Source organism: Oryzias latipes, chromosome 11 (assembly GCF_002234675.1).
Source record: "Oryzias latipes chromosome 11, ASM223467v1".
Taxonomy (NCBI): Eukaryota; Metazoa; Chordata; class Actinopteri; order Beloniformes; family Adrianichthyidae; genus Oryzias; species Oryzias latipes.
This window is the reverse complement of record NC_019869.2, coordinates 292,239-360,278: the sequence shown is the minus strand read 5'-3', so window position 1 is coordinate 360,278 and position 68,040 is coordinate 292,239. Positions and strand designations below refer to the sequence as shown.

The 68,040-nt window shown below is 46.0% G+C and overlaps 6 protein-coding genes across 11 annotated transcripts in view; 5 read left to right on the top strand and 1 right to left on the bottom strand.

Moving 5' to 3' along the window:
* The first annotated feature begins 17,566 nt into the window (after window positions 1–17,566).
* Window positions 17,567–19,773, top strand: mterf1 (mitochondrial transcription termination factor 1). Its single transcript, XM_020700066.2, has 2 exons — window positions 17,567–17,669; window positions 18,320–19,773. The coding sequence occupies exon 2, from the start codon at window positions 18,320–18,322 to the stop codon at window positions 19,472–19,474; it is 1,155 nt and encodes a 384-aa protein (XP_020555725.2). The 5' UTR covers window positions 17,567–17,669; the 3' UTR covers window positions 19,475–19,773.
* A 90-nt stretch (window positions 19,774–19,863) lies between these two features.
* Window positions 19,864–24,659, top strand: dus3l (dihydrouridine synthase 3 like). 2 transcript variants are annotated; one of them, XM_020700064.2, is made up of 16 exons: window positions 19,864–19,966; window positions 20,244–20,338; window positions 20,427–20,664; window positions 21,148–21,496; window positions 22,262–22,308; window positions 22,391–22,492; window positions 22,678–22,719; window positions 22,787–22,939; window positions 23,004–23,120; window positions 23,193–23,258; window positions 23,341–23,451; window positions 23,706–23,802; window positions 23,880–23,955; window positions 24,039–24,227; window positions 24,292–24,420; window positions 24,495–24,659. In XM_020700064.2, exons 2-16 carry the CDS (start codon window positions 20,262–20,264, stop codon window positions 24,565–24,567), a joined length of 1,866 nt encoding a protein of 621 aa, XP_020555723.1. In that variant the 5' UTR covers window positions 19,864–19,966; window positions 20,244–20,261; the 3' UTR covers window positions 24,568–24,659. The 2 variants fall into 2 exon arrangements, with proteins under 2 accessions (XP_020555723.1, XP_011491245.1); XM_011492943.2 differs by having other exon boundaries at window positions 19,865–19,966; window positions 22,244–22,308.
* A 6,195-nt stretch (window positions 24,660–30,854) lies between these two features.
* Window positions 30,855–37,157, top strand: LOC101157662 (zona pellucida sperm-binding protein 4). The gene is made up of 13 exons (XM_023959842.1): window positions 30,855–31,295; window positions 32,777–32,863; window positions 32,924–33,028; window positions 33,109–33,387; window positions 33,465–33,583; window positions 33,662–33,980; window positions 34,049–34,162; window positions 34,242–34,414; window positions 35,228–35,325; window positions 36,351–36,487; window positions 36,561–36,741; window positions 36,809–36,944; window positions 37,022–37,157. Exons 1-13 carry the CDS (start codon window positions 31,106–31,108, stop codon window positions 37,127–37,129), a joined length of 2,046 nt encoding a protein of 681 aa, XP_023815610.1. The 5' UTR covers window positions 30,855–31,105; the 3' UTR covers window positions 37,130–37,157.
* A 1,277-nt stretch (window positions 37,158–38,434) lies between these two features.
* On the top strand, window positions 38,435–43,808 carry cndp2 (carnosine dipeptidase 2). Of its 2 annotated transcripts, XM_004084643.4 has the most exons (12): window positions 38,435–38,540; window positions 38,958–39,028; window positions 39,104–39,247; window positions 39,313–39,475; window positions 40,457–40,545; window positions 41,758–41,958; window positions 42,029–42,113; window positions 42,181–42,341; window positions 42,410–42,574; window positions 42,844–42,985; window positions 43,232–43,379; window positions 43,466–43,808. In XM_004084643.4, the coding sequence occupies exons 2-12, from the start codon at window positions 38,969–38,971 to the stop codon at window positions 43,530–43,532; spliced, it is 1,425 nt and encodes a 474-aa protein (XP_004084691.1). In that variant the 5' UTR covers window positions 38,435–38,540; window positions 38,958–38,968; the 3' UTR covers window positions 43,533–43,808. The 2 variants fall into 2 exon arrangements, with proteins under 2 accessions (XP_004084691.1, XP_020555724.1); XM_020700065.2 differs by lacking the exon at window positions 38,435–38,540 and having other exon boundaries at window positions 38,898–39,028.
* A 2,853-nt stretch (window positions 43,809–46,661) lies between these two features.
* On the top strand, window positions 46,662–61,971 carry recql4 (RecQ like helicase 4). Of its 3 annotated transcripts, XM_023960057.1 has the most exons (29): window positions 46,663–47,098; window positions 47,809–47,842; window positions 47,913–48,133; window positions 48,252–48,397; window positions 48,492–48,585; window positions 48,658–48,895; window positions 48,968–49,608; window positions 49,684–49,763; window positions 49,829–49,928; window positions 50,049–50,214; window positions 50,295–50,420; window positions 51,445–51,588; window positions 51,678–51,770; window positions 51,842–51,978; window positions 52,047–52,130; window positions 52,203–52,391; window positions 52,723–52,905; window positions 53,021–53,207; window positions 53,338–53,531; window positions 53,713–53,796; window positions 54,042–54,179; window positions 54,259–54,363; window positions 54,703–54,871; window positions 54,945–55,074; window positions 55,154–55,320; window positions 55,430–55,607; window positions 60,340–60,493; window positions 60,566–60,674; window positions 61,759–61,971. In XM_023960057.1, the coding sequence occupies exons 1-29, from the start codon at window positions 47,015–47,017 to the stop codon at window positions 61,878–61,880; spliced, it is 4,497 nt and encodes a 1,498-aa protein (XP_023815825.1). In that variant the 5' UTR covers window positions 46,663–47,014; the 3' UTR covers window positions 61,881–61,971. The 3 variants fall into 3 exon arrangements, with proteins under 3 accessions (XP_023815823.1, XP_023815824.1, XP_023815825.1); XM_023960055.1 differs by having other exon boundaries at window positions 46,662–47,098; window positions 48,492–48,895; XM_023960056.1 differs by having other exon boundaries at window positions 46,662–47,098; window positions 48,492–48,919; window positions 48,992–49,608.
* A 4,804-nt stretch (window positions 61,972–66,775) lies between these two features.
* The window catches only part of slc39a4 (solute carrier family 39 member 4), a 5,586-nt gene continuing 4,321 nt past the window's right edge, over window positions 66,776–68,040 (bottom strand). For both annotated transcript variants that reach the window (XM_020700808.2, XM_020700810.2), the window contains 3 exons: window positions 67,915–68,040; window positions 67,656–67,843; window positions 66,776–67,576 (listed from right to left, as the gene is read on the bottom strand). The exon at window positions 67,915–68,040 is cut by the window's right edge and continues 27 nt beyond it. In XM_020700808.2, coding sequence (XP_020556467.1) covers window positions 67,448–67,576; window positions 67,656–67,843; window positions 67,915–68,040 — 443 coding nt within the window. In that variant the 3' untranslated portion in view covers window positions 66,776–67,447. The remainder of the gene's footprint in view (window positions 67,577–67,655; window positions 67,844–67,914) is intronic.

Genomic DNA, 68,040 nt, shown 5'->3' with positions numbered 1-68,040 from the left:
TGGTTTTTCTGTCGGTCTTTCTTTACTTTTATGACTTATTTACAAACTGTTTATTATAGTTGTTGTTATATTGGAAATTTTAAACCTAAGCATTTTACAGAAAACGTGAATTTAGTGTATTTTTTTCTCAATGCGAAATTTGTATTTTAAAAAGTCAAACATCAGGAAGACGCTCAGTTCATGTTTGCCAGGATTAAATTTTATTCTTAATTCTGTACCTGAGATTTTTCTCCTCCAACTTCTTAGTTTTTGTTTAAAGTGCAATAAAAAAATGAGCTATTAAGCTGCATTCTGGTGCAAGCATCCATGCTTTTTAAGCGTAATGTATTTGTACGCTGTCCCAATCAATAAACAATCAATAAATAAACAAACTAACAAAAGAGTTGGCTTAAATATAACACCAAGAAACATTTGCTTTATTATCTATGAAGCTGTTCACTTTTGAGTTCATTTATTTCTTTTGATCAGATTACAGTTGTCCTTTTTATGTGTTTTATCAAATATCTATTTGTATTAAAATCTTATAAGACTCTGCAAATTACATCAGGAATAAATGTGTTTATTTTTTAACAAACAGATCTGTGAAATTTTATGTTAAAGTCAACATTTTCGCTAACTCAGCTGGACAGAAGCAGAGGTCAAATTCAAAGCTAGCATGAATCTGGTGGACAGGTAAAAGGCCATGAAAGTCATGGGAAATGTGAAAAGAATAAATAGTTTGATAGAAATGTTCCTCTTTTGTGATCAGGCAAACAAAAAACTATTTTACGTTTATTCATAGACCATTCTGGATGATCAGATGACAAATCATAAACTATTAAAACTTCCTCCAGAATAACTTCTTTGTCACCATAAATGCTGTCAAAGTGCCCTTCACTGAAAACCTCAGCTCCAAACATTTGTTCCTCCTGAATTGGGAACGTACCTGCAGCACCCGTCGGTGACGGCGCTCTGGGTCTCCGGCTGACCGGAACTGAGCAGCTTATAGTCTGGCAGATCCTAAACTCTACTCTCCTTTTGGACATTTTTACCGACTGGCTCTGACCCGAGAGCAGCAGCTGTCCGCGAGTAACTAAAACTCTCTGAAGTTTGGTCAGTTTCTGAATTATTCATTTCTTCAGGGAGCAGGCTGGGTCTCCAGTTACCTGAGCAGCTTTGTGAGCAGGTGTGGATCAAGACGGGCCGCCTCTTTAATGTTGAAAACACAACAGTTTAAGGATTCAGTCAAGATCTACAACCTCAATTCACACAACTGTTTGACAGTTTTCAAAGAAAACAATCGTAGAACATTACTACGAGAAGAATCAGACACATTAGTCCAAAACACGGTAACAGCAGACATCCAAACCTTCAACTATGGTGAAGAAAAGCTTGTGTTAGTCTTCTCCTTTTCCTTTCTCCACAGCCAATCAGCTTCCTCCGTCTGTCCCCTGCATCCTCTACCAGCAGCTACCTTCATGTCTTCCTTCTCTGCATCCAGAAACCTCCTCTCTAGGGGGCGCCCTGGGGGGGGGGGGGGGGGTGCTAGTCCTTAGGGAGGTCAGGGCATGAATGGTGGGGCTGGACCTCCTGCCCCTCCGTTTTGGCACCGGGCCCCTTCCCTGCTGGCTGTCTCTCACACAGGCACATAGGGCTCCGGGAACTGGATGGGTGGGGTATGCTGGCGGGGCTCACTGGGGGCATCTCTCTCTGGGGTCGCGTCGGCGCCCACCCTCCATCCCGCTTTTACTTGCATATTAGACACCCTGATTCATCTAGGACCTTATGGGGAGGGTCTGGAGGAGGGGGGCACGGGGAAACATCCGTGCTCATCTTTCACTGCCCCCCCCCCACAAGTTTAACTTCCACCTGAGACACACACACTGCATGCTAGCAGCACACACACAGCAAATACACACCACACACAGAGGGACCCCGGAGTGGGGGGCTGTGCGGCTTGGCAGCGGTGGGGCCCCCCCACACTGGAGACCTCCTATTTTACCTGCAGCACACACACAGTTCACCCACACCACCATACATGGGTGGGTACAGGGGGGGCGGCCAGGCTTGTGGGTGTCCTGTCAGCTGCGGTGGGGGTCGGGCGTGCGGTGCTGGGGGGTCAATGGTTGTAATATTTGTCTTTCCAGCAGATCTGGTATAATTGTTACAGCTTAAAATAATAACTTCTTCAAATCAGTGCTTGTATCCCCCACTTTCTCACCTCTTTTCCTTTTACTCTCTTCCACCCCTCCCCCTCACATTCTTCCCCTCTCCCTCCCCATACACACTAAATGTGACAAGTAAATGAAAAATAATACAACAAAAAGGGGTTTATACAAATCTACACTCTGGTTTTCTGAAGTTCTATAACCTCTTATTGTGAAAGTAAAACCTGTCCAACTCAAAAGACCTTCAGCTCTAATCTGTTTGCTCAGCTGTTGGACAGAACAAGTTAAAAAAGAAAGAATCCTCCTCTCTGGTCTTCCTCTAGACTCAGTATCCTTCAGTCTCTCCTCTGGACATGTCCCAACCATCTCAGTCTGACTGGATCTCCAGAACCTCTACCATGTTCTGTCCCCCTGATGTCCTCATTCCTGATCCATCCTGAACCTCGGCATCTTCATCTCTGCTTCCTGTCTTCCTCAGTGTCTCTAGGAAACAACATGGCTGCTCTCTCCACACTTATCTCCACCTTTATTTTCATTCCAGCTGAAACTCTTCTGAAAATAATCAGTTTGTTGAGATCAGGTTACAACAGAAAGTGGATCTTGCTTGTTTTAGCGTTAAAAAAACAAAGACGTTCCTCTGCCTCTACCACGGTGGAGGAAGGCGGGAAATTCTTGGACGAAAAGTGCGTTTCTGACCACCAAGATGTCCATTCAGCAGCCTGGAAGGACCGGTTCAGTTGGGCGGGAAGCTCTCAGTCGGCTTCCTCTGAAGTTCTTTTCAGCATCATGAGAAGATGATCATGAAGATGAAGATTAAAAAAACACCAATTGGGTCATTCTCAAGTGACCACAAGGACTGACGTCACCACACGTGTTGTCAGTCACGTGAGGTGATGGACAGACAAACAGTGATGTCACCAGAGGGCGTGGCAGTCAAATGATGTCATCTCCAGACACCTACAGAAAAATGATGTCATAATGATGTCATAATGATGTCATTTCAGAGGAATTAAAATGATTAAAATGACATCATCTGACATCATCTGACATCATTTAACATCCAGTTACTTCCTCTCCAAAGTTTCTAAATACTCCATCTTTCTGAGTCTTGCAGCATTTTAAAGATCTGAAGAGAGATTTCCAAGCATTTACAGAAACTCGTGTTTCCAAAAACGTTCAAGCCTTCAGCTCTTTCACAAATTCACTTCAATCCAGAACCAGCCATGTTGCACAACAATGTGCTTAAAGGTCTTGGAGCTACCAGCTCTTCAACTGAATCCCTCTGGGATTCGGACAGCCAGACGCTCGACCACTCCAGAGAGCAGGAGCAGGGATTCAAAGGATTCACTCAGAGAGCAAAGCAAAGTGTTTGGAAATGGTTCAAACGCGGAAATAAAACCCCCAGGGATCAGATAACCTGGGAGGACCTGTACAAGGACAAACAGCAGGAACTGGATTATTTTGTGGAGCAGAACAATTCTCTCCGGACAGCTCTCCAAAACCTGCAGATGCTCCTTAAGGAAGCTGAGAAGCTGAGAAACGATTCCATCTCAGCCGACCTCACTGACAGAGCTCTGAACTTCACGTATCTGACACGTGAGGCTGAAGGAGTTCAGGAAGATCAGCCTGGATTTCAAGCAGAAAGTCAACACCAACACGATCAAACCAGCATCTTGGACTTAGAGCTGCAAAATGAGGAAATGGTCCAGGAACTTGAAAAGCTTCAGGACAAACTTCTTGTTTTGTCAGACAGAAAAGCCAAGTATGACCCTGCAGGAGACCACCTCAAAGCTGCCCAGGACCAGAACTCAGTCCTCAAAGAAAAACTTCTGCAACTTCAATCAAAGATCCAACAAGAGGAAGCTCTGCTGATGATGACTCCGGACATTTCTCCTGAGGATCTGCAGGAAGAATACCGAGATCAGATCCAGGCCTTAGAGCAGGAAAATGCAGTTCTCCAGAAGGACTTGGAAGATCTCAAGAAGAAACGCAGTAAAGAAGCAGCAATGAGGATCGATTTGATATGCATTGAAGCCCAAAAAAGCCACTTGGAGGACCAATGCCAGCACATCCGGGAGGTCATTCAGATCCACAGTGAACAGCAGGATGGAGAACTTGTCTATCCTGAACAGATCCAGGAGTTGAAATGTCAAATAAATTCCCTTGAAAAAGAAAAGGAAGACCTTCTGGAAGAACAAAGGAAGGTGGAAAATGCAGATTCAGACATTAAAATGCTGCTAAAAGAATTCCATCAGGTGGTAAAAAATGTAGATGAATTGAAAAAGGAAAACTGCCACCTGAAATGGGAATTCATGGAGCTGAACGTGGATTTCTTTGAGAGACAACGAATACCGGCCAAGCTTGAAGCTTCTAGAAAAGAACAGGAGTCTTTGAGGAAGGAGAATGCAGTTCTGGCTGAGCAGGTTTCAGAATGCAGATCCAAGATCCACCAGCAGACATCTGTCCAGAACCAGCCTCAGAGTCCTGCTAGAAACCGGCCAAGTCTGATCCCCAGACCCGTGTCTGTGAGAAACCCAGAACCAAAGCAGGTTTCCATGGATACTGGAAGGACCCAACAGCCTCCGAGTCCTGCTAGAAACCAGCCAAGTCTGAGACCCAAACCCGTGTCTGTGAGAAAACCAGAACCAAAGCAGGTTTCCATGGATACTGGAAGGACCCAACAGCCTCCGAGTCCTGCTAGAAACCAGCCAAGTCTGAGACCCAAACCCGTGTCTGTGAGAAAACCAGAACCAAAGCAGGTTTCCATGGATACTGGAAGGACCCAACAGCCTCAGAGTCCTGCTAGAAACCAGCCAAGTCTGAGACCCAAACCCGTGTTTGTGAGAAAACCAGAACCAAAGCAGGTTTCCATGGATACTGGAAGGACCCAACAGCCTCAGAGTCCTGCTAGAAACCAGCCAAGTCTGAGACCCAAACCCGTGTCTGTGAAAAGGTCTGAACTACCAAAGAAGGTTCCCAAGGTTCCTAAAAAGACCCAACCTAAGAAACAACAGAGCCTCAGAGAGCTAGAAAGAGGCTGGAGAACGTAGTGGATCTAGAAATCTTTATTTAGCTTGTAGGATGTTTGCTGGGATTAGATCCAGAAAATCTAGAGATGCTTTATCTTTTTAGTATTTAGTTATTTATTTGTTAGTTGATTATTAATGTATTGATATATTTATTTATTTAGATTGTTGTTTTATTAGTATTTGTGGTAGGCATGTATTTAAAAAAAATTTTTTCTTCAATTTCACTCTGACAGCAAAGAAAAAGTCAAATAAAAGTCTGGAAATCTGTTCAAATGTGTTCATGTGAGTCTTCTAAATCATAACTGGGGTTTTAATGATGTTATATTTTTCATCATAGACTGTAAATGTTTTTAAAAACTGACTTAAGGTTGTTTATGAAGTTCAGAAAAGATGGGTTTGGAGTTTGGGGTTAGTATAGTTATAGTTCAAATGTCTAGTTTTTGTGTCACATGGGTTCCCAAAATAAGCTAGAAAAAATGGGGCGGCACGTTGGTTTGTTGGGTCAGTTCTGGTTCCTGACGGACCCGTGTCTGCGTGGGTTTCCTCCGAGTGCTTCGGTTCCCCCCACCTGTTTAGAAGAACCATTCTGTGGTTCCTGATAGTTTAGGATCTACTAGAAGAGTCACAGACGACAACTTCCAGCTTTTTGTTGTGCAGGACGACTCCCCAAAAATGACAACTGATGACCTTTGGCCCCAAAAAAAATCAGTCCCACTAAATTCTTAGTTCCACATGAAAAGAGCGGCCTGTGGGTTTCCTCCCAGGACTCCGGTTTCCCCCCCTAATTGTTAGTGATTGGCTTGTGACTGAAAAATTCCCCCTCCCTGAATCGCCACCTTATCGTGGTGGGGGGGTTTGAGTGCCTGAATTTACCCCCAGGAGCAACTTTGTCAAAGGCATCTGCCCTGCTCCTAACAGGGGCGGGGCAGATGCCCCATCAGATGAAGGTCTGGACTTCCAGTGGGTCCAAACCTTCATCTGATGGTGCAGCTCCTGGGGGGGTCAGGCAGGACTAAGGGCGATTCAAAGAAACCTCATGAATACAGAAACAGCAAAGATCCAGTTTCTGGGTCTTAAACCAAAGTCACAGATGACATAAATTCATGTTTTGAAGTCGTTTATTGTTCCAAAAGGACAACTTCAAACAAACTCAACTCTGAGAGTAGAAATATGCATCAAAACAGAGAAATTAACTTTTACTTTGAAAATCTAACAAATGGATAAATCCACAGGTTCTTAACCGTTTAGCTGAAGTAGAGCGGTCCACCTCTGATCAAATTACGTTGTCACAAGTTTCTTGTGTAACAATGCCAAGAAAGGCTTTCTGATTCTGATCCTGATTCTGATTCTGATTCTGATTCAGTCTCCATCCACACGCCCCCCCCCCCCCTCACAGCTTTCCAGTTGAACCTGGTAGTCATATCAGAGAAGTTGTGTAGAATGGAAAGCTGGAAACTGGTTGAATGAGGTTCAGAAAGGTCTCAGTCTCTGTTCTCACTAACTTTGCTGATGTTTTCTCTGGTCCTGACAGAGTTAACACCTCTGACAGATGCAACACTTTTTCTGTTTCTAGTCTTTAGGTGAGAACAGGAAACTCATGGAGAGTCAGAAAAGAAGAAATAAATAAATTGTCTTAAACTAAACATATTAACAAACCCAAGTTCACCCTCACACAATTCACATTTATCTTCAGAAATCTTTAGCCTCAGAAAGGAGGAAGACAGAGTGAAGACACACAGGACATTCACTGTCCAGACTGTCTGAACCTCTGGTCCAGTGGACCCAAACAGCCTGGATGGAATATGAATGTGTAGGGGGGGGGGGTACAGCAGGGGGGTCAAACTCCAGGCCTGGAGGGTCGGCCTCCTGCTGGTTTTTCAGAAATGCTGTCTCATCTGCTACTGGTTACCTGGAATCAGGTGTGTTTGACCAATGATGAGCTTTATTGACAGGTTGGTTGGACAACATGTTGGACGCCTGCTCTGGATTCTGACAGCCCTGGTGGACAGTCTCCAGAAATTAAAAATGGGTTTCAAAACATGTTCTTGAAAAAATGAGTCAAGACATATGACTTTAGGTTGAAAACTTTTTTTTTCCATTTTCTATTGATAAAAACTGAAACTGGGTCCCACAGACCCAAACACCACTCAAGGGTGAAGTCATGTTCTGTTTCATGTCATGTTTCTGTTTTCTCTAGTGTTCCTTCAGTTTCTGTCACATCAGGTTTCTGTTCTAATCTTTGGTTTCTTTGAACTACAACTCATTGTGGTCCATGTTTCTATGCAGCGTGTCATTCAGCTAATATTTATAAATTCCTCCAGTGAAAGAGCCCAGTGGTAAAATCCTAAAAAGCTCTCTATCGCCACCTGGTGGTGACTTATAGGGAATGTTTTCCCACGTTTCCATAAATGTCATCTTGGTCCAACTCCTCAAAGATCAACCCACCTTCACCAGATCTGAACCAGTAGTGGGTTGTGTGTGTTGCTAAACTCCAACAGACTAAACTCCAAGCAGCTTTTATTTGTTCCAGTTCTTTTTTTAACGTGTCCAACAGCTGAGCAGACGGATGAGAGCTGAAGCCTCTAGAGTTGGACAGATTCTACTGTTACAGCAGGGGGGGGGGGGTCTTCTGACACATAAGATGTATATTTCTTTAAACCCGTTTTGTACTTTAAGCTAAACTTTTTTAATATTTATTTTATATTTGTGATCGTTTTTTGTTATTGTTGGACGGAAAAGAAGAGGAAAGAAGGGAGGGATGTTAGAGGCAGGGGGTAAGGGCAAAAATGAAAGGGGGGGTAACGGAAATCTGGAAGATGCTTACAGAAGTGGTGGTGGGGGGGTGGGGGGTCCAATCGTTAAGTGGCAGGATACTGGAGGATTATCATCACTACAAAAGGGGCGGGGCCTGTCCACACACACTCAGGTGTTACAAACACACCTGGTGGCTCCAAAGATCTTCACATACAATCATGTCAACATGAACTCAACACAACTACACACACACACACATGCACACAAACCAACACATCTTTGTCTGCATTTCATTCTGTCACAAACTATAGTGCAAATGTTCTGCTGAGGTGGATGATGGGATGTAAACAGAGGGAGGGAGCCCGGCCGCCCCCACACCAAGACCCCTGCAGAGGCAGCAGTTACCAGAACCCCCCTGACACCGGCACGGTATAGCAGATGTGGGGACTCCCCCCCAGCGGGCAATTCAGCCAGACACCCAGAACAGGGCGAGGGGGATTGCTGCAGGGGCCCCCCAACACCAGAGCAGGGAGGCACAGGAGCCCACAGAGTGCTGCCGTAGCCCAGCCAGGAGGATAGCCCCCACTGTGCCAGGAGGCCCCCCCTCCAAACAAACTAACAGCCTTCCAACACCTGGGAGTTTAGGGCATCCCCCCTCCCCGACCCCAGGCATGAGCCAGGGCCCCCCCAAGGGAGATCCGCCCCACGCTCCAGGCAACCACCCACCACGGTCGGGGAGAGAGCCAGGCAGAGAGGGGGAGGGGTCCTTGAAGAACGTAGTAAACATTGTCCTACTAGGCTCACCCACAGTTGCAATTTTGGAGGGGGTCAGCGCTCAAGTCAAAGATCCCCCCCCGTGGAGAGAGGGCTGCCTGGCCCCGGAAGCTGGCATCCGAGGGACACGGTCCCCGGGCTAAGAGCCTGGCTCCCCCCAGCAGGGATGTGGTAGAGGACAGATGATCAGAGGTCCCACCTTCCTGGTGTAAAGTATGTGTTATTTGTGTGTGTTTGTGTGTTGGTTGTGTGCATATTGTTGAGGTTTTCATCTCTGGCTCATAGGAACTTCCTGAATCATTTCAAATACAAGATGGCTGCCAATGCTTTTCTCAGCCTAAAGGCCTGATTCAATCCATCAAAAATCGCTAAAATATGATGACATCCATCAAAAGTCAAGATATTGGTATTTCTGCTTTATGTATCCACTTTATTCTACTTGATAATTTTGACAATTAGTAGTTATTGTATCGAGAAAGAAGAGAACTACCGTGCAGCGCATGTCATCCTCTATTGGGACTCGGAGCAAGATGTCCAGTAATACTAAGTTAGCTGCTGAAATTGCAGAAATGAAGGAATCTCTGAACTTCTTGTCAAGGGACATCAGTGAAGTGGTAAAAAATCAGAAAACACTGACAGGTCTCATGGAAAAAGAGATCCAGGAGCTAAAGGCTATCATCAAACAAAAGGATCTAAGGATTGAAATCCTGGAGCAAAAGGTGGATGACTTGGAGCAGAATTCCAGAGCAGATGACCTTCAGCTCACAGAGCTAGAGACCAGACATCAAAGTTATGCCCGGGCTGCTGGCCCAAAAACTGATCAAGAAGGTGAAGATGCACCATCTGAGGAGCAGCACACCCTGGAGCAACAAGTGATCCACTATATGAGAAGTAAAGACATTCATCTGGATAGTCGACACATCTCAGCATGCCACACTCTGCCAAGTAAGGATAAAAAAGAGAAGCCTGCGATCATTATAAGATTTGTGAGCAGAAAGCACAAAGTGGAAATCCTAAAGGAGGCAAAGAAACTGAAGGGCACTGGAGTTTATTTAAATGAGCACCTGACCAAGAAAAACTCAGAAATTGCTTGGACATGTGATGTCGTATCCTGAAAAAGCAACACAAAATACAAGCCACCTGGACCAGGAATGGAAAAGTGTTCATAAAACTGAATGGATCACCAGAGCAAGCTAAAGTGGTGGCAGTGAGACAAGTGAAAGACCTGGATCAGTACAAATGAAAAACTCTTAAGTTCTATTTTGTTTAGACTCTACTGACAGAATCAGACTGTGGACTATTCTGTAGAGAGAAGGACTTCATTTTCAGCACAAATGACTGACTCAGTGGTGAGTGAAAACACTTCTAAGTTTGACTATACAGAACATGGACTTTATGATTTTGATAATGATGTGGATCCAGAGACTCATGTGTTTAATAAGTTCAAGGATACCTGCAGATATTACTGTGAGGAACAACTCAGTGAAGTTAAAACTGAGGAAACATTTTCTGTTATTCATTTCAATTGTAGAAGTCTACCAAGAAATTTTGAAAAAATTAAAAATTTTTTGGACACATTTAAAGGAAAATTTAAAGTAATTGCTCTGTCAGAGACATGGATAATTAAAGGGAAGGAAAATAATTTGAAAGTTGAAGGTTATGATTTGTATTTCAATAGCAGAACAAATAGGATTGGAGGGGGAGCTGCCCTTTATATTGATAACGGTTTAAAATGGAAACCGGTAAAATGCATGACATCTACTATTGATGATTTAATGGAAAGTGTTGCTGTGGAAATAGAGTTACAAAAAAACAAAAATATGACTGTTGGATGTGTAGATAGGAAACCAGGATCAAAAATTGAAACTTTTAAGGACAATTTAGAAGATATGTTAAGTAATCTAAACCATCATAAACAATTAATAATTTGTGGAGACTTCAATATAGATCTCATAAAGCTAGATTCACATTTACAAACATCTGATTTTTTTGATTCATTATATAATAAAGGACTGTATCCTTTGATTACAAAGCCTAGCAGAATAACAACAACTAGTGCAACTTTAATAGACAACATTTTTACTAATATTTTGGAAACTCAAAGAAATTGTGGGTTAGTAATTAATGACATAAGCGATCACTTGCCTGTATTTGCTATATTTGACTTCAGGTTGCAAAAAAGTCAGCAGAAATTCACCAAATATACAAAAGAATAAGGAATGATGAAACTGTGAACGCGTTCAGAAATGATCTCATAAATCAAGACTGGAATGAAATTTATACAGATGATGTAAATGGTGCATATGAGGCTTTTCTGAAATGTTATTTAGATCTTTACAATAGACATTGTCCAGAAGTTCTAAGTAGACCTAAATCTAAAAATAACAGAAAACCCTGGATAACAAAGGGCCTACAGAATGCTTGTAAAAAGAAAAACAAACTCTATAAGGACTTTTTAAACTTAAGAACAGCAGCAGCTGAAAAACGTTATAAGGTTTACAAAAACAAGTTAACAAATGTATTGAGACAAGCTGAAAAGAAATATTATCACAGGATTCTGCATGAAAATAAACATAACTTAAAGGCTACGTGGAATATTCTGAATAAAGTAATAGGAAATAAGTCAGGATCAATGGAACTACCTCACTTCTTCCTTAAAGACAATGTGGTCATCAAAAAGCAAGAGGACATGGCAAATGAATTCAATTCATTTTTTGTAAATATAGGACCCAATTTAGCAGAAAATATTACATGTAATTTACAATCAAAAGATATTATTAAAAATAAAAATTGGATTTCTCAATCTATGTATTTATCTGATGTGACTGATAATGATATTTTGACTACAGTATACAAACTAAAAAACAAGACCTCAAAGGACAGTGACGGGATTGACATGAAATTAATAAAAATGACCATAGATTGTGTTGTAAAACCACTACATCATATCTTTAATCTTTCACTTAGATTAGGAATTTTTCCTGAGAAGATGAAAATAGCTAAAGTTATTCCTTTTTTTAAAAATGGAGACAGACATACTTTTAATAATTACAGACCAGTATCATTACTTTCTCAATTTTCTAAAGTTTTAGAAAAGTTGTTTGTTAACAAACTAGACGCTTTATTGAAAAAAATAAATTGTTAAGTGAGAATCAGTTTGGGTTTCGTTCTAATAGGTCTACAGACTTGGCTATAATGAAAATAGTTGAAGAAATTTCAACAGCAATTGACAAAAAGAAATACACAATAGGAGTTTTCATGGATTTAAAGAAGGCTTTTGACACCATAGATCATTCTATCTTGATTTCTAAATTATATGCATCTGGGGTTAGAGGAATCGCCCTGAACTGGCTTACCAGTTATTTAAAAAACAGACAACAATATGTGCAGTTTGGAGGTAAGAAGTCTGATCTCATGAATATTATTTGTGGACTCCCACAAGGCTCAATTGTAGGACCTAAACTTTTTATTTTATATATAAATGATATTTGTGATATTTCTAAGTTGTTACAGTTTGTTTTATTTGCTGATGATACTAACTTTTTTTGTTCTGGGGATAATCTGAAAACCTGAGCTAAAAGTATTGAAATGGAAATGATAAAACTCAAAATGTGGTTTGACTACAATAAACTATCTTTGAATCTAACTAAAACAAAGTTTATGGTATTTGGTAATAAAAACAGAACAGAAGTGACTTTGTCCATTGATGACATAAACATAGAACAGGTGTCTGAATTTAAATTTTTAGGGGTTATGTTGGACGACAAATTAACATGGAAATCTCATATATTTTATGTAAAAAATAAAGTAGCCAAGAGCCTTTTTGTTCTGAACAAATCTAAATATATTTTACCATGTCATATTATGCACATGTTATATTGCTCTTTGGTTTTACCTTATTTTACGTATTGTATTGAAGTGTGGGGAAATACATATGAAACTAATATAAGGCCCTTAATTCTGCTACAGAAGAGAGCTATTCGAATTATTCACAAAGCTAATTTTAGAGATCACACAAATGAACTTTTTATTAAGTCAGGTTTATTAAAACTCAAAAATTTAATTGAATTGCAGACCTTATTAGTTATGTTTAAAGCCAGAAACAGAGATTTACCAGAAGACCTTCAAAAGCTTTTTATTTTTACCACAGGAGATGAAAATCATAGGAGAAAATATGATTTCAAACAACAGATTGCTCGAACAACATTAAAGCAAAAGTGTTTGTCTATAGCAGGGGTAAAAATGTGGAATTCCCAGGAGAATCAGTTAAAAAGTTGTCAAAGTATTATTCAATTTAAATGGATGTATAAAGCTAAACAAATTAGTTTGTACAAACTTGACTGTTGAATGGAATTTTTGGAATTTATGTAATAAATGAATGGGATGTATTTACTGTGTAGTGGAACTGTACATTGTGAAATCTGAGCACAGGTGATGGTGTGAGAAATGTAAATGTAATGTTTAAAAGGGAGCAGATAATTATAAGAATTGTGTTCTTCAATTCTGCTCCTTTCCAATCATGAAAATGTTTAATATGTAAGAGAAATATGTAAACATTTGAACATCAATTTTCATGAAAGGAACAAATAAATAAATGAAATGAAAATGAAAAAATACCAACTTCTCTATGACATCATCAGCCAGCTTGTATTGTGTGTGAAATCCTCTTTAGGTCTTCATGCTTCACTCTAGCAGCAGCAAGTTCTGACTGATTCATTAAAGCATCGATTGAAACAATTGGACCCAATTTCTCTCAAGAATCTGAATTTCTAGTTTAGTCTGTGTTGCTTCTACCTTTAAACACAGTTCAGTAAATAAATAAATACAAATTCTGTAAGATTGTCACAGAAAATCAAACTTCCATGTCAGTCAGTGGTGATCCATCCACTCACATTTTTCTGTTTGTGGAGACCATCCAGCAGACGGACCCATCCAGGATTCTCCATTCTGGTTCAGGTTTGGGGAAAAATCCTATTTGGAAGAAAGAAAAAAAGGTTTACTTTAGTTTATTTAGCATAAGTGAGTTTATTCACTGATGACAAACTAGTTTTACATTGAAAACATTTCTACAAGCCCTAAAGTCCTGAATTAAAAATGATCTTTATGATGTTTTTGTTTCATTCTAGATACTTTTCAGCCTGTTTGGTTCTTTGAGTCCTTTACATTTTCTGAATCTGCCTCTCTACTAACAGATAACTGGTTTATTTTTATTTTTATTTTAGGCTTTTTTAATTGAAAGAGTGAAAAAGAAACAAGCATTTAATGTGTCTTTGCATGTGATTGAGGTCTTTCTGCAGAGCTCCTCCTTTGACTCTTCATCCTCCTGATGGCTTCAAATGTTGGATTCTAATCCTTGCGTCGGCGCTTTATTTCTCAAAAGGCATTTGACACAGTGAATCATGAGATTCTTTTGTCTAAATTAACATACTTCAACTTTTCTATGGATGCAATTCAGTGGATAAAATCATATCTAGAATTCAGAAAACAGTGTGTTTGTATTAACAGTGTCAAATCGACTCTCTTAGATGTCCGTGTTGGTCTACCACAGGGATCAATACTTGGGCCTTTATTGTTTTCTATGTATATTAATGATCTGCCAAACACATGTGGTAATGTTGAATTTCAAATGTATGCAGATGATGCTGTCATCTTCACTAGCGCAAAAAATATTCAAGAAGCAGCCTCTATTCTTACCTCAGCTCTGGTTCCTGTAAATGAATGGCTTTCTAAATCTTGCTTATTGTTAAATACAACTAAAACTGTTTGTATGATGTTCACTAAGCAACCATTGGACATCAAGCATTCAGGTATATTTTCGGAAGGACAGGAACTGGAAATTGTCTCTAAATTTAAGTATCTTGGGGTGACTCTTGATTCAACTCTAAGCTTCAAGAGCCATATTAAAAAAATATCGAATACAGTAAAATTCAATTTGAATAACTTTAAACAAATACGACCATTCATAACACTTGGAGCTGCTAGAATGTTTTTGCATTCAATGATACTATCACATATTGAATACTGTATTACATGTTGGTCCTTGGCGGGTGTAAATACGAGCAAAACCATAGAATCACTTTATAAAAAATCCCTTAAGGTCTTATATAGAAAACCAATGTCATTCCATGTCTGTAATATCTTGAAAAAGTACAAGTTGTTAAGCTTTGAGAATTTAAAAAATTTTAAATTCGCTTGTTTGATGTAGAAGGTGTTACATGGACTTGCTCCGCCTCCCCTGTCTGACTTTTTAAAAAAAAAAGGCTCACAGCGCACTCAGGACTAGGGCCTCGTCTCGGGGGGACTGTGAGGTTCCATACAGAAAAACAGCCTTTGGACAAAACGCTCTCTCTGTAAAGGCCAGTAAACTCTGGAACAGTCTTCCACTGTACATCAGGGAGTGTCAAACATTACAGACCTTCAAAACACAGCTCAAGCAGTGGCTGAAAGCAAACCAGTCCTGTAGCCACTGACTTTTAACTCTCATAATGTACCACCTTCTTGTGTTCTTATTGTATCTGTGATTCTGTCTTTTGTTTTGTCCTGTTTTATGTTTCCTGCCTAGGGACTATGGATGCAAATTAGCATCATTGCTATAATCCAGCATGTTTACGCCTATCATTGTTTGGTAGATGTTCATTAATGTGCACTGTCCCTATTAAATAAAGCTTAAATAAAAAAATAAAAAATAAATCTCCTCTGGGGAGTTTCTGCTTCACTTCTGCTAAACAGTTGAAGTCAAAAATCAGAGCTTTGTTCCAAGATCATCTGCTTTCTGTTCCATCAGCTGCTCTTTATTGGCCTCATTTAACATCTAACATTGAATGGAGAAAAGTCTGGTCTTTACCACAAACTTTCTTCTAAACAAACAAAGTCAAAGAAATCTGATTCCAACTAAGACTCAGATTTGATCCAGCAAAGCATCACTGATCTACATTTAATGTTGACTTCAACAGCAGCTGGACTTTTTCAAACATGCTCTCATTTATTCTGGTCTGTGAATTCACTAACAAATTATGGAAAAACATCCAGAAATTCATCACTGACTCTATTTTTGATGATTTTTTAAACTATTATGAAAACATAATATTAGTTTTTCATAGTTTTGAACAGAAAGATCGTGATGCTTTCTTTATTATAAATATGTTGTTATTCATGGATAAATTCTATATTCACAAAAGTAAATTTGCTAATAAAAACATGAATTCTTTCTACTGAAATTTAAACTGCAGCAATAATTAAAAATAATTTCTGCTTCTAGAAATACAAAGGCTTAAAAAATGATGAACATCTGTAAATCTTTTGCATTAGTGACATAAGTTTATTCTTACATTTACATTTATTTCTCTTTTCTATTTTTAATTTTGTTATTTATTTCCTTCTGTAATTGCGTCATTTGGTTATTATTGAACACCAGCTGGTTTAAAAATTATATTACTTATAATTTTGTTCTTTTCAAAAGGTCAAAAGAACATTTTGGATTCAGAGCTGTTTTATTCTTATGTTGCATTTTTGTAAATATTGTGTTTTTGTGTTGTGTTCTACGGTGGCCGACAGGGCTCACACTACACACAAAAGAAACAACGCAACTGCATTACACAACGACACAAACCTCAGCATCAGAGTCTCCAGCATTGTGTTGGCGTCCTCAGCTGTTTGCTCTTCTGTGAGGACTGAGGAAGAACCGCCTCATCTTCTTCCACCTGAATCCTCTCCATGCTCAGGCTGAGTTCCAGTCATCCTCTGACAAGTTGACCTGCAGTTCTGACTCCCACTTTGTTTCAGATACGAGTCAAAACCATTACTTTCAACAGACGTTTATGCAGTTTGGAAACCGTCCTTCAGGGCAGTTTCTCATCAGCTCCTGTCACCATTTCCACCACTGCCTTCATGTGAGACTGAGCTTTTTATCTCTTCACTTGAAAATACCTAAATAAGTCAGTGTGTTCTAGTTCTAACTCTTCTTTGAGCTTTTCAAACATTTTAAAAATGTTCCCATCTGTTAATGTCCAGATGATAATAATTGATACTTTATTGATCCCTCAATGGGGAAATTCTTCTCCGCATTTGGCCCCTCCCCTTGGGGAGCAGTGAGCTGCAGGCTAACCGCGCTCGGGAGGTGGTAATGTTATGAGGGCTTGCCTAAGGACCCTCACTGGGTAATGTTAATTGGCCGCCATTGATATGGTAATTGACCCAGTACCATGTTTATCCCCTTCCGGGAATTGAACCCGGATTCCTGCATTGTAGCCTCTTACCTTACCAACCGAGCTACCCAGCCGCTCATAACATTATAATATCGCAGTCGTTCCTCTAATTCTCCATTTCTTGAATGTATTGTCTAGCTGTCTGACTTTGAATCCAGCAGAGTATGAAGGCCATATAAGTAATTTGTGGTTGCTACCTATTTTGTATTTGTTGACCACCTCCCACCAGGCTTCTGTTCTGTGTTCACTACACGTATTTTCTCCTCCAGTCTTGCTTGTGGAGGACAGGATCCACAGTCAAGCTCATTTGTTTCCATTTACAATAATCCTCTGTTGAAGACCATAAATTATGCTTCTTAGCTGGGCTGCCAGATAATATTCTTGGAGACTTGGTAGATATAATCTTTGATATAAGACCCAGCAAGACATCCTTCCAGAATAAAACAAAACAAGAATCAGACAAATCTTCTGCCAAAACACTTTAACTTGAGGACAACAGCAGGAAAGATGGATGACTGTTTCAGGGGAACAGCAACAAAACTACAGAGTTTCAGTTTGATCTAAATCTACAGACGCTCATCAAAGTCCGCCACCCGCCACCTGCTGGTCAGAACACGTCAGAACATGTTCTCCTCCCGGACGCTGGGGGGCGCTAACACGTTTCCCTTCAGTTAGTCTCACAGAGAAAACGTCACTTCCGCTCTAGAAGGCTTTTCAAATTACAACCAGAATGTGAAAGTTGAAACTTCTTCAGTTGAAAGGTAAATATTTGATCAAATTGTTTCATTTTTAATGAAATTAAGGCGTAACGTGTTTATATCTGTTAAAAAGTCACAATTCAGACCGAGGTGCACGTTTCCGGAGAGTTTGTGTTTATTCCGTTAGCAGAAGTTGGTCATCATGAAGCAGAGCCTCTATGATCATCATCATCATCATCATCATCAGCTGCTATTGATTAGCCTCATTCATGTCTAACTTTAACAAAGTCAAACTAAAACACAGATTTTATGCAGCAAAGCATCACTGATCTAAATGTAAAGCTAACATCTTCTCATGTATTTATTCTGTTCTCTGACTACAAATTATAGAGAAACATCCACAATTTCATCAGAGTCTATTTTTGCTGATTATTAAAAAACTATAATAAAAATGTTATACTTAGTTATCATAGTTTTGAACAGGAAGATCGTGATGCTTTCGTTTTTATAAATATGTTTTCATTCATGACTAGATTTCATTTTCACAAAAATAAATTTGGTGATAAAAAACATGAATTCTTTTCACTGAAACTGGAACTGCAGCAATAATTAACGGCTGCCAACAGCCACTGAAGAGATTCAGGACTGAACTTCCGCTGCTGCTTTCAGCCTCTTCCTCTTCATTTATTCTGCTTGTTTTTTTCTGCTGAAAGATGGCGTCGCTTCCTGGAATCCGGGCTTTCCTCAGAACCCGTCCATCACTGAGCGGCCAGAGAGCCTTGGGTTCCGTTCGGGTTCTGCTGACGGCAACCGGTCCTCCCAGAGGGTTCTGCAGTGACGCCTCGAAGCTTCCAGTGAACCCGGAGAACCAATCTCTGCTGCAGAACCTCAGCCGGATGGGCGTGGACGTCAACATGGCGCGGCGGCGCCAGCCGGGGGTGCTCCGCAGAGAATGCACCAACGAAAAGGGCCTCTCTCGCTTCCTGCAAGGGAAAGGCGCCAGCCTCAGGGTCATCGCCGGCATCGTCTCCCGCTATCCCCGCGCCATCACGCGCTCCGTGGAGCACCTGGAGCAGCGCTGGAAGCTGTGGAGGAACGTCTTCCAGACGGACGCCCAGATCGTCAGCATCCTGGATCGCTCGCCGGAGTCTTTCTTCCGCTCCAGCGACAACGGGAACCTGGAGAAGAACATCGCTTTTCTGACGTCGCTGGGGCTGAACGGCAAAGACCTCCACCGGATGCTGAGCACCGCCCCGCGCACCTTCTCCAACAGCGTGGAGCTCAACAAGCAGATGGTGGAGTTCCTGGAGGACGTCTGCGCAGAGCTGGGTGGGAGCAATCCAGAGCAGTTTGCAAAGACGGTCATTTCTAGAAACCTCTACATTCTCATCAGAAGCACCAGAAGAGTGCGAGCAAACATCGACAACCTGAGAGCGTCGCTGCATCTGAGCGATTCGGAGCTGCTGGCTCTGCTCCAAGGCCACGGCGCAGACATCCTGGACCTCTCCAGCGAGTACCTGAAGAAGAACTTCAGGAGTCTTCGGCAGAAGATGACCTCCCTCGGCTGCAAGGAGGAGGACCTGAAGAAGCTGATCATCAGCTATCCAATGGTTCTCTACATCGGCCCAGAAACCTTAAACACAAAGCTGGACTGCCTTCTGAAAGGAGGAATAACGGTGAGCCAGATCCTGAAGAAGCCCAAAGTGTTGGACTACAGCACCCAGAACATCATGGAGCGGCTGCAGGAGCTGCAGAGGGTCGGCTACGACTTCCACAAAAACGGCATCAACATTCTAGACACCAGTCGGAAGCGGTTTGTGGCAAAGATGGAGAAACTGGCCTCAGAGGAGGGAACGCAGCAGCTGTAGCTCTGTGGAGAACATCTGGATGCTTCTGTCCGCGTTCTGGTTCCTTTAGGTTCTCCTTGTTCATTTTAACATGTTCAGCTGATCACTTCAGTCCAAACCTGATATTACACAACACATTTTAATGCCCCTTTTCTTTATTCTTTAAAAAAATTTATGCTCATTATTTAAATGCTAAAAAAACAGTCTGACAGATTCCATTCAAAATGATCAAAAATGTATTTTTAACTTTACATTTTGAAGAACTGCTCATGGATTGTTGGGATGCAACGTTTCAAATAAATGGCTGTTTAAAAAACGCATCCATGTAATGATTCCAGTTTTTGATGGTTTGTTTATTTATGGCTTTGGATTAACGTTCCGCCCGTGCGGAACCAATGTCGTCTGGTTTCCGGACGGACTGTTTAGAGCGGCGGCACGCCGGTCACTTCCTGCACGTTGTGCTGTTCGCGCGTGAAGTTGCGGCGCATTAATCAGCATTTTCTGCGTTTTGAGGCAAGTTCTTCTTCGTTTTCAGTCAGTTTAATGTTTGAGTTGAACAGCTTTACGTTTGTCCGTCTGCACGTCACTTCTGTGACGTCATAGTTCCTTTTGCAGCTGTGTGAACGTCACCAAACTTGTTTGCCGCTTAAACAACAATCAACATGTCTGCTGTTTCAAACTGCAGCGCTTCTTTGAAAGGAAAATCAAAGAGTTTGGTTGGAAAAGAGAAATTGGAGATAAAAACGTGATTCTAGCAGACATGAGTGAATATAATATTTGTCTGTTTCAGAAGAAGGAACCAGCAGTGATGGAAGCCGTGGAGCCGGAAACCGGGGAGAGACAGACGGATGCAGCTTCCAAAGGCCAAGCCGCCATCAAACCCGAGTCAGTGAGGAACCCCATGTAGTCCCACGGCCCGTTGATGGAGGGGCGTTAACGGGCCGACGTGTGACTCTGACCTTCATGTCTGCAGGTTCCTCACCACCAAAGAGAAGTTTCATGAGTTTCTGGACGCAGAGCTGCAGGAGGTGGAGTCCAGTGAAAAAGACCAAACTGATGAGATCCAAGAACCCCAACACAAGAAACCCAAACACGACCTTCAGGAGAAGAGCAGAGCAGAAGGTCAACGGCTCCGGGGTCAGAACAAGTCCAGGCCTCACGTAAAGCCCACCACGTACGAGGAGAAGCGGCTGTGCCTGGCAGTCCTGCAGGTATCGAACTTTACCTTCAGGAGCTTCCTTTCAGGGACTGAGAATCTGACCAGTGGTTTTTCTGATCGGTGATCTTTCTGATCGGTGATTTTCCTGATCTGTGATCTTTCTGATCGGTGATTTTCCTGATCAGGGATTTTTCTGATCTGTGATCTTTCTGATCGGTGATTTTTCTGATCGGTGATTTTTCTGATCGGTGATTTTTCTGATCGGTGATTTTTCTGATCGGTGATTTTTCTGATCGGTGATTTTTCTGATCTGTGATCTTTCTGATCGGTGATTTTTCTGATCGGTGATTTTTCTGATCGGTGATTTTTCTGATCGGTGATGTTTCTGATCGGTGATTTTTCTGATCGGTGATCTTTCTGATCGGTGATCTTTCTGATCGGTGATCTTTCTGATCGGTGATCTTTCTGATCACTGATCCTTCTGATCGGTGATCTTTCTGATCTGTGATGTTTCTGACCCGATGTTTCCCTGCAGAACAGAGACTGCGCCTTTGGACAGAAGTGCTACTTCCTCCATGACGTTGGCGAGTACATGAGGACCAAAGCGGCCGACATCGGGGACAGCTGCTACCTCTACGACACATTTGGAAAGTGTGGATACGGTCTGAGCTGCCGCTTCGCTAAAGCGCACACCACGGCCGACTTCCAGACCATGGAGGACGGCGAGCTGATGAAGACCAAGGAAGGCCGGACCACGGTGAAGAACGCCTTAAGCAAAGAGCTCCAGAACCGTCTGAGGAAGAGGAAGGTCGTCTTCACAAAGTCTGAGGAATATTTAAAAAGTCTGTCAAAAAGCAAAGACAAAACGGACGGCGGTGGGAAAGGTGAGCAGAGAGAGAGACGAGTAAACGCTCTACGTATGTGACCACGCCTCTGATGACGGGGAAGCCCCGCCTCTGGTGGCCATCAGGGGCGAATCAGTTACACATTGGAGTGTTTTTTATCTGGGGTCTCCTCATCCCTTCAGAAATCTCCCTGCAGCCTTTCTGCCTGCAGGAAGTGATGCGTTCCCCCCTCAGTCTGTGGCTGTCATTTACTACTCGCTATAGAGCGCCTTCGCCATTTTTAGTGCTGTCTGAATCTGCAATGCTCTAGAAATTTCCCAGAAGCCTCTGGGAAAACCAGCGAATTTGGACCACAATGCATTGCCTTTGATCCATTTTAGCAAAAAAAAAGTATTTTTCACATAAAGCATCAACGTTTTCATCACAGAACACAGTGGATTCATGAATAGTCGTTGTAGAAGACTTTTTGGCTTGTTGGAGCCAGCAGGTACTTCCTGTCTGGAGCACAGGGGGCGGAGCCTCTCAGTCAGTCCTCATGTACAGCCAGTGGCTGACCTGCATGGTTGCTGCTTCCAGGTCAAAGGTTGACATCAGTACGGCCTCATTCTGAGCCGGTTTCCCTCAGAAGAGCGTCAGGTCGTCCGCTGCTCCATCATGGCCGTCTGTAGCAGTGATGCAGGCCTTGAGCGATGTGGTCACATGACCTCTCCTTCCTTCCTGTGTTGATGGTTTTCAAATGTTGGGACAGAAGTGAACTTTATCTCAATTTTGACCCGATCCAAACAGATGTTTGTTCTACTAAAGAACCTGGAGATGCAGTGGAGGAACGTCCCACACCTGAGGAGTCACAGGTTTGAACCCCGACTCAGTGTGGCGTCTCTCTTCTCCTCAGATCCGTCCGGCTTCTAAACCCAAAACCTTCTGCCGTTTCAGGCCCAGCGGATGTCCGGTCCAGATGAACGGCCGCTGGTGAAGACGGTCGGCCCGCTAACAGATGCTGATGTCATCAAGCTCCGCCCCTGTGAGAAGAAGAAGGTACTGAGCTCAAACACTTTGTTCAGCGGTGACGGACAGACAGATGTTTAGGTTAGACGCGCTGTTATTGGGCGGAGCATCCGTGGACTCAGATTCAAAGGGAATGACGTCTGAGTCCCCGCGGCCCTTTTCTGGTGTTCCACATGTGGCGCCGTCACATCCAGCTGTGTTTCCTTCTGTTTAAGGTGGACTTCAGAGATAAGCTGTACCTGGCTCCTCTGACTACAGTAAGTGTGCCGGTCTTTAGGGCAGGGGGGCGGGGCGGGCAGATGTTGAACGCTCTCCGTTCCTCAGTGCGGGAACCTGCCCTTCCGCCGCGTGTGCAAGCGCTTCGGCGCCGACATCACCTGCGGGGAGATGGCGGTGTGCACCAACCTCCTGCAGGGGCAGCAGTCCGAGTGGGCGCTCCTGAAGAGGCACGAGAGCGAGGACCTGTTCGGGGTGCAGGTGAGTCCGGCCGGGCCCGCCGCGGTTCTGTGCGGGTTCTGACTGACGGGAACGCCGTCCGCAGGTGGAGGGCTGCTTCCCCGACACCATGACCAAGTGTGCAGAGCTCATCAATCAGAACACGGAGGTGGACTTTGTGGACATCAACTCGGGATGCCCCATCGACCTCATCTACAAGAAGGTAGAGGGTCCAGAACCGCCGTGACCCGGAAGAAGACAGACGTCTGACCGGCTCTGCTCTGTCCCACATCAGGGCGGGGGGTGTGGCCTAATGGCGAGAACCAGAAAGCTGGAACAGATCATCAAAGGAATGCACCATGTGAGTAGACGACATGTGAAACCCGGAACCGTTCCTAAAGAACACGACCCTGAAGGGAAACCCGGATCCTGTCCTTCTGAAGGTTCTGGACGTTCCTCTAACGGTCAAGATCCGCACGGGCGTCCAGGAGAAGTCCAACGTGGCCCACAAACTCATCCCAGAGATGAAGGGCTGGGGGGTCTCCCTGATCACGGTAGGTGGACTTTAGTCCTCCTAAAGCCTTTGGAGGAAGGGAAACGTTTGTTTTGCCGCCAAACGGATGAGCTGGATCCATGTTGAATCAGTTCAGTCCTTGTTTTCTGCTGCTTCCATCTAAAAGCTTTAGAGTAAAGACCAGCCGTCTGTCTGTGAACGTCCTCACATTCAAACCAACCGAAGCGGTTTCCCGCCTTTAGAGCTGCCTTAAAGTCCAGATCTAACCCGGGCTGCTCCTCCTCTTTCCTGCAGCTGCACGGCAGATCCAGGGAGCAGCGGTACACTAAGCTGGCAGACTGGGACTACATCGGCGCCTGTGCCGAGCTGGCGCGGCCCGTTCCTCTGTTCGGTACGTCCAGAACCTCAGCAGAACGGCTGCTGGTGCTGAGGCGGCTTCAGGCTGATGTGAGGTGTCTGTGGGCTCAGGTAACGGAGACATTCTGTCCTACGAGGACGCGGTGAGGGCCAAGCAGACGGGGGTTTCTGGCATCATGATTGCAAGGTGGGCATGGAAACCCGGAGGGAGCGCCGGCGGTTCCTGTCAGTGACACGCTGCAGCACCAACACGCCACGCTCTGTTTGCAGAGGAGCCCTCATCAAGCCCTGGATCTTCACGGAGATCAAGGAGAGCAGACACTGGGACATCTCGTCCAGCGAGCGGCTGGACGTCCTCAGAGACTTCACCAACTTTGGCCTGGAGCACTGGGGCTCCGACACTCGCGGCGTGGAGAAGACGCGCTCCTTCCTGCTGGAGTGGCTGTCCTTCATGTGCAGGTGAGCGGCTGCACCTGTCAGTGTTGGACTTCTGTGGATGTGAACGCGCTGCCTCCTGGTCCAGATACGTCCCTGTGGGGCTGCTGGAGCGAGTTCCTCAGAAGATCAACGAGAGGCCGCCGTACTACATGGGCAGGAACTACCTGGAGACCCTGATGGCCAGTCAGAACGTGGGGGACTGGGTGAAGATAAGGTCCTCCCCCTCAGCAGGTGAAGAACGCCACGGAGAGGCGAGGGCGACGCTAAACGTCTGCTTCTGTCTTCCAGTGAGATGCTGCTGGGGCCCGTACCCAACAACTTCAACTTCCTGCCCAAACACAAAGCCAACGCCTACAAGTGATGGCGTCACCTCAGGCTGACGGGAGCCTGAAGGAGCAGAGATTTGGGTTCATGTGTGCGGCGGCAAGGAATTAAAGTCTTTCCACAAACAGACATTTGCTTGTCTTTGTTTGAAGGGTTTCATGGCGGGACGGCCCGTTTGATATCTAATATACTAGAACATACAGTTCTGTGTCCTGATATTACAAGGAGAGTTTTATGTTCACAAAAATACATTTTTGAAGTCCAAACTACGTTTAAATACTTTTTCATAAAGAGCTCTGTTTATACTTTCAATCACTCAATTATTTCAAAAGAACAGCTTGAAATGACTTGGATTTGTTGAGAAATATCAACTTAATAAGAAGCCCTAATAAATAATTAGATGGTTTATATTTATTTGGTTGTGTGTGTTTTACGTTTATTCTTTTACTATTATGTTTTATGGAAGGTAACTCGATCATTAATAAAGATTTATGGGAAATAAAAAAAATTTCTGGCATGAAGACTGAAATCTTCATGAGGCTTCTGCTCCTCCCTAAAGCTTCATGAGGCTTCTGCTCCTCCCTAAAGCTTCATGAGGCTTCTGCTCCTCCCTAAAGCTTCATGAGGCTTCTGCTCCTCCCTAAAGCTTCATGAGGCTTCTGCTCCTCCCTAAAGCTTCATGAGGCTTCTGCTCCTCCCTAAAGCTTCATGAGGCTTCTGCTCCTCCCTAAAGCTTCATGAGGCTTCTGCTCCTCCCTAAAGCTTCATGAGGCTTCTGCTCCTCCCTAAAGCTTCATGAGGCTTCTGCTCCTCCCTAAAGCTTTGTGAGGCTTCTGCTCCTCCCTAAAGCTTCATGAGGCTTCTGCTCCTCCCTAAAGCTTCATGAGGCTTCTGCTCCTCCCTAAAGCTTCATGAGGCTTCTGCTCCTCCCTAAAGCTTCATGAGGCTTCTGCTCCTCCCTAAAGCTTCATGAGGCTTCTGCTCCTCCCTTAAGCTTCATGAGGCTTCTGCTCCTCCCTAAAGCTTCATGAGGCTTCTGCTCCTCCCTAAAGTTTCATGAGGCTTCTGCTCCTCCCTAAAGCTTCATGAGGCTTCTGCTCCTCCCTAAAGCTTCATGAGGCTTCTGCTCCTCCCTAAAGCTTTGTGAGGCTTCTGCTCCTCCCTAAAGCTTTGTGAGGCTTCTGCTCCTCCCTAAAGCTTTGTGAGGCTTCTGCTCCTCCCTAAAGCTTTGTGAGGCTTCTGCTCCTCCCTAAAGCTTCATGAGGCTTCTGCTCCTCCCTAAAGCTTTGTGAGGCTTCTGCTCCTCCCTAAAGCTTCATGAGGCTTCTGCTCCTCCCTAAAGCTTTGTGAGGCTTCTGCTCCTCCCTAAAGCTTTATGAGGCTTCTGCTCCTCCCTAAAGTTTCATGAGGCTTCTGCTCCTCCCTAAAGCTTCATGAGGCTTCTGCTCCTCCCTAAAGCTTCATGAGGCTTCTGCTCCTCCCTAAAGCTTCATGAGGCTTCTGCTCCTCCCTAAAGCTTCATGAGGCTTCTGCTCCTCCCTAAAGCTTCATGAGGCTTCTGCTCCTCCCTAAAGCTTCATGAGGCTTCTGCTCCTCCCTAAAGCTTCATGAGGCTTCTGCTCCTCCCTAAAGCTTCATGAGGCTTCTGCTCCTCCCTAAAGCTTCATGAGGCTTCTGCTCCTCCCTAAAGCTTCATGAGGCTTTTGCTCCTCCCTAAAGCTTCATGAGGCTTCTGCTCCTCCCTAAAGTTTCATGAGGCTTCTGCTCCTCCCTAAAGCTTCATGAGGCTTCTGCTCCTCCCTAAAGCTTCATGAGGCTTCTGCTCCTCCCTAAAGCTTCATGAGGCTTCTGCTCCTCCCTAAAGCTTCGTGAGGCTTCTGCTCCTCCCTAAAGCTTCGTGAGGCTTCTGCTCCTCCCTAAAGCTTCATGAGGCTTCTGCTCCTCCCTAAAGCTTCATGAGGCTTTTGCTCCTCCCTAAAGCTTCATGAGGCTTCTGCTCCTCCCTAAAGTTTCATGAGGCTTCTGCTCCTCCCTAAAGCTTCATGAGGCTTCTGCTCCTCCCTAAAGCTTCGTGAGGCTTCTGCTCCTCCCTAAAGCTTCGTGAGGCTTCTGCTCCTCCCTAAAGCTTCGTGAGGCTTCTGCTCCTCCCTAAAGCTTCGTGAGGCTTCTGCTCCTCCCTAAAGCTTCGTGAGGCTTCTGCTCCTCCCTAAAGCTTCGTGAGGCTTCTGCTCCTCCCTAAAGCTTCGTGAGGCTTCTGCTCCTCCCTAAAGCTTCATGAGGCTTCTGCTCCTCCCTAAAGCTTCACGAGGTTTTTGCTCCTCCCTAAAGCTTCATGAGGTTTCTGCTCCTCCCTAAAGTTTCATGAGGCTTCTGCTCCTCCCTAAAGCTTCATGAGGCTTTTGCTCCTCCCTAAAGCTTCATGAGGCTTCTGCTCCTCCCTAAAGTTTCATGAGGCTTCTGCTCCTCCCTAAAGCTTCATGAGGCTTCTGCTCCTCCCTAAAGCTTCATGAGGCTTCTGCTCCTCCCTAAAGCTTCGTGAGGCTTCTGCTCCTCCCTAAAGCTTCGTGAGGCTTCTGCTCCTCCCTAAAGCTTCGTGAGGCTTCTGCTCCTCCCTAAAGCTTCGTGAGGCTTCTGCTCCTCCCTAAAGCTTCGTGAGGCTTCTGCTCCTCCCTAAAGCTTCGTGAGGCTTCTGCTCCTCCCTAAAGCTTCATGAGGCTTCTGCTCCTCCCTAACACTTCACGAGGTTTCTGCTCCTCCCTAAAGCTTCATGAGGTTTCTGCTCCTCCCTAAAGTTTCATGAGGCTTCTGCTCCTCCCTAAAGCTTCATGAGGCTTCTGCTCCTCCCTAAAGTTTCATGAGGCTTCTGCTCCTCCCTAAAGTTTCATGAGGCTTCTGCTCCTCCCTAAAGCTTCATGAGGTTTCTGCTCCTCCCTAAAGCTTCATGAGGCTTCTGTTCCTCCCTAAAGTTTCATGAGGCTTCTGCTCCTCCCTAAAGCTTCATGAGGCTTCTGCTCCTCCCTAAAGCTTCATGAGGCTTCTGCTCCTCCCTAAAGCTTCATGAGGCTTCTGCTCCTCCCTAAAGCTTCATGAGGCTTCTGCTCCTCCCTAAAGCTTCATGAGGCTTCTGCTCCTCCCTAAAGTTTCATGAGGCTTCTGCTCCTCCCTAAAGTTTCATGAGGCTTCTGCTCCTCCCTAAAGCTTCATGAGGCTTCTGCTCCTCCCTAAAGCTTCATGAGGCTTCTGCTCCTCCCTAAAGCTTCATGAGGCTTCTGCTCCCATCCCTAAATCTTCATGAGGCTTCTGCTCCCATCCCTAAATCTTCATGAGGCTTCTGCTCCTCCCTAAAGCTTCATGAGGCTTCTGCTCCTCCCTAAAGCTTCACGAGGCTTCTGCTCCCATCCCTAAATCTTCATGAGGCTTCTGCTCCTCCCTAAAGTTTCATGAGGCTTCTGCTCCTCCCTAAAGCTTCATGAGGCTTCTGCTCCTCCCTAAAGCTTCATGAGGCTTCTGCTCCTCCCTAAAGCTTCATGAGGCTCCTGCTCCTCCCTAAAGCTTCATGAGGCTCCTGCTCCTCCCTAAAGCTTCATGAGGCTTCTGCTCCTCCCTAAAGCTTCATGAGGCTTCTGCTCCTCCCTAAAGCTTCGTGAGGCTTCTGCTCCTCCCTAAAGCTTCGTGAGGCTTCTGCTCCTCCCTAAAGCTTTGTGAGGCTTCTGCTCCTCCCTAAAGCTTTGTGAGGCTTCTGCTCCTCCCTAAAGCTTCATGAGGCTTCTGCTCCTCCCTAAAGCTTCATGAGGCTTCTGCTCCTCCCTAAAGCTTCATGAGGCTTCTGCTCCTCCCTAAAGCTTCATGAGGCTTCTGCTCCTCCCTAAAGCTTCATGAGGCTTCTGCTCCTCCCTAAAGCTTCATGAGGCTTCTGCTCCTCCCTAAAGCTTCATGAGGCTTCTGCTCCTCCCTAAAGCTTCATGAGGCTTCTGCTCCTCCCTAAAGTTTCATGAGGCTTCTGCTCCTCCCTAAAGCTTCATGAGGCTTCTGCTCCTCCCTAAAGCTTCATGAGGCTTCTGCTCCTCCCTAAAGTTTCATGAGGCTTCTGCTCCTCCCTAAAGTTTCATGAGGCTTCTGCTCCTCCCTAAAGCTTCATGAGGTTTCTGCTCCTCCCTAAAGCTTCATGAGGCTTCTGTTCCTCCCTAAAGTTTCATGAGGCTTCTGCTCCTCCCTAAAGCTTCATGAGGCTTCTGCTCCTCCCTAAAGCTTCATGAGGCTTCTGCTCCTCCCTAAAGCTTCATGAGGCTTCTGCTCCTCCCTAAAGCTTCATGAGGCTTCTGCTCCTCCCTAAAGCTTCATGAGGCTTCTGCTCCTCCCTAAAGCTTCATGAGGCTTCTGCTCCTCCCTAAAGCTTCATGAGGCTTCTGCTCCTCCCTAAAGTTTCATGAGGCTTCTGCTCCTCCCTAAAGCTTCATGAGGCTTCTGCTCCTCCCTAAAGCTTCATGAGGCTTCTGCTCCTCCCTAAAGTTTCATGAGGCTTCTGCTCCTCCCTAAAGTTTCATGAGGCTTCTGCTCCTCCCTAAAGCTTCATGAGGTTTCTGCTCCTCCCTAAAGCTTCATGAGGCTTCTGTTCCTCCCTAAAGTTTCATGAGGCTTCTGCTCCTCCCTAAAGCTTCATGAGGCTTCTGCTCCTCCCTAAAGCTTCATGAGGCTTCTGCTCCTCCCTAAAGCTTCATGAGGCTTCTGCTCCTCCCTAAAGCTTCATGAGGCTTCTGCTCCTCCCTAAAGCTTCATGAGGCTTCTGCTCCTCCCTAAAGTTTCATGAGGCTTCTGCTCCTCCCTAAAGTTTCATGAGGCTTCTGCTCCTCCCTAAAGGCCTGTTCACACCGGGACGAATTTCGCCGGCGATTTTCGCCGACGTTTAACGCCTCGTGACTAAACAAAGGGCACCAACGAGAGTGTGCACACCGACGCGAAAAAACGCCACGCGTTAAAGCGTCAAAAAAAAAAAACGCCTCGGGTTCGTTTTTTTTTTTCGACGCGTCGCGTCGAAATCTACTCGACCAATGAAAATGGCGCTTTTGCTCACGTGTCTGGAGCTTCTGAAGTTACAGTAAAACACAACTTGGGGGCGCTCAAACACAAAACTGCCTTGCTGAGCACACATACCAGCGAAGAAGATAGACGCCAAGTAGCGTCTACACAGCCGCGAAGCAATAATGACGGACATTCTAAAATATCCCCGAACCAAGCACCAGTTGGAGCTACTGGTGCTTGAAATATTCATGTTTTCTTTGTTTGATTCTGACAAGCGCGTAAATACTTGCTCTCTTCTTCTGAGTGAAAAGCGACTTTAAGAAGCGTAAAGTTGCACAGCGCCACCTTGTGTACAGGAGTATTTCTGTTTTACATTAAGCGCCATCTAATGTCAGGGAATGAAATTGCATGTTCACTCCACTCATCGTCAGCGAAAATCGCCTGGGTGTGAACACAAAAAACGTGGCGAAAAACGCTGGCGAATAACGCCTGGCGAATATTCGTCCCGGTGTGTACGGGCCTTAAAGCTTCATGAGGCTTCTGCTCCTCCCTAAAGTTTCATGAGGCTTCTGCTCCTCCCTAAAGCTTCATGAGGCTTCTGCTCCTCCCTAAAGCTTCATGAGGCTTCTGCTCCTCCCTAAAGCTTCATGAGGCTTCTGCTCCCATCCCTAAATCTTCATGAGGCTTCTGCTCCCATCCCTAAATCTTCATGAGGCTTCTGCTCCTCCCTAAAGCTTCATGAGGCTTCTGCTCCTCCCTAAAGCTTCACGAGGCTTCTGCTCCCATCCCTAAATCTTCATGAGGCTTCTGCTCCTCCCTAAAGTTTCATGAGGCTTCTGCTCCTCCCTAAAGCTTCATGAGGCTTCTGCTCCTCCCTAAAGCTTCATGAGGCTTCTGCTCCTCCCTAAAGCTTCATGAGGCTCCTGCTCCTCCCTAAAGCTTCATGAGGCTCCTGCTCCTCCCTAAAGCTTCATGAGGCTTCTGCTCCTCCCTAAAGCTTCATGAGGCTTCTGCTCCTCCCTAAAGCTTCATGAGGCTTCTGCTCCTCCCTAAAGCTTCATGAGGCTTCTGCTCCTCCCTAAAGCTTCATGAGGCTTCTGCTCCTCCCTAAAGCTTCATGAGGCTTCTGCTCCTCCCTAAAGCTTCATGAGGCTTCTGCTCCTCCCTAAAGCTTCATGAGGCTTCTGCTCCTCCCTAAAGTTTCATGAGGCTTCTGCTCCTCCCTAAAGCTTCATGAGGCTTCTGCTCCTCCCTAAAGCTTCATGAGGCTTCTGCTCCTCCCTAAAGCTTCATGAGGCTTCTGCTCCCATCCCTTCTTTCATCTTTATGCTTCAGAACAATCACAGGTAGACATTAGGAAGAACACAGGTGTGTTTTATGACAGAAAACTCATCCATTTTATCAACGATCAGACCAGAAGATGCTCCAAAGGACTTTTTTCTCCTGAAACCATATATGAAGCTTCAATGGATCCATTTTGGGAGAGGGAGGTTTTCTACAGGTGTGTTGGTGCCATTAAGGGCCTCCAGGTGTCCAATTAAGGTCCACCAATCAGCATGGAGGAAGCCCCGCCCACGAGCCGGCCGTCCAGGGAAGAGCCGCAGCTTCCGGCCGTCCGGAGGCCGATGGCGGGGCGGGGAGCGCGGCTGCGGGCGCTCGTGAGCGGGACGCTGCTCCTGCTTCTTCCGGTTCGGGGGTTCGAGCAGCCTAACGGAGGATGGAACGAACCATTCAACCTGACCGCAGGTGAACCCGCAAACCCGCGATTTAGCTTCAAAAAAGCACCAAAGGGAAAACTGAACTGAAAATCAACGACATTTAAAATGTAGAATTGGTTTAAATACTTTAACGACGGAAAAAGCCCGGGAGAATAAATGGGATCTCCCGTGAGTCTGCGCAGCTGAAGGAGGGACTTGATTGGTGGAAGAGCCGCTCCTGAAAATCCGGTTTTTGTGGCATTTTTCTGATGATGAAAACAAAATGAAGCTTTGACATTTGTGAGTATTTCTTTATTTAAATGGTTGTGAATCAGGATCAGGTGAGGGAAGCTGTAGATGTGACGTCAGACCTACAGCAGCAGCACTGAGCTTCCTGCTCTGCTCCATTCTGATCATCCACCTGCAGACACATCCATGAACGTCTTGGTTTTCCAGTCTGGATCCAGTCCGGATGGATAGCTCACCAGTGTGTAAACAGAGGGGTAATGGGAAGTGGGGTCGGGCTCACACCACTCAGAGGTGAATTTCTACTGAATTCCTGTCACTCTGCAGAAAATATTTCCTGGAAAAGGACAGGTTTTTGGTTAAAAACAGCCTCATCGTCTTGAAAAGACCACTGGGATGGCTTTGGATCAGGACAGGATGGGAGCGGGACCTTAGAACCCCACAACGGAACTGGCAGCAGTCGGCGTTAAACGGTTTCCTCAGGTCCCATTCCGGACGTTTCCAGCGGCGCCCATAGAACGAGCAGCTGTTGATGGCGTCTTCACAGGTCAGAGTGGAGGTTGGAGCTCAACCGAAACCTTAGAAATGGCCTTTTTGTTCTGTTCTACCTGCTGCTAAGGGTTTGGAATGATTCCACCAAGGCTGCTGTTCACTATAGTAGAATAAGACTTTTACATTTAGAGTTTGACATCAAATGCGTTTGGTCAAGGATACACTAAGAAGATTGAACATAAACAGGAGAGTCTTGTCTTTTTTGCATTAAGAGACATTTTCCATGTATTTGATATTCTTTCTACACACAATGTAGTCATGTTGTGGTAATAAATACAGAGTTTGTTCAAACGTGACATTTTTGAACTGTTTATTGTGGGTCAGTTCCACATCCACAAGTGTTAACGGTCTGATCTACAGCTTTGTTTGAGTTCAAATCCTTTTACAGAACATTAGAAGACATGAACTCTGAGAGCTGCACCAACATTTCATGGAGTTCAGCAAAATGCTGGAAACCTGTTCATGCTTCTGGCTAATGTGCAGGTTAGACTGCAGGGTTCTGTCTCGCGTTTGGTTCTAATAAAGGTTCTTTAAGCAGAAACCAGTGAGGGTCAGGAATGGAGAGCATCAGATTTGAGGGGACTGGTTTTCCTGCAGGCCTTTCAGTTGCAGGGCGGTTCATCGCCTCCATTGTCCTCCAGCTGAAGACCATCATGATGATCAAAGCTCTGACACGAGCTTCTGCTGATGTTCTCCTCTGGGGATGTTCTGACCATCTCTCCTGTCTTGCAGCTGATGACTACATTGACTATGATGATTACATTGATGAGGGAGTGGAAGGCATGGCCGTCAGTGAAGGTGGACTCCAGGAAGCTGAAGGTATTTCTGTTGGGAGGAGTTTTTGAATCTGTCCCAACCTCTGACAGAATTCTTCTCCAGATTCAAATGTCGCCTTTGATGATTACAAAGACGGCATTTTCCATGGAGTTGAAGGCGCTGCCGTCACTGCAGCTTCTCCAGAAGATGTCCTTCTGGAAGCTGAAGGTAGAGGACGGATCTTCTTGAGCTGGTGTCACAGTCTGTCCTGTAAAACAAAGAACATGAGAAACACCGTCTTCCTCCAGGTGACGATGCCGACCACGACGACTATGAAGACGAGACTCTCGAAGACGCTAAAGAAATCTCTGAATCTTGGGATCCTTTTGGTGCCCGGAAGGGTGCGGTAGTGTCCGAGCGGCTCGACTCCAAAGGCAGTGAGTACGCCGTGTTGTTTGTGGCTGCCCATCCCAAGGACTGGACAGGCTGTACTACGTCGAGTTTGGATGGGCTGTACGTGACGTGTCCCAACGATGGATTCAGGATCACCTTCCCACCAGGCCTGCTGACCGAAGTTCAAGTAGTGGGTATGACCCTGGCGTCGTAGTCTTCTTGTTTTCTCATCGGTTTTCTCCGTTTTACAACAACTTTAGTTTGTTTTCAGGTACAACAAACATGTCTGCCCAGCAGGCTCCAGAGTACTGCAGGTATCGCATGGACCACGTCAACAACACCTTGACTCTACCCTTTACTGGGTGTCACGTTAAAGAGGAAGACGATGATGTATGTTATCGTAAAGTTGTCACCTCTGTTGGCTAAACGTTTGTGTGCCTGGAACTCACACCGGTCCACACATTTCAGGTTTACATCCTGCAGCTGTTTGTCAACACATCAAGTCAAGCTGAAGAGTTCCGTGTATTTTGTGTAGAAAGTTCAAAGTTTGTATCGGGGCAGCTTCCACGCGTGTCCGCCAGTGACCCAAACTGCAAAAAAAGGACCATGCCAGCCAAACCTCCGAAATGCTTTCCCCAAAGTACGGTGTCGGCGCCATCAGTGCCGTACAATCCAAGCCACGCCAAATCCAGAGGAAGCCTTCAGCGAAGCAGTGCCCCAGGAGCTGCCAAGCCCCCAAAGAGTCTCCACAGAACCGCTGCACCAGCGACACCACCCAGTCCGCTCAGTGAGTCCGAGCCGCATTCCCCGGTGCAGCTGAAGGTCCGGTCTCTGAATGTTCTTTACGGCCTCCAGACTGTGCCGTTGGCGTTAAAGAGAGGATACCGTGTGGTCCGTCTGGAGCGTCTGCCTCCATGTGTAGGAAGAGCGGCTGTTGCTCGGATGGTTCCTGCTACTACCCTCTGGACGGTAAGACGGCGGTAAACGCTTCCACGCTAGTGTCCAACGTACACCAATGCCAACATTCCTGTCCTTTTGGTCCCTTTAGAATGCACCGCAGACCGACACTTTGTGTTTGCCATTCGTCAGCACAGCGCCTCCGTTCCTGTGGAGCCCAGGAGCCTGTTTTTCCCCGGAGAACCGCTTTGTAAGCCGACCATCGTCAACCAAGAGGTCGCAGTTTTTAAGGTCAAGTTTACGGACTGTGGAGCTCATTCTTACGTAAGTTTGTGTTCAGAGGAAACCTTTGGTTCTTGATCTATGATGACATTTGGTCTGTTTAGCCTGCTCAGTGGAGGAGTGGTTAGCACGCTCACTGGACACTGGGAAGGTCTTGGTTTGAATCCCGGTGGGGTTTTATTCTAAGTGTAGTTTCCGTGTTCTCCTGGTTTCCCCCCACATTCTAAAAACATGCTTCACAGGTTCAGTAGTGTCTCTAAAATGTCCCACAGGTGAGTCTGTAGCCCTGGGACAGACTGGCTTACCTGTCCAGGATTGAAACCCCGCCTTCACTCAACAGTTGCCCGAATAGGCTCCAGCAACCCCGTGACCCCTAAAGGGATTCAGTGAGGATATGAAAATGTATAAGAAACATTTCATATGAACCCAGATTTAATGTCAAGTTTTTTTGTTTCCAAATCTTTTCTTTTTTTGTCTCTTCCTTAAAATCAGAAATCAACAGTAATTTGGGTAAAAATGTGTTTAGTTTCATGTGAAGAAATGAAACTAACATTTCATTTGTGTTTGATGTTAAGTTAGGACCTTAAAGAATGACTGGCCTTCATCTACAGCACATCTGTCCCTCTGTGTGTAAAGTTTGGACGTTTTAAACTCTCCTCTGAATGAATGTGTGTCTGAAGTGTTAAAACTGCTTTCTCAGCCCTTTCTTCACCACATGGTCACTTTTTACAAACGTCGGTCACTTCCTGCATCCGTCGCGGCGGATCCTTGTTCTAGGTGGATGTCAGCCTCTATTTTTGTCTCATCCAGGATCTCCACACTTCATCGTACCTCAGTGGATTTTTGTTTTAACAGGAACATGGTGACATGGAGATCCACCAACTTGAAGTGCACACTGTGGTGCAACCTCTGACCTTAAAGTACGGCAAAGTTACAAGAAGTGACCCGCTCAGGTCAGTGCAACGGAACTCAACTTTATTTATAAAGCACTTTAAGCAGAACAAGGTTCACCAAAGTGCTGAACAACACAAAACTGAATAAAAGCACATGACAATATAAAGCATAAAACACATAAAATAGGTCCGGATTCCAACTCAGTTAAAAGCCAAAGTGAAAAAATATGTTTTAAGAGCAGATTTAAAAATACTAAGTGAGTCTATCTGTCTGAGGTACAGGGGCAATTCCTTCCAGATTTGTGGTCTGAAGACCGAGAAGGCTCGGTCACCTCTCCGTTTTCTCCTGGTCTTCGAGACGACCAGCTGTGTCTGATTTGTTGACCTAAGGGAGCGGGGGGGAGTGTACACCTGAATCAGGTCAGACAGATATTTTGGAGCGAGTCCATGGAGACATTTAAAAAAAAATAGGAGAATTTTAAAATCAATGCGTAAGCGAACTGGGAGCCAATGAAGAGATGCTAAAATGGGAGTGATATGTTCTTGTTTCCATGTACCAGTTAGAAGACGGACAGCAGCATTTTGGACTAACTGCAAACGAGCAAGTCATTTCTGGGAAAGCCCAACATAGAGAGCATTACAGTAGTCCAAACGAGGTGAAATAAAAGCATGGATTAAAATCTCAAAGTCATAACGAGAAAGGAGAGGTTTAACCTTGGCCAAAGTTTGGTCAAAGTTCTAGAGAAAGAAAAATACAAATGTAGAGCTTAAAATGACCAACATGTGCAGTAAAGTCTAAAGTGATGTCTAGAATCCTCAAAGGAGAAGTTATCCTTTGTGGTTTTGGTCCCTGTGTTGTGGGGCCTGACTGGGTCCGGCTGAGTCCGGCTGAGTCCGGCTGGGTCCGGCTGGGTCCGGCTGAGTCCGGCTGAGTCCGGCTGGGTCCGGCTGGGTCCGGCTGGGTCCGCCCGAGTCCGGCTGGGTCCGGCCGAGTCCGGCTGGGTCCGCCCGAGTCCGGCTGGGTCCGCCCGAGTCCGGCTGCGTCCGGCCGAGTCCGGCTGGTAACTTTTCTGCTGGTTTTCCAGATTCTTGGTTGAGTGTCGCTTCAGCAAACCCAGCGCCGCTCAGCAGTCGGTGAGCAGACCCGGCTTCACGCTGTCTTCCTCACCTTCATCGGTCGTCTCAGGTGATCGTCATTCTGTCCAGCTAAGAATCGCTAAAGGTCAGATTCTCTTCAGGTCATCCATGTTTTTCAAGGATTAGACAGACTGAATGAATTGGACATTTTTCTCTAGATCACACCTATTCCAGCTATTTCTCCGCCTCCCATCAGCCTTTGCGTTTCCTCCTTGGCCATCCCGTGTATCTGGAGTTGAGGTTGCGGTCTCCTCCTCATCCGGACGCCGTCATTCTTGTGAACTACTGCCTGGCTCGTCCTCGCTCGGCCACAAACGGCATGGTTCTGGTCTATGAAAGGTAGGCGTGGCTTCCTCGCTCCGTCCCTCCGTCGGTTCTGACTCTGCGCCTGGGTTTGTGGTTCCAGATGCTCCAATCCCGACGATCCATCCGTGTCCGTCCTTAAAGTGAAGGACTTTCCTGACAGCTGCCATCAGAGACGCTTTGTGGTGGACGCGTTCCGGTCCATGTCTCTGAAGACAGACGTGTTCTTGAATGAAGAGGTGAGCCGATGCGTGTTCCTGACCGTGACGCAGAAAGCCACGTCTGCTGACGACTGCAGGACGCCGTCCCTCTGCAGATCTACTTCCTGTGCTCCACAGACGTCTGTGACCCCAACCAGCGGTCGTGTGAGGAGCGCTGCTTGGATGGACGCCTGGATCAGCAAACCCCAGAAACCTGGAGATGAAAATAAAGAGCAAACGTGTGAAAATGTTCTGAGACGTTGTTCTTGCTGGGGAACAGAACGGGACCTTCCAGGTTGCTTTAGGTTCTGTGACCTTTAGTCTCCTGTAAACATCAGAAAGTTTCAGGCGAGGAAGAAGACAAAAGACGGAACAAAAATGATTCTGAAGTCTGAAAGTTTCTAAACCGCATAAGTTCATCTTTATTAGTCATGATTATTCATCACTGGAAGTTCTTTCTGCTCTTGACGAGTAAACGAGAAGAACATCAGCTGGAACCAGACGGGTTCTGAAAGTGGAGGGTCATTCAGGGTCGAGTACAAGTACCGCTCTACTGTAATCGAGTACAATTTAAACAAGGAAAAGAATCCCAGTAAATCAGACGGCGTTTCCTTCTGTGGAGCTTTTCTTTCTTTTATATTTTTTCTTTTCTTTTCCTTCTGTGGAGCTTTTCTTTATTTTATATTTTTTCTTTTCTTTTCCTTCTGTGGAGCTTTTCTTTTAATATTTTCCTTCTCTCCTACCAAACTGCCCCGTCACCCACTAACTGCCCCGTCACCCACAAACTGCCCCGTCACCCACCAACTGCCCCGTCACCCACCAACTGCCCCGTCACCCACCAACTGCCCCGTCACCCACTAACTGCCCCGTCACCCACCAACTGCCCCGTCACCCACCAACTGCCCCGTCACCCACCAACTGCCCCGTCACCCACCAACTGCCCCGTCACCCACCAACTGCCCCGTCACCCACCAACTGCCCCGTCACCCACCAACTGCCCCGTCACCCACCAACTGCCCCGTCACCCACCAACTGCCCCGTCACCCACCAACTGCCCCGTCACCCACCAACTGCCCCGTCACTTCATGGTCTGCATCCTGCCAACGACCACTAGAGTTGCCGCACCGCCACTTATCTTTGCCTTTTCAGTCGTGGTCCATACAATAATTAGAATGAGAATAAAAGAGCAGTCTGACACTCAAGGACTTACTGTTAAACACATTCTTAGCTCTGCATAGAAACCTGATTATTTTGCTAACATGTGTTTTCCATGTCAGTCCATCATCCGTTACAGTCCACTGTCATGGGGACAGACAGCCGACTGTCTTGGGTTTAATGATGCATCAGTGGTTCTGTTATCAACACGTGTGCTGGATCTCCATCCACAGATCTGTTCACTACATACGGTAACAAAAACACTTCAACTTCTGCGGGTAAGAAAATTCAACACAAACTGGTCCTTATCTGACTCATCTGGTAGGTGACCCCCCCCACTGGAGGTCACCAGAGAGAGAGAGCGGGGGCAAAGAGAGAGAGAGAGAGAGACAGCACCGCTTTAAGCAGCGGGGACCGGAAGCGGCGGTCTAACCGGAAGTTGAATTGATCTTGAACGGTTCGGCTTCATCAGCAGCTCAGGTGAGTCTCTGCAGCTTTTAGCGGGTTAAAACTCTCCCCATGTTGGGTTTCAGACCCGCAGTGACGTTTCGGAGGATTTTCCAGTTTTTCTGTAAAACTTTAAAAAAGAAAAGCGGTTCTGGCAGAAACGTTTATTCTGCTTTTGCTCGATAATCTGGAATAATCTGTCAGACTCCATCCGGACGTTTGTCCTCCAGAGAAACTCCTGCAGGTTGAGGCTGAACTTTTGTCCGGATCGCTTAAAACTTTTATTCGTGGACATTTGGACCGGAACTCCCGCGCAAGCTCGTGCTGTCACGCGCCGCGTGCGTGACGGAGCTGCAGACGCAGCGTCAGCAGGTTTGCGGGAGGGAGGTGCGGTTTGTTCCGCGCAGACAGTTCAGAGCTCAGATCCAAAGTTGTGCTCCGAACCCGCAGCTCCGGCGGCCATGGCTCATCTCCAGGCTCTGTTCCAGCATGTGGACCAGAACCAGGACACCTACGTTCAGGTAGGATCCTCTGCCGGTTCCGTCCCAGCCTAGTCAGGACCGGTTCAGGACGGGTTCTGCATCATGTGGTTCCAGCGCCTGGCAGACTGGGTGTCCGTCCAGAGCGTCTCGGCTTGGCCCGAGAAGCGAGGAGAAATCCGGAGGATGATGGAGATGGCGGCCAAGGACATCGAGAGGCTGGGGGGGACCGTGGAGCTGGTGGACGTGGGCACCCAGAAGGTGGGTGTTGTCCAGCAGACGTCCCCCACGTCCCTCCGTAGCTCACCGCTGTCCTCTCACCCCAGCTGTCTTCAGGGGAGCTCCTCCCGCTGCCCCCCATCATCCTGGGCTCTCTGGGCTCGGACCCGGCCAAGAAGACGGTCTGCATCTACGGCCACCTGGACGTCCAGCCGGCCAGCGTGGAGGACGGCTGGGACACGGAGCCCTTCACGCTGGTGGAGAGAGACGGTAACTTGGCTCCTGATCTTGCAGGTGTGAGGAACCCGATCCGGGACCTTTCTGTCTGCAGAGGCCAAAGTGTCGGTGGTTACGGGTCCCTCTGCAGGTCTCAGGTCTCAGACTAGACCCGGCGTGCTTCCCGCTGCGCGTCTCCGTCTCACTTTCTGTTGACGGACGCATCTCCACTCTGATAGTTGCTGGAGGTCGAGGTCTCCAGTGGACTGACGTCTCAGACCGTGGGGGTTTCAGGGTGGAGCTGGTCTCGCTGCACGCCGCGCTGCTGCTGGGGTGCAGCGGTAAACCGTTTACCAGCAGATTACAGATTTTATGACCGCTGCAGATCCACATCAACCTGAGCTGCAACCACCTTTGGACCCGCGGCCGCAGCACGTTTCCTAAGAAAGGTGGTTGTTTCAGGCCTTAGTCCCAGCCGTCCTGACAGGTGGACACGGGCTGGTCAAAGGTCAAACCTGTCCGGGACACACAGGCGGGGCATCGCTCCGTGACCCGCTTTTGTAAGGGTGAGGACGCCGTACGCAGCGTCACCTGTCCGTCATGAGCGCGTGACACTTCCATTATCCTTAGGAATGCTTCACCAGACACCTCCCCTACGCAGGACAATGGTACGTCCCATGAGGAGACACACCTGTGCTCCCCTTAAGGTGCGGCCGCTCCTCTCTACGAGCCAAACACCGGCAGAACCAGAACGGGTCACCCCCTCCCCCCCAGAACAGGTCATGTGACTAAGGCTTTGTGATGAAGGTGGACTTCTGCTTGGATTCGGTTTCAGGGATGTTGGTGGAGTCACCGCTAACCTCAGCAGACGATCAGCTGATCTCACTTCCTAAACGCTTCTGCGCCGTCAGCTGTGGAGCGCCGTCAGCTGTGGAGCGCCGTCAGCACCGGCGCCTCCTCGCTCTGTGGAGCTGATGGTTGATGAGGAGGGTGGAACGTCTTCCTCCTGAAGTGATGGTTTCTGTGTCTTTAAAGGAAAGCTGTATGGAAGAGGATCCACTGATGACAAAGGCCCGGTTCTGGCCTGGCTGAACTGCATCGAGGCCTACCAGAAGATCAAGCAGGTGCTCGTCTTCCTCACTCTGGCTCGTCTTCCTCTGCTTACTGTCAGGATAACAATGTAGAAGTGCTCTGTCATGCGTGATCCGCACACTTCCTGACAGAATCACTGTCATCAGTGAATAATGATCTGATCAGAAACACAGAATTGTCACAACTAGTCAGATGTTTTTTTAATTCTCTAGTAAACATGCTTAACATTTTATATGTTTGTTATTGTTTCTCTTTTGGGATAAACCAATACCTGTGCCGTGTTACCTGGGAGCGTCTGAACCGCCCTAATCCAGTTTAGGTTCTGGCCTCCGGTCCAAAGACAGAATTCTGACGGAGGAAAAAGTTCAGGAAGTTTTATTTTGAAAACTGCATTTTGTTCTCATTAGTGGCGGGAAAATCGCATCATGTGACGCGTCAGAGTTTGAAGGTTTGCACACAAACACACATTTACAAACACACACACATGTACACATTCACACACACATGTACAAACACACACACACATGTACAAACACACACACACATGTACAAACACACACACACATGTACAAACACACACACACATGTACAAACACACACACATGTACACACACACACACATGTACAGATTCACACACACATGTACAGATTCACACACACATGCACACACACACATTTACAAACACACACAAATGTACACACACGTAAATGTACACACACGTAAATGTACACACACACATGTACAAACACACACAAGTGTACACACACACAAGTGTACACACACACAAAATGTACACACACACACAAATGTACACACACACAAAAATGTACACACACACACAAATGTACAAAGACACACACATGTACACACACGCGTACAAACACACACACACATGTACAGATTCACACACACATGTACAGATTCACACACACATGTACAAACACACACAAATGTACACACACACACACAAATGCACACACACACACACAAATGCACACACACACACACAAATGCACACACACACACCCACTAATGCTTAAATACATCTGCATGAAGGAGCTCGTGTGATTCTTCGGGCCCGGTTCTGGTTCTGTAGTCCGGGTTAGGGTCCGGCTCGCTTCCTGCTCTCCGTCTGTAACTCAAACTGAACTTGGGTTTAGTCCGGAACCTTCTTGGTCGGATACGATGAGATCCTGAAGAAAACAGACGGAGACCTTGAGGTTTCTCTGGACGTGTGTTGCAGGAACTTCCCATCAACATCAAGTTCTGCCTGGAGGGCATGGAGGAGTCCGGATCAGAAGGTCTGGATGAGCTGGTGTTCTCTCAGAAAGACTCCTTCCTGAAGGACGTGGACTACGTCTGCATCTCTGACAACTACTGGCTGGGGAAGACCAAGCCCTGCATCACCTACGGCCTGAGAGGGATCTGCTACTTCTTCATGGAGGTTGGAGCTTTCAGCACTAAATCCTGCTTCCTGCTGCAGCTTCAACCCCTGTTTGCTCTTGAACCCCCAGGTGGAAGGCAGTGACAAGGACCTGCACTCAGGGGTGTTTGGTGGCTCCGTTCATGAGGCCATGACCGACCTGATCGCACTGATGGGTACGGAACGCCCAAAGCGCTGTTTTGACGTCTAGCAGATGCAGTTTCAGTGTCTTTGTCTTTAAAGGCTCCCTGGTTGACAAAAAAGGGAAGATTCTGGTTCCTGGGATCCACGATGGCGTTGCTCCTCTGACCAAAGAGGAGGAGGAGCTCTACGGGGCCATCGAGTTTGACTTGGAGGAATACAGCAAGGATGTGGGAGTCAGGAAGCTGCTCCATAAAACCAAAGTAAGGACGGACCTGCAGTTAAAACTCTAACGAGGTGTGATGTCATCAAGGAGCCCTTCTCTGTCCAGGAGGAGATCCTCATGCACCGCTGGAGATACCCCTCTCTGTCTCTCCACGGGATTGAAGGAGCCTTCTCCGACGTCGGAGCAAAGACCGTCATTCCTCGCAAAGTTACTGGCAAGTTCTCCATTCGTCTGGTTCCGGACATGGACCCAAAGGTCGTGGAGAAACAGGTAAATGTGCTGCCGGTTCCTTTGACCAGAAAAGGAATCAGTGATGGAAAAGTTCACCAACAGTTTAGTCCTAAATCCTGAAAAAGCTAAAGTCCTGGATGTGAATGTGTCCATTTGTATCTGGAAAGATCTGCCGGTGAAAGTCCTGGACACAGAAAACACGTTTCCATCTGCACTTCAATGCCTTTGTCTTCATTTGATCCAGACGCCTGCAGCTGGAAATGTCAGAACAAAGTTTCAGGAACTCCTGTTTTCTTTTCCCCCTTGAGGTGATCGACTACGTGCAGAAGAAGTTTCAGGAACTGGAGAGCCCCAACAAGCTGAACGTGTACAGCGGCCATGGAGCCAAAGCCTGGGTCTCTGACTTCAACCACCCGCACTACATGGCGGGTCGCAAGGCTATGAAGACGGGTGAGAATGCAGAAGAGCGCCGGCTGGTCCTTGAACGCACCGGCCCTCTTAACCTACACATTATGAGCCGTGGGGTTCATACACTGAAGCTTTCAGGCTTCAAAGCGTCTCCAACGCTGTTCCTGTGGGGCTCCTGCTGCAAAAGCCCCACAGGAACAGCGTCACAGATGCATGCTGGGACTTCCTGCTCCTACGGGAGCATTCCAGGTGTGATCATCTCTGTGGTTCTGGTTCTGTTCTGTTCAGTGTTTGGCGTTGAGCCGGACTTGACCCGTGAAGGCGGGAGCATCCCGGTGACCCTGACCTTCCAGGAGGCGACGGGCCGGAACGTCATGCTGCTGCCTTTAGGCTCGTCCGACGACGGAGCGCACTCCCAAAACGAAAAGATCAACAGGTTGGATTCCCCGCCCCGCCCATGAGCACGTTTCAGGAAAGGCCCGGTCTCTTTACGCTGAAGTGGACTCGTCTCTGGTCTTGCAGATCAAACTACGTTGAGGGCATCAAGATGCTGGGGGCGTACTTCCACGAGGTCTCCCAGCTGGAATGAGCTGATGCGACATCTCTGTTTCCATCGGTCCCAATCGACTCTTCAGGGATGAACAACTTCTTCTGTGATTCTGCTGATTAAGGCAGTTTGGATGTCAGGAATGGGGATAAAAACTGCTTTACCTGATTTCTGTTTCAGTTAGTTTACCGCTTTGAGATCCAGACAGAAACTGTGAAGGACAGTCACAGCACTTTCTACACCAATCATTCACATCTCCATGTAAACGAGAAATGTCTACCAATAAAGGGATTCCTAAAGTTTGGTGGTTTATACAGTAAAAGCTTCTCTTTGATGGTTTTTCACCACAGAGAACCTCGGGGATTCAGGACGTTTTTATTTGGGTTAGTGAATAAGATTGTAATAAAAATTGAAATGCCATAATGTCATGCTGGTGGAAGCCAAACAATACATGCTTCCAAAGTAAAGAAAAGGAGAGAGCAAACGAGACAAAACTATGGAGAAAAGGTGGAAATAGATGAGAACCTGTTTCAGGTGAAAGTTACAGAAGGTTCCCAATGTGTCACCATTGAAAAGGTTCTGCAGGGAACAATCTGGGTAGAGTTTATAAGATTGTATTCTGGAAGGAAGATGGTGGTTCGGGAACAGCCAGACCCTTTTCATCGTCTACTTATTGTTTCCAATAATGAAGAACACAAAGTCACAGCATTTCCCAAAGACGTGCTCCAATGTCTGGGATTTTTCCAACAGCCAAAGAGAACGATTGAAAGGGAAAGGATCAAATCTAGGTCTTTGCTTCAATAACATACATCATCCAGGAGAAACGGTAGCATGTTCTGCAGGACTAATATGGATGTTCTGAAGGATTTCTATAGAACCGAACAGGTGACCATTGGTTCAACCAGAGTAATATCACTTTAGAAGCACGAACCGAGATCTGCAGAGAAAATCTTTGTTGTTCCAGATCAAATCCACTGAGGAGAGAAGTTGATGGTAGATGAGAAACCATGAGAGGAAAGCCTGGCGGGGAAATAATCTGAATTACAAAGTAGAAAAGGTTCAGACCACCAAGTTGGGAAATGATATGAAGTGTGGGATTATGTTCCATATGGAGAAACGTGGGATCCACTCAGTTTGAAAGTGTTTTTAGTAAAGGAGAGACGGTTTAAACCCTCATGTTCATATGTTTTTCTTTAGGGTAATACTATTAATCCTTCAGCAACTGTTTTCTTTCTTTATTCTAGTATCTTCCACCATTTTCTGGAGCTGAACTCCTACAGTTTTCAGCTATTTCAACCGTTCAACCATTCAAATGTTCAGCTCTTTCATATTTTTCCAGCTTTGACTTTTGTTTCTTCAGTTCAAATCGTTCAACTTTTCCAGATATTCCAGGATTTCTGCCTCCATTGAAATATATGGGGAATCCTTGGAGCAGAAGCTCGCTGGTTTGATTCCCGGCTCTGGCATTTTTCCAAACATAACTATTTTGTTATTGAGCTGTTTTCATTTTATTTATGGTCAACTTTGATCATTTCTTTCTTTTGATTTTTATTTTTTGTGCCAATTATGAGCCTTTAAGTTTCATTTTCATTCAGCAATACAGCTTTAAATCCCACTTTTCTTCTGGAAATGCAGCTCCTAGTTTTATTAAGGTGTACATTGTTTTTCCATTTCAAGTTGAAGATGAATTGATGAATGTTTTTATAGATGTTCCAAAGGCAGAGCAGCACGCGTTAAGTGGAACATTCCCTCTGCTGATCAGAATGTGACCTCACAGAGGAAGATCTCCATTGGTGGATTTTCTTCTTTGTTTTTTTGCAGTAAGGGTTGAGAGTCAGGGAACATCTTCCTGTTGACTTTCAGCCATCGTCAAACCTAGATCCACAATGTTGGATTTAACTGGGATATTTTCTATTTTGTCCTCAGAACAGTTGTCAACAGTTCACGATAGTTTAGATTGAAAGTAAGAGCAGATGCTTTGGAAGAGCCTGTCTTTACATTGATTGTTAGAGAAATTTCTGACTCAAAAAGAAGGCTGGGTCATCTGCCAGCAACTGTTAGACCTTTGAAACAGACCAGAGGTTGACCTTCCCACAGGAAGAAAAAGGGAGAACTGTGGCATCCTTGACGAATTCCTCTAAAAATGTTCAATCTAGGTGACGAAGCACCCTTTAGTTTGATGGGGCGATCGAAATTCTAATATTAGGCTTAACTGCTGAGTTAAAGAAAGGTCCAAAGCCAAATTTTCCAAGAGAACAAAAGACAGATTGATGCTCAGCTGTGGAAAGCTTTATAGAGATCTAAAAATGAAATAAAGCCATCGTCTTCAGTGAGTTCAGAGTGATCTCAGGTATCCAAAGCAAGCCTAATATTTGTAATGAGTCTGTTTTTCATTGAGTTTCATCCATTATGGAGTCTAATACTGATTTAATCTTCTGTCAAGAATTGCAGCACAGATGTTGTAGTTGTTATGGAGGAGACTGAGTGAATGGCAGTCGTCAATGAGCCCTAATCCTGTTGTGGTTCAGGAATGAGCCTTGTGTCCAAGTAGGAGGGAGGACTCTGCTGCAATACTTTCAGAAAAGACTTTAAGCAGGAAAGGAGCTAATTCAGAAGCAAATGCCTTATAAAACTCTGAACGTAAACCACCAGCCCCTGGAGATTTGTCATTTTTGAGAAGATTAAATCCATCTAGGACGTCCTGCACAGAAAGAGGTCCATGACTGACTTTTTAATGAAATGTGGGATAAACTTTCAGAGTTCAAAAAAGCTCCAGTTGACAAACTGCTGAGATTCACTGAGTGTAATTTTTAATTACAAGAGCTACAGTTTTTGGGTATGTTTTTTGTTAACAATAATTGAGTTGTTTATTTTACGTTTGCTAACAGTGTAATTAGTAGATTGTTGCTTTTCTAAGATGGATAAATAAGGAGAGTTCTGTTCTTCCATCTCCTCCTGGAACGGATTCATGCTCCTCTGCTCTGATTCACGTTCAGATGATCTAGTTTGATTTGTATTTCAGAAAAACAACAGGTAACAAACATTTGCAGGTGACAGAACGTGACGTAACACCTGCGTCACCGCCCTTCGGTCAGCGCCACAGACCGGAAGTGGATTCTCCCTGTGACTTTTACTTTGTAAACAGATATGCTGGAAGACAGTCGGTTATTGGTGCTCTGTCGTTCATTAGGAGGACATGTTTTCTCTAAATAGTTTCTTTGGTCCATTTATCTAAATACATTTGAAAATCGTTCGTCTTCTCGGAAGGTTTTCTTTCCGTTGCCAGATTGAGGGATTTTGACCAAACCTGGCAACACGCTGTCATTGTTTCACGCGCGGGAAAATCGAACTTCCGCTGTGGAGTTCAGTCATTTCCGGACACAACGGCGCTGGAATACGAAACGTCGCGTCTCACGCGGCAGCAAAGCCTCCAGATAAATGTCGCTAGCATCTCCGCTGACGTCAGGAAGAGTGACGTGTCTTTTCTCCCCAAAGGCAGCTCGCGGAGCCGGAACCGGGACGTGATGGACCGGTACAACGAGCTGAAGAGTTTGCTGAAGCGCTGGGAGCAGACGTTTGTCGAACAACACCGGAAGAAGCCATGCAAGGTGACGTCACTGCTGTTACCTACATCTCGTTGTTTGCTGTTCCCAAAGAAAAATGTCAAATGTTTAAAACTGTTAGGAAGGAAGAAATGTCCTCAATGGACGCGACTGACAACAACAACAACAACAACAACAACAAGAACAACAACAACAGCAACAGCAGCCTTGTTTCATTTCTGTGGTGGTTTGTTCCTGACAGTATTTGGAGGACTGTGACCCAAAAATCATGATAAATAATAAGATGACAGAAGTTTCTTTTAAACTAATTTACTAAATGTTCCTCACCAATCAAATCAAGCTGGGATACTTTAAAACAATCGATCCTAACTTTCCCTTTGGTGAAGAACATCCAGAAACAATCAAGCATCTTTTCTGGAAATGTTCTGTAAACAGACTTAAAAAAAGGTTTTAAATTAGTTAAAGAACAGATTCACCAACCTCCCTCTGAAACACATCATTTTAGCTTTCAGTGTAAAAACGTGGACTCCAATAAAAACCTCATAATTGATGTTATTCTCATATTTGGTCAATTTGATATCCATAGATTCTCATCATCTTGTCTCAATCACCTCCATCGTACAGCTGGATGTGTCTAAAGGTGGAGAGTCTTGAATGTTTTAGTGTGAACGCGTGTGACATGTCTGAAGTTCGTTTAGTAAAACACAAAAAAGTCTGTCTGTACGTTAGACGTGACGTCCGCTTGGCCCCCGCAGGAGGACGTGGACCGGGCGCCGGCAGACATCAGAGGTCAGTTCTTCAGAACTTCAGTCCCGGCTCCGTCGGCGACAGACCGGAGACCCACAGCTGTTCTCTGCAGGGCTGTACCTGGAGTACCGGAGCCTCAGGCGAGCCCGGGAGGAGGGCAGCCACGCGGCGCACAGAGAACCTCCGCCGTCCGACTCCTGGGGGGCCCACCTGAACCGCAGAGCCATGCCAGGCCCCCCTCCCAAGCTGAGCCAGCAGGACAGGGACGCTCTCCAGGCGTCCTCTCAGTATTACGGCCTGAAGCTGAAGAGCAACCTGGCTGCTCTGAGTGAGGTGGGGGCTCCTTCAGAGAACCTTATGGGGGTTCTTGTTTGTGTTTGACTCCAGAGCCCCCCCCAGGTCTCCGTACGATCGCACCTGAAGTCCTCCTTCGTTCTCCTCGTCTCTGAAGGAGAAGCCCGCTCTGCTGAAGAAGACGAAGCTCACTGGAAGAGTTCCTCTGAGCTTCCTAACGGATCAGAAATCCAGAACCGGTTCTGCTCCTTCTGCTGGTGCTGCCCAGACTGTGATGGTAGAACCTCCATCCAGCCCCCCCAGGTAATGAAACACCAACTCAGCAAATATTTGTAGGATTTGCTTCCTCTATACTTCTGGAAGGAAGGTTCTTCTCATTTTTGTGTTTATCCTTCAGAAGGAGGACACCACCCTCACTGGTTTCACCAACCTGTTCTCCAGCAGAGCCCGGAGAACCTTTCAGAGCGTTTGAAGCTGAGGCTGGAGACGCTGTGAGCAGCAGTGATGGTCATTCTGAAGGTCTCAGCCCCTCATCTGACTCCTCTGCCCTGCTGTCCTCTCAGTCCCCGCAGGGGGCAACCGGAGGTTCTCCCAGAGGTTCTCCCAGAGGTTCTCCCAGAGGTTCTCCCGGAGGTTCTCCCAGAGGTTCTCCCGGAGGTTCTCCCAGAGGTTCTCCCAGAGGTTCTCCCAGAGGTTCTCCCAGAGGTTCTCCCAGAGGTTCTCCCGGATGTTCTCCTGGATGTTCTCCCAGAGGTTCTCCCAGAGGTTCTCCCGGAGGTTCTCCCGGATGTTCTCCTGGATGTTCTCCCAGAGGTTCTCCCAGAGGTTCTCCCGGAGGTTCTCCCAGAGGTTCTCCCGGAGGTTCTCCCAGAGGTTCTCCCAGAGGTTCTCCCAGAGCACCAGGCAGCAGAGGAACCTCCCACAGGAACACAGAATGGGGAACATCAGGTCACTCTGAAGGCTGTCCACCGTTCATGAAAAGGGGCGTGGCAGCCGGGTTGGGACGGCCCACTCCTGCCAAGAGGCTGAGCGCGGTGGACAGGAAGTGGTTACAGAGGTGTCAGGTGTTTGGAGAACTGTGTTTGGAAGAACGACCCGCAGCAGGGAACCAGGAAATGAAACCCGAGGAAAGACGGGAAGAAAACAGGAAGGAAGAAGGAAGTGAAGACGACAGAGGAGGGAAAACGGAAGCGGACATGAAAACCGTCCGTGTTCTGGAGGCTCCTCAGCTCCAAACACAGGAGACGGGAGGAGACGGGAACCAGAAGAGGGAGGAGCAGACGGGAGGAGAACTCCGGGAGTCCGTTACTCCCGACCTCGACAGAAACCTAAACTCAAACAAGACACAGAGGGGGGGCAGGAAGAGGCAGAGGGAGGAGGATGTTCTGGAGGAAGGAGGGCAGGAAAAAAAGAAGCAGAGGAGACGCAAAAAGAAAGACGAAGGTCCACATGTACCCCCCAGGGAAGAAGAGACGACGAAGAAGAAGGAAGAGCGATCAGAGCGACCTCATGAGGTACGGCGGGACGACCTCCTCTCAGGTCTTTGTGGTCGGATCCTTCCTTCACATCACAATTTCATCCCATTCCAGGCTTTCAGAGAGAACCTGCTGGGAGAAGTCCAGGAGGAGTTTGAGGCTAAAATGTTCAGGACGCCATCGGCTAAACCCAGGTAAGACCAAGCACACCTGGGCGGGGCTTCAGGAGCACAGCTCACCTGCTGTCTGCTGTCCATAGAGTGACCAGAGGAGCAGAGGGGAACTTTGTGAAGATTAATCTGAAGAAAAAGTCCCACGTCAAAGGATACGCGCTCAGAGGGCAGGGCTTACGCAGACAGGTGAGTCCTCTGGACAGGTGAGTCCTCTGGACAGGTGAGTCCTCTGGACAGGTGACTCTGAGGTGAAGCAGGTTCATGGGAGAAGGCTCAGGAACCGCTTCTTCATGGTGGTGTGTACAGCTGTCCATGCAGAAGTTCCAGATGAAGGGAGAGCGCTTCGGAGGCGGCGCCGGACGTTTCAGTGGGGGAAGGAGGGGCGGCTTCAGGGGAGGGCCCAGTCGTCATGGTGACACCTGCTTCAGGTGTGGAGGGAGCGGACACTGGGCCATGGACTGCAGAGGAGCAGGTGGGGCAGCGACAAAGTCCCGTAGATGTTCCTCTGAGGAGGAAGTCCCGAAGGCTCAACCGTGTTTTTACTCCCATCAGCGTCTGCAGGTCCTCCACTTCCTGTTCCTGAAGAACCACCTGCTGAAGGAGACGAGGAGGCCTTTGAGTTACCCACACTGGAGGACGTTGCCAGGGCAACAGGAACACTGCAGCCTGGACCAGCAGGTCTGCTTGTCTGTCCTCCGTTCTGTGTTCTAATGTTCTAGTCTTCCTGCTGTAGAACGGTGAGAAGAGGCGGAGATGTCTTAAGGTGAAGGTTCACCGCCGAGATTATTTTATTTTTTATTGAACTATTGCAACATACAGAACAAAAAAATGCAACAATTATGTACATATAATGTACATTACAATTCTGAATACAGAATAAAAAGTGTTACATCCTTAGGAAGATTCTAATTATTAGCAATAATCACCGCAAAAGTGAACAATAGATTTACCCTAAACAACAACAACAACAACAACAACAACAACAAAGAAAAACAACAGATTTATACTGATTCATGCGAGTGATCAGTTCGTGTAACACAGATATTATGATGTCGGGTTTCAAGCAAACAGTCTGGCCTCTCATTAAAATCTGTTTCCACAAATGTTCTGAACACATCCAGACTGTATTATTAGTTGGTTCCACAGTGATCCATCTGGATTAGATATTTTTATTGCTAAGATCCACTTTTTCCCTAAGTCTGAATCCATTGGAAACCTGCAAGAAAAGTTCAGTCACTGAGTCAGAAATGTCTAAATCTATATTACTATAACAGCCTAGTATGCTGTATACAGGTTTAGCAAAATAAAATGTACATTTATGTTGACAGCAAATTCTCCGTACATCATGCAGCATGTAGATAACAGCCCTGCAGCATCATACATGTCAACATGTGTTCTATTAATGAAGCCCCTGCAGCATTAAAAGATAAAAATTATAGTACCTACCTGTGAAATGATACACCTTCATGGACTCATTTCTCTGATTTTGGCAGTTGAAACCCGCACAATGAAGTGTTATTATGCAAAAAATGTGTTGACATGCTGCACTGCAGCAGTAACTTGACCTCCCCAAGATGGCGGTGCTCTCCTCCCATGAGGAACCACGTGATGTCTCCTCTAGCGATAGAACTCATTGGTATGCGCCCTCTGGTTTAATTGAGAGCTTTTTTCGTGGTTCACCTTGTTTCTCATCTCCGGTCAGATGCTCAGCATCAGCTGGAAAAGGAAGACAACCAGCAGGAAGACGAGTTGTTGCTTAACGTGATTCGACCTGACTATGAATGTCCTCCCCCCCCACCGCCCATGGAGCCTCTCTACCATCTCACAGAGGAAGGGAAAGTCCAGGGTGAGCCTCTAATGGCTGCTAATGCGTGGTCTGCAGCCGCTGGCGTGGCTTTAATGGCCTCTTTCCGTCCTTTTCCCCGTGTTCCTCAGAAACTCCTGAAGCAGTCCACTCTGCTTTAAGAGAGCTGGGTTATCAGTCATTCAGAGCAGGACAGGAGGAGGCCATCATGAGGATCCTGTCAGGTACCTGTGCTTGTGCAGATGTTCTCATCTGCTGATCGTATGTATTTGACCAAAAGCCCCTCTGCTGTCAGGTCTTTCCACCCTGGTGGTGCTGTCCACCGGCATGGGGAAAAGTCTGTGTTATCAGCTGCCAGCATACCTGTATGCTCAGAGATCCAAATGCATCTCTTTGGTCATTTCTCCTCTGATTTCTCTGATGGATGATCAGGTAAAGCCTCCTGCAGAAACACAGCAGTGGCAGATGTCAGACTCTGATGTGTTTGTGAATCTTTCCAGCTGTCGGGTTTACCGACCAAGCTGAGAGCCGCCTGCATCCACTCCAACATGAGCAGGAAGCAGAGAGAAGCCGCCATCGAGAAGGTACCGCCCACAAACGGCAGCTCGGCTGGTGCTGAACCGGATCCTGAGCCCCGCCCACCTCCCTGCTTACAGGTGAAGTCCGGCCAGGTTTGCTTCCTGCTGCTGTCTCCGGAGGTTCTGGTCGGTGCAGCGGGCTCAGGAATGGGATGCCTGCCCTCCGCTCAGGAGCTCCCCCCAGTGGCCTTTGCCTGCATAGACGAGGCTCACTGCGTGTCCGAATGGTCCCACAACTTCCGGCCCTGTTACTTAAGGCTGTGTAAGGTACGCTCATGTGACGTCGGTCCGATAGTGTGAGTTTAGGAACCAGAGACACTCAACCAGGACTCAAACATTCTCATGGATTTAAATACTCTCGGGGAATAAGGAAAGTGTTCTTACTTTGTGCTTTGGTCTCCAATATTCTCTAATGAAATCCTGTATAGATGTGATCATTTTGTGTAGAAACGGCATGAATATAAGAACTATTCTCACATTTCTGCCTTTGTTCTACCGGCCATCGTAGATCCTGCCGGAGGAATCCCTGTCTGTTTGTGTCTGCACGTCTCGGGTAAAGCGTCTTTAGCTGAAACGTGACGCTCAGGTGTGTCTTCAGGTGCTGCGGGAGCGCCTCGGGGTTCAGTGCTTTCTGGGACTCACAGCCACCGCCACGCTGTCCACCGCCCTGGACATCGCCCAGCATCTGGGGATCAGGGATCAGGAGGGAATCTCTGTGAGATCTGCAGCCGTGCCTCCAAACCTCAACCTGTCTGTGTCCATGGACCAAGACAAGGACCAGGTATCGAACCTTTGTCTGACTGCACACTCTGACCCAAAGCCAAGCGCACATCCAGTCATGTATGCAGCCGGTCTGTACGGAGCTTTGAACTCTTCCTTCCTTTCTGGGCCTCCAGGCTTTGGTCTCCTTGCTGAAAGGAGATCGGTTCGGTTGTCTGGACTCCATCATCGTCTACTGCACCAGAAGAGAGCAGACGCTGCGCATCGCTGCACTGCTCAGGACCTGCCTGCAGGGGGTGCTGTTGAAGCACAACAACCAGAGCAGCCAGATCAACCCTGCGGCACAGAGGAAGAAAGAACTCGGTACGTTTTCAGAGCAGAGTACTTTTCTGATCCTCAGTCTAGAAGAAGATTATTGATTAGGGGAAAAGATCCAAATCGGTTATTTTTGACCTTTGTGACCCTGGGAGCGCTGCTTTTCTGTTGGTTTTAGCTAAAAAGAAGATCCGGAAACCGCTGAAGTGGTTGGCTGAGGCGTACCACGCCGGCATGTCGGCAGCCGAGCGCCGGCGTGTCCAGAACAACTTCATGTGCGGAGAGCTGCGGATGGTCGTGGCCACCGTGGCGTTCGGCATGGGGCTGGACAAGCCTGACGTGCGCGGCGTCATCCACTACAACATGCCCAAGGTGCTGCGGGTTCAGGACTACAGTTCTGTCCATCAGACGGGTCTGGGGGAAAAGAGAACATTCAATATGGATCAATCCTTTGATCTCCTCAGTTTGATTGACTTGTCTGTTTTTATAGCTCCTCCCCTTTTGTGCATCAGTTTCAGGCCGTTTTAGTAAAACTTTTCTCTATTTTTTTCAGAGCTTTGAGAGCTACGTTCAAGAAATTGGGAGGGCAGGGCGAGATGGAGAACCGGCTCACTGCCACCTTTTTTTGGATGCTGAGGTGAAACTTTGACTGTTGATACGGAATAATTGTTGAAATTTGTTGTTGTTTATGTTGAAGTAAAGACGGCCCACTTTTGTACATAAAGAGTGAAAACAGTAGAACTAGACGGGCTTTCAGGTCTTAAAACTGATCCTTGCAGTGGAACAACCTTCCTTTAATGTTTGGTTCTAGTTTGTTCTAACTTCAGTTCAGTTTTGGTTCATTGCACAGACGATCCTTTAGTTAAGTGTTTGTGGTCTTAGGGCGCAGACCTGCACGAGCTCCGCCGCCATATCTACGCCGACACAGTGGACTACTACTCCATCAAGCGGCTTCTTCAGAGGGTTTTCCCAGCATGCACCTGTAAAAGGATGCAGCAGCACCAGAGGGAACGTTGGAAGGTTCTGTCTGCTTCTGGAAGCTCTGTTCTGCTGAGAAACTCTGCAGAACATGTGAAAGGTTTCCCGTTACTGTCTTCAGGATGTGGAAGACTCTGATCTGCTGGAGATGATGGACGAACACGAGCAGGAGAACAAGCAGGACCCGTCCAGCCAGCAGAACCAGGCAGACGCTTCTGGAGTTCAGGTGAAAACGTTTATTGGTATTTTTCAGATCTGCAGCTTCATCCTCTTTCATCTGGAATCACCTTAAATCCATAAAACTTCAATAAAGTTTCAAAAAGGTTAGAAAATTAGACTTCAGTTATGATTATGAATCCGTTCAAGTCTAGTTTTCAATGTAAACGTGAACTTTTGTTCACCTTATTTACACTTTTAAAGGTTTTACTTGGAGAAAAGTTCATCATGTTTATGTAAATAAAAACAGTTTTAGTGTTTTTTTCTATCAAATGAATTTTAGTTTTATGAACTCTACACTAAATGACTAAAACAACCTGGCTTGAACATCCGCCTCTTTGCTTTGCAGGATCTCTCTGGGTCTGGACAGACCTCCATGGAGGGCGGAGCTGGAGGAGAAGATCTGACCACGAGGGACACGAGCGGCAGCGTCTGGCCCCAGCAGCGAGCGTGCCGCACCCACGAGAGAGCGATTCCCATCCAGGAGGTGGTGGAGGCCCTGGACGTCCCAGAGGAAGGTGACCCACAGGCCGGTCTGTAAGCTCCACCCTCCTGTGGGTGTGGTATAAGCCAAGTGTGTGCGTGTCTCAGGTGTGGAAACTCTGCTGTGCTACCTGGAGCTGCATCCACAGCGGTTGGTGGAGCTGCTGCATCCGACGCTGTCTGTGTGTAAAGTCAGCTGCTATGATGGACCGAAGCAGCTCCGAAAAATCGCCAAAATGTGAGCTGGGCCTCCTGCTGCGTCGTTGTACAGCATCTGGAACAATAAAGTTTGAATTGAAAGGGGTGTCCGTCTGCAGCTGTCCTCCCGTCGCCGCAGTGCTGGCCAGGAAGAGGATGGCAGGAGAGCGGGTGGAGAGGTGCGACCAGGTGGAGTTTGACGTGGTGGAAGTCGCTGACATTATGGGATGGCAGCTTCCACTGGTGAAGCGGGGGCTCCGCCAGCTGCAGTGGAGCACGGACAGATGTGAGTCTGGGCCTTCCAGGGCTGGAGAGAGCGCTTCCTCTCAGAGGAACGTCTGGGTTACTCTGACTGCATTCCTTCTGCTTCATCCTGTCTGGTGGTGCCGTTGTAGCTGGCGGACGGAGCGGCGTGTTGGTGGAATTCTCCGCCCCTTCTTTTTACTTCCGCTCGTATGGAGACCTGAGCCACGGGGAGATGGACAGACTCTGTCGTTTCCTCCACGGTCGTGTTCAGGAGCAGGAGAGGACGCGGCTCCACCAGCTGACTGCCTGCTTTAAGGCCTTCAGAAGGTACCGCCTCTTTGGTTTTAGTTGGTAACGGTTCAGCAGAACCGGTGGTCCGAATGTTGGGGTTTAGTTCTTCACTTTCTCCGCTGTTTTGCTAACGCCCTTCAGTAAACCTTCATAATATAAACAGAATGAACGGGCTTTCCCTGTAAGTCAGTGAAGGAACATCATCAAACCACCTTAAATATCCACCTGACTGATAAAACCACCTTAAATATCCACCTGGCTGATAAAACCACCTTAAATATCCACCTGGCTGATAAAACCACCTTAAATATCCACCTGGCTGATAAAACCACCTTAAATATCCACCTGACTGATAAAACCACCTTAAATATCCACCTGACTGATAAAACCACCTTAAATATCCACCTGACTGATAAAACCACCTTAAATATCCACCTGACTGATAAAACCACCTTAAATATCCACCTGACTGATAAAACCACCTTAAATATCCACGGACTGATAAACCCACCTTAAATAACCACCTGACTGATAAAACCACCTTAAATATCCACCTGACTGATAAAACCACCTTAAATATCCACCTAGCTGATAAAACCACCTTAAATATCCACCTGACTGATAAAACCACCTTAAATAACCACCTGACTGATAAAACCACCTTAAATATCCACGGACTGATAAAACCACCTTAAATGTCCACCTGACTGATAAAACCACCTTAAATATCCACCTGGCTGATAAAACCACCTTAAATATCCACCTGACTGATAAAACCACCTTAAATATCCACCTGACTGATAAAACCACCTTAAATATCCACCTGACTGATAAAACCACCTTAAATATCCACCTGGCTGATAAAACCACCTTAAATATCCACCTGGCTGATAAAACCACCTTAAATATCCACCTGACTGATAAAACCACCTTAAATATCCACCTGACTGATAAAACCACCTTAAATATCCACGGACTGATAAAACCACCTTAAATATCCACCTGACTGATAAAACCACCTTAAATATCCACCTGACTGATAAAACCACCTTAAATATCCACCTGACTGATAAAACCACCTTAAATATCCACCTAGCTGATAAAACCACCTTAAATATCCACCTGACTGATAAAACCACCTTAAATATCCACCTGGCTGATAAAACCACCTTAAATATCCACCTGACTGATAAAACCACCTTAAATATCCACCTGGCTGATAAAACCACCTTAAATATCCACCTAGCTGATAAAACCACCTTAAATATCCACCTGGCTGATAAAACCACCTTAAATATCCACCTGACTGATAAAACCACCTTAAATATCCACCTGACTGATAAAACCACCTTAAATATCCACCTGACTGATAAAACCACCTTAAATATCCACCTGACTGATAAAACCACCTTAAATATCCACCTGGCTGATAAAACCACCTTAAATATCCACCTGGCTGATAAAACCACCTTAAATATCCACCTGACTGATAAAACCACCTTAAATATCCACCTGACTGATAAAACCACCTTAAATATCCACCTGACTGATAAAACCACCTTAAATATCCACCTGGCTGATAAAACCACCTTAAATATCCACCTGGCTGATAAAACCACCTTAAATATCCACCTGGCTGATAAAACCACCTTAAATATCCACCTGGCTGATAAAACCACCTTAAATATCCACCTGGCTGATAAAACCACCTTAAATATCCACCTGGCTGATAAAACCACCTTAAATATCCACCTGGCTGATAAAACCACCTTAAATATCCACCTGACTGATAAAACCACCTTAAATATCCACCTGACTGATAAAACCACCTTAAATATCCACGGACTGATAAAACCACCTTAAATATCCACCTGACTGATAAAACCACCTTAAATATCCACGGACTGATAAACCCACCTTAAATAACCACCTGACTGATAAACCCACCTTAAATAACCACCTGACTGATAAAACCACCTTAAATATCCACCTGGCTGATAAAACCACCTTAAATATCCACCTGGCTGATAAAACCACCTTAAATATCCACGGGCTGATAAAACCACCTTAAATATCCACGGACTGATAAAACCACCTTAAATATCCACCTGACTGATAAAACCACCTTAAATATCCACGGACTGATAAACCCACCTTAAATAACCACCTGACTGATAAAACCACCTTAAATATCCACGGACTGATAAAACCACCTTAAATATCCACCTGACTGATAAAACCACCTTAAATATCCACCTGGCTGATAAAACCACCTTAAATATCCACCTGGCTGATAAAACCAACCTTAAATATCCACCTGGCTGATAAAACCACCTTAAATATCCACCTGGCTGATAAAACCACCTTAAATATCCACCTGGCTGATAAAACCACCTTAAATATCCACGGACTGATAAAACCACCTTAAATATCCACCTGACTGATAAAACCACCTTAAATATCCACGGACTGATAAACCCACCTTAAATAACCACCTGACTGATAAAACCACCTTAAATATCCACGGACTGATAAAACCACCTTAAATATCCACCTGACTGATAAAACCACCTTAAATATCCACCTGACTGATAAAACCACCTTAAATATCCTCGGACTGATAAAACCACCTTAAATATCCACCTGACTGATAAAACCACCTTAAATATCCACCTGACTGATAAAACCACCTTAAATATCCACCTGACTGATAAAACCACCTTAAATATCCACCTGACTGATAAAACCACCTTAAATATCCACCTGGCTGATAAAACCACCTTAAATATCCACCTGGCTGATAAAACCACCTTAAATATCCACCTGGCTGATAAAACCACCTTAAATATCCACCTGACTGATAAAACCACCTTAAATATCCACCTGACTGATAAAACCACCTTAAATATCCACCTGACTGATAAAACCACCTTAAATATCCACCTGGCTGATAAAACCACCTTAAATATCCACCTGGCTGATAAAACCACCTTAAATATCCACCTGGCTGATAAAACCACCTTAAATATCCACCTGGCTGATAAAACCACCTTAAATATCCACCTGGCTGATAAAACCACCTTAAATATCCACCTGGCTGATAAAACCACCTTAAATATCCACCTGGCTGATAAAACCACCTTAAATATCCACCTGACTGATAAAACCACCTTAAATATCCACCTGACTGATAAAACCACCTTAAATATCCACCTGACTGATAAAACCACCTTAAATATCCACGGACTGATAAAACCACCTTAAATATCCACCTGACTGATAAAACCACCTTAAATATCCACGGACTGATAAACCCACCTTAAATAACCACCTGACTGATAAACCCACCTTAAATAACCACCTGACTGATAAAACCACCTTAAATATCCACCTGGCTGATAAAACCACCTTAAATATCCACCTGGCTGATAAAACCACCTTAAATATCCACGGACTGATAAAACCACCTTAAATATCCACCTGACTGATAAAACCACCTTAAATATCCACGGACTGATAAACCCACCTTAAATAACCACCTGACTGATAAAACCACCTTAAATATCCACGGACTGATAAAACCACCTTAAATATCCACCTGACTGATAAAACCACCTTAAATATCCACCTGGCTGATAAAACCAACCTTAAATATCCACCTAGCTGATAAAACCACCTTAAATATCCACCTGGCTGATAAAACCACCTTAAATAACCACCTGACTGATAAAACCACCTTAAATATCCACGGACTGATAAAACCACCTTAAATATCCACCTGACTGATAAAACCACCTTAAATATCCACCTGACTGATAAAACCACCTTAAATATCCTCGGACTGATAAAACCACCTTAAATATCCACCTGACTGATAAAACCACCTTAAATATCCACCTGGCTGATAAAACCAACCTTAAATATCCACCTAGCTGATAAAACCACCTTAAATATCCACCTGGCTGATAAAACCACCTTAAATAACCACCTGACTGATAAAACCACCTTAAATATCCACGGACTGATAAAACCACCTTAAATATCCACCTGACTGATAAAACCACCTTAAATATCCACCTGACTGATAAAACCACCTTAAATATCCTCGGACTGATAAAACCACCTTAAATATCCACCTGACTGATAAAACCACCTTAAATATCCTCGGACTGATAAAACCACCTTAAATATCCACCTGACTGATAAAACCACCTTAAATAACCACCTGACTGATAAAACCACCTTAAATATCCACAGACTGATAAAACCACCTTAAATATCCACCTGACTGATAAAACCACCTTAAATATCCACCTGGCTGATAAAACCACCTTAAATATCCACCTGGCTGATAAAACCAACCTTAAATATCCACCTAGCTGATAAAACCACCTTAAATATCCACCTGGCTGATAAAACCACCTTAAATAACCACCTGACTGATAAAACCACCTTAAATATCCACGGACTGATAAAACCACCTTAAATATCCACCTGACTGATAAAACCACCTTAAATATCCACCTGACTGATAAAACCACCTTAAATATCCTCGGACTGATAAAACCACCTTAAATATCCACCTGACTGATAAAACCACCTTAAATATCCACCTGACTGATAAAACCACCTTAAATATCCACCTGACTGACTTGGAGGTCACGGTGGAGGTCATCTTCATCCCTGCTCTGCTGGCGGCTCCCTGTGACCTGTGTTTGAACGTAGCGTGTGGCGGCGGCGGCGTTCTGATGCCCGTCCTGTGGTGCAGCGTTGCTTTTCAGAGCGTGCTGTCCTGCGGGCGCCATCTGGACGGGAGCCGGAGTTCCCAGCTGAAAACGCTGCTGTCTGACTATTTCGACAAGAAGAGGGATGGGGGCGGAGCCGTGCAGCAGGAGGAACCGGAGGAGCCGGACAAACACGAGGTCAGAGCGCCGTCGGGTGAGCACGCAGAATGCACGGCGGACAGGAAGTGATGCTGGTGTACTGCCGCACAGCTGCTGGAGTGGGAGGAGCCAATCAGGGCCGACATCAGGAGGTTCCTCGCTCATCGGAGCGACGAGAAGTTTTCTGGAAGAGCCGTTGCCAGAATCCTGCACGGCATCGGTGAGAGCCTGACCCCTGACCCCTGACCCCTGACCCCTGACCCTTCCCTTTGGTTTAGTCCAGCGGTTTGACTGTGGTCGACACCGAGCCGATGTGTGGAAGCTGAGGTTCTGGTTCTGTAGATGAACCGGGTCAAACCTCTACAGCAGTGTTTTTCAACCTTTGCTGAGCCACGGCACACTTTAACCTTGACTAAAAAAAGCATCCAAAGAGTTAAAAAAGCAGAAACTCTATAGTCTGTATTGATCTACAGTCCCTCCATGATCTAACGAGCATTTTAGTGATAAATGTGGCAGAAAAAGCTGGAAGCTGCTGCTGTTTTTTCTAAAAGATGGAATAAAAGTTAAGTTGTTTTGTTCACTTGTTCCACGGTCTGACACCGGATTCTGTGGAAAGCTGCACCGCTAAAGACGAGCTTTAGCTGGTATTTCTGTTGAAACTGAGAGACTTTGTGAGCAGAATCAGAACAAGGAAGTGAAGACTTTAACCACTTCTGATTGGTCAGACTGATGACATGTGATTAAGCCTCCAAGAATGATTGGTGGAGACAGTTAAAGGGACGGGACTTTTTCCTAAATCGCGGTACCGTCATTCTTATCAAAATGCCTTTAATAGAATCAAATAAACACAAAGTAAAAAGTATTTTATGATCTTTCATATTCCTAACTACTCAGTGTTTTATCAGGACTGTTTGGATGAACACAGAGCTGAATTCCTGGAGATGGAAATGTTTTTAGATCACTGAAAGAGGGTGATTTCCCACGGCACACCTGACCATCTCCCACGGCACACTGGTTGAAAAACGCTGCTCTACAGCATGTCCATCACGGGCTCTCTCTCAGGCCGTGCGAGCTTCAGATCCCATAGACTTCTAACGGGCCAATAGGATGGTGTTTCTCATTTCAAACGTCTGTAACACCGACCTCCACCTCTAGAGGGCAGCAGAGAGCCGTTCTTCTGTTTGGGCTTCTGATCTTTATGTCAGAATAGATCTTTGGATCCAGGCGTTTTGGTCGGTCCGTTCCTCTTTCTGAAGCTGCCGTGTGCCTCACCTGTCCGTTCATCTACCTGTCCCGTGCTGCAGGCAGTCCCCGCTATCCCGCTGTGATATACGGCAAAGACCGCCGCTACTGGAGGAAGTACATCCACTTTGACTTCAACCGGCTGATCCAGATGGCCACGCAGGAGATCATCGGCTTCAAGTGAGCGGCCCGCCCCGCCGTCTGGTCGGGTTTCATGTTCTATTGTTCTTGTAAACGTTTCATGGTTTGTAAAAATAAAATCTGCTGGTTTTTAATTCTGTGGTCTGTAAATGAGCGAGTTTGACCAGAACCGCCTCTGATCCGACCCGATCCAGCCTCTAGCCATGACTCAGAAGCTGTTGGAAAGAAACCCCACCTTTAATCCACCCCTCCATCCATCCATCCATTCTTCCCCCCGTTCTCCTCTCCCGTCCATCTGGATCCAGAATCCAGAGGCACCTATTTGCTCAGATCTGTCAGTAGAACCCGAGTTGCTCCCAGACCAGCTGAGATCCGGACCCTGGATCTTTCCTGGGGGTCTGTAGCAGATGCCCCCAGCTGAGCCTCAGAGGAGCAGTTCTCTGAGCTCCTCCAGGTGACCGGGATTATCCAGATCCCCTCATGGTGAGGAACCGGGTCGAGCAGTGAACCCACAGTTCTGCCTCTGGGTTGGGTTCTGTCTGAACGTCTACCGTCTCACGCTCCACCCGGACTCCTCAGGTGCTCCATCCACCAGGAGACGGAAAACCTTTAGAGACTCATCGGAGATTTTTGGATTCTTCTTTGAACGTTCTACAGTTTAACGGTTTTCCTCTGAAAGTGAAACCAGTTTCTGGTTTGGAGAAACCTCCTCTGACCGAAGGAAGAGGAGGATCCACAGCTCTGAGAAAGGAGAACTTAAGCTGTGGATCCAGGAGAAACCCAGAGGAGTGCTGGACGTTCTGAAGTGTTGGGAACATCAGGGCCGATCAGCTGGCTAGACCTTCTTCCTGAAGGAACTTCTCCTTTAGTAGAACATTTCAGATTGAATCCAGAACTAAATGGTTCTGATGGTGTTGAACCTGGGATCCTGCAGAACCCGTGTGGACAAAATGTTGATCTGGAATGGAGAGGCCCTCCAGTGGATCCTCACAGCAGGTCAGGTTGACCCAACAGAACCAGGACATGTAGTTTCTGATCCAGTTCTGGTTCTCTGGTGTTTTTTACTCTAAACTCATTTCCTGCTGTAGGAGGAACTGGATCCAGATTAACCGGTTTGGGTTTACAGCAGTGAGCTAAGCTTCTGCTTTATGACCTTCTGACCTTTGTGCTGGCGCGGGTCCGTCAGGGCGGGGCGGGGCGGGGCGGCGGCTGTCCCTGATACCACTGGTTCAAGGTTTCTGCACCGTTTGCTGCTTTTCTTGGTTTTATTTCCTCTTGGGGAGATGCTGACTCGGCGTGGAAATGGTTCAGTCCAAACTCGTGTCTTTCCAAATTCTGAGGAACCAGAAGGCCGGCAACCCAAGATTCCAGATGATCAGAGGCGGTTTTCTGTCGTCTGGGGTTTCTGGTTTCTTCTGTTATCCCCCCCCCCCCACAGACAAAGCTGGACACAAGTCACCAAAAACCATAAAACCCAATAAAACGTGAAGCATTGAAAAGATCTGACCATAAAAGCTGATGACGGTCATGTGTGTCGGTTCTGCTGGTGACTGTCACCTGATGAAGGTGCGAAGAAGACCACGGCAGCTGCTCCGGTTCCTCCTGGGTCATCTGGACCAATGGCAGCAGAGGATGCTGTCATGTACCTGCAGGGCGCACACTCGTGTAGAAGAGCTATGCCACCTTCCTCCAAGGCCCAAAGCGCTTTCACACACCTACGGTGGCGCCGCTGCTGAACGCCGGCGCCAACCTACAACCAAGGGCAGTTCGACACGTGAGCGAATCGAACCTACGATCTCCTGATCTGAGGTCCTACCGCTGCTCTCTGGCCGCCGTGGCTGTAAGGTCTGGTTGTGTCTGACCCCCCCAACCCCTAAAAACTATACAGAGCAGCACGATGTGGTTCCTGGATGTAAAAAGCAATTCTGGCGCCGCGCTCACTACTATTTCTTTTAAATGGTGGAAATGACGTCATCGATTTCACAAAGTTAAAATCTAACTGGAATGAGCGTTTTGGGACAATTATTTATGAGTAAACGTTGATGGGTTATTAAAAATATACATTTAAATACCTTTTTTTTTGGGGCAAAAATTGTTCTGAAGCAATGCATTGTGGTCTATATTTGCCAATCCTAGTGAGCATCGATGCACACTGAGACTTCTGGGAGATTTCTAGGCCACTGGATTTTGGAATGGTAGATTCTATAGTTCCCTATACAGCGAGTAGGGAAGGAATTGGGACACAACCCCAGTGATCCAGCCGCTCATGGTCACGTTGGCCGTCTGAGGCCGGACCTCATGGAGTCACTGCTTGAGCACATGGCAGAGATAAGGTTCTGCCTGCAGGTGGATGGACTTATCAGCGGACTTTGTCCCTCATGTGTCCACGCCAGGAGTGGGCTGATCAGATCAGACGGGACTTATGCAACACGTTCATCTGGAAGACCAGACGTCTGCCCGGGCGTCTTGAGATGGCGCTTCCAGCCATCCACAGGTCCAACAGAACCGTTTCAATGAGGCCCGTTCTGCTGAATGTGTTCATTCAACCCTCCGTAGTCTGACCAACTCTGCTTCCAGGAGAATCACTGTCAGCAGACAGAAAACAGCAAATGGAATTCTTCATTATTCCCAGATTCCTCCCAGAATTAGGAAAAACTTCCTTTCTGCTGCTGCTCTGCTCTCCTGGAATAAAACTCCAAACTCTGCGTCTGTGTGACCTCATTCCCTTGAATGGCTTTGAAGCACAGCTTTTATGCACACGTCACTCTGAACCTGACTGCATAACTCATCATTGAACCTTTTATTATTGTTATACTGTTCATTTGAATTGTTTTATTTCTAATTTATTGTTTGTTTTATTGTGGTCCTGGTCTCCCTTGAAAAAGACATTTGATCATTTTTATTTGTTCTTGGTGTCCAAACGTTCAGGACGTTCCTGCGTTGTACTTTTGGTAGTCGTATCTTTTACCCATTTCAATATTTTTTTTGCATTTCTTTTTTTTTTAGCTCACTTGTAAATAATGAGAAATTCCTTGAAACCTTCAAAAATGTTGTTCAGTTTTGAAACTTATGAACTTCCAAATACTTTGAGCACATTTTCACAACATGCTAGCTTTTTTTTTGCTAATTGGAGTCAAGCAGAGGTTTTTGGGTATTATGCAGATAGTTTTAGCATTTTCAGGAAATTCTTTCAACAATTTCCAAAATTGCCAAAGCCTCTGCAGCAACCAAATCCAGCAGAAAGCATTCACACTAGCACTATCACAGCTAAAGCAACTTTTGTAGTTATTATTCATCAGAACCACAAACTGTTTGACAAAATCTGTTTGAATCATTTTCATGTCTGAGAAGAAAGAGATGAAGAAAGACTGAAGGAATCAAACCAGCAGCCTGTGAGACGCTGCCTTTTCCAGACGAGGAACCAGAAGCAGAACCAGCATTTCCTTTTAATGTTTTACATTCTACCTTATCTAGCAAGCCTGATTTGGTCCATAAATGAGTAATTCGGTTTAGTCAGTTGATGTTGTGAAACACCAACCAAACATCAACCAAAACCCATAAAACACCAACCAAACCCCATAAAACACCAACCAAACCCCATAAAACACCAACCAAACACCAACCAAACACCAACCAAAACCCATAAAACACCAACCAAACACCAACCAAACATCAACCAAAACCCATAAAACACCAACCAAACACCAACCAAACCCCATAAAACACCAACCAAACACCAACCAAACATCAACCAAAACCCATAAAACACCAACCAAACACCAACCAAACATCAACCAAAACCCATAAAACACCAACCAAACACCAACCAAACCCCATAAAACACCAACCAAACACCAACCAAACATCAACCAAAACCCATAAAACACCAACCAAACCCCATAAAACACCAACCAAACCCCATAAAACACCAACCAAACACCAACCAAACCCCAACCAAAACCCATAAAACACCAACCAAACACCAACCAAACATCAACCAAAACCCATAAAACACCAACCAAACATCAACCAAAACACCAACCAAACACCAACCAAACATCAACCAAAACCCATAAAACACCAACCAAACACCAACCAAAACCCATAAAACACCAACCAAACACCAACCAAAACACCTACCAAACACCAACCAAAACACCCACCAAACACCAACCAAAACACCAACCAAACATCAACCAAAACCCATAAAACACCAACCAAACACCTACCAAACACCAACCAAAACACCAACCAAACATCAACCAAAACTCATAAAACACCAACCAAACACCAACCAAAACACCAACCAAACACCAACCAAAACCATAAAACACCAACCAAACACCAACCAAAACACCAACCAAACACCAACCAAAACACCAACCAAACACCAACCAAACCCCATAAAACACCAACCAAAACCCATAAAACATCAACCAAACACCAACCAAACATAAACCAAACATAAACCAAACCTCAACCAAACACCAACCAATCGCCAACCAAAACCCCTAAAACACCATCTAAAACCATTAGCCAAAAACTATTCAAACACCAGCTACACACCAACCAGATGCCAACCAAACACCAACCAAGATGTCCTGCAGTTCAACGTCCATAGAAAGTTTTGTCATCATCACTTTGTCACCGTCTAAAAAGTATCTATCAATAAGGAATAAATTGCGTTTAGTGTTAGCAGAGAACCAGCTGAACCTCCTGCTGTTCTGAGCCATTTAAAACCCAAACCTGTTCAACTCAGGAAATGTGTTCAAACTTTAGCTTTTCAGGAATCATTACAGTAAAAACACAGAAATGGAAACAGATTTTGTCTGAATGATTGACAACAAAAACAGTTTTATGGCTGAAGGTGGAGTGTAAAGAGGGATTGAACTGGTTCTTAATCTTTTAGCAGATATAAAAAAATCTTTAAAACATCACAGATTTGAAGACAGTTTGTCAAACTTTTATTTTTATAGTTCATAGAAAGCTCTGAACTCTTTATTTTGCATTATCAGAACAATACGACTCATTTTTCATGAAAGCATCAAAAAACAAAGAAAAACTGTGAATTTTGTGTCTGAGAACCATCAAAATGTCCAAATGGTCCAAACCTCTGAAGCTTCTGCAGGTTTGATCATCTTTTTCACAAATGCAGATATTAGAGAAATCTTTCATAAATACAATCCCCACATTTCTTTTCATGGTAATCTGGATAATGTTCTAAAAGACGATTATCTATAATGTACAAACAGAACAATCTGTAATCAGAGAAACAAGAACAAAGTCTTCAGATAATCTGTCATCTGACGTCCGTTAAAGCTCATCATCAGTGTTCCCTCACTGATTTAGTTTATTTATGTGCATCTTAACATGTTAAAGAAATGTAATTAAATAAATACACAGTCAGATCTAACTTCACTTCACATTAACACTGTTTTTTCAAGCATTTGTCAGTATTTTTGGCTACACTAATGCTACAGCTGAACGCTTGGGTGCATTGAAAGTCTTGGTTGATGCATGAATCCAGTTTGTCTCTCATTCATGGTGTCCCTTCACACTGGACAAACCTCACGTCAGAAGAACTCTGACTGCGTTCACCTGGAAAAACGGTTAAAAGTGGATTTTGTCCTCAAAAAGCGACAGCAGCAGCAGGACGCTCCACCCCGTCAGAAGGCCCAGGTTCTGCAGAGCAAACGTCAACCACGGCCTCCTGCTCCTGGCGTGGACCAGCGTGGGCAGCTGAAAGGACAAGTCAAGACGCCGACGTCACTTTGACACCCTTGTGTTTCTGGTGAAGGCGTCCACGGATGTGACTCACCATGTCAGCCAGTCCCACGTACATAAAGAGTCCTCCTGCGACCGCCGTGATCCACTGCGTGGTCGCAAAATCCGTGGCGACCGACAAAGCGATGTACAGGCCGACGAATGAGATCATGGCGCTGGCCAGGTTCAAAAGCAGCGCTCTGGGGACGGACATGCCGCTGTAGAGCAGGATAGCAAAATCCCCTGCAGAAGAAACGCCGGCGTGAATGCGCCTCCACGGGAAGAACCTCAAACCCCACCTGAACACCGCTTACCAACTTCATGTGGTAACTCGTGACACAGCACAGCCACGGAGGTGGCCAGGCCCGACTTCCATGACAGGGAGAAGGCGGCGCCCACTGCCAGGCCGTCGGCAAAGTTATGGATGCCATCTCCGATGG

What these genes read in the sequence shown, in the direction of transcription:
- mterf1 (XM_020700066.2), top strand. Translation starts at nt 18,320, where the DNA reads ATGGCGTCGCTTCCTGGAATCCGGGCTTTCCTCAGAACCCGTCCATCA.
- dus3l (XM_011492943.2), top strand. Translation starts at nt 20,262, where the DNA reads ATGGAAGCCGTGGAGCCGGAAACCGGGGAGAGACAGACGGATGCAGCT. An exon ending in TGTGCCTGGCAGTCCTGCAG is followed by an intron (nt 20,665 to 21,147) that starts GTATCGAACTTT and finishes GTTTCCCTGCAG; the next exon opens with AACAGAGACTGCGCCTTTGG. An exon ending in CCACACCTGAGGAGTCACAG is followed by an intron (nt 22,309 to 22,390) that starts GTTTGAACCCCG and finishes CTGCCGTTTCAG; the next exon opens with GCCCAGCGGATGTCCGGTCC.
- LOC101157662 (XM_023959842.1), top strand. Translation starts at nt 31,106, where the DNA reads ATGGAGGAAGCCCCGCCCACGAGCCGGCCGTCCAGGGAAGAGCCGCAG. An exon ending in TTAAAGAGGAAGACGATGAT is followed by an intron (nt 33,584 to 33,661) that starts GTATGTTATCGT and finishes CACACATTTCAG; the next exon opens with GTTTACATCCTGCAGCTGTT. An exon ending in ACGTGTTCTTGAATGAAGAG is followed by an intron (nt 36,945 to 37,021) that starts GTGAGCCGATGC and finishes GTCCCTCTGCAG; the next exon opens with ATCTACTTCCTGTGCTCCAC.
- cndp2 (XM_004084643.4), top strand. Translation starts at nt 38,969, where the DNA reads ATGGCTCATCTCCAGGCTCTGTTCCAGCATGTGGACCAGAACCAGGAC. An exon ending in CACGCTGGTGGAGAGAGACG is followed by an intron (nt 39,476 to 40,456) that starts GTAACTTGGCTC and finishes GTGTCTTTAAAG; the next exon opens with GAAAGCTGTATGGAAGAGGA. An exon ending in TCTGCTACTTCTTCATGGAG is followed by an intron (nt 41,959 to 42,028) that starts GTTGGAGCTTTC and finishes TTGAACCCCCAG; the next exon opens with GTGGAAGGCAGTGACAAGGA.
- recql4 (XM_023960055.1), top strand. Translation starts at nt 47,015, where the DNA reads ATGGACCGGTACAACGAGCTGAAGAGTTTGCTGAAGCGCTGGGAGCAG. An exon ending in TCCCGGATGTTCTCCTGGAT is followed by an intron (nt 48,896 to 48,967) that starts GTTCTCCCAGAG and finishes GTTCTCCCAGAG; the next exon opens with GTTCTCCCAGAGGTTCTCCC. An exon ending in TCCACTACAACATGCCCAAG is followed by an intron (nt 53,532 to 53,712) that starts GTGCTGCGGGTT and finishes TATTTTTTTCAG; the next exon opens with AGCTTTGAGAGCTACGTTCA.